Below are 71,885 nucleotides of genomic sequence, written 5' to 3' on the forward strand. Positions count from 1 at the left end.
GCCCCAAGAGTTCCAGGCAGCCCCTGGCTGTCCCAGGGGTGCCCTCTCCCCTTTTTCCTTGGGCTGCAGCTGAAGAAAAGCAATTATCACCTTCCAGGCGTGCCTGTGGAGTGGCTGGGCCCAAACTGCCTGTGAAGGCTGGGGCAGAAGCAGCCACTTCCCTCCTGGAAGCCTCCTCCCACAGGCCAGGCCAGCTCTTGGATTCCCCAGGAATTCCTGATTGATGCCCTTGGAACACTTTGAAGCCTTTGCCTCAGGGCTGAGTGTCACCGACATATTTTATGAAAAATCCTTTCCTTAGGGTTTTTTCCTCCTAAGAAGCTGAGAGGTCTCAGAAATGAAATGTAAACATTGATTATCTGCTGCTGTGGAATGCAACAGGTACATCTGTGATTGGTCTCATGTGGTTGTTTCTGATTAATGGCCAGTCACAGTCAGCTGGCTCAGACTCTGGTCAGTCACAAGATTTTATTATCATTACATTCCTTTCCTTTCTTTGCAAGCCTTCTGATGAATCCTTTCTCTATTCTTTTAGTACAGTTTTAATAGATAATTTTCTTTTCATATAATGTATATCATAAAATAATAAATCAGCCTTCTGAAACATGGAGTCAAGATTCTCATCTCTTCTCTCATCCTGAGACCCCTGTGAACACGGTCACAGCTGAGGAGCAGTGGGGCTCTCCTGATCCTTCCCAGCCCTCAGGGAATCTGGTTTTGGTGCCAGCCCTCAGGGAATTCTGCTTGGAGCCCAGTGCTGCTCTGCAGGCCTAGGAGGTTGTCACTGTAGGACATGAAATAACACAATGTAGACACGCAGCTCTTCACAACGGTAAAAGAGGAAATTTAATTTTTGACTCTAACATTTATAGATTTCTAAAAGTGACAGTGGATTGGAGGGTCACAGTGCCACCTCTCCAATGACACTGGACAAACCAACAGTCCATCAAAGTTTTCTTCTTCCATATAAGAATGCAAAACAATAAGTCATTTACATAAAGTGTGTGAGAAAGTTTGTTATAAGAATGTAAACATCAGAAGGCTCAGAAAAACTTCAAAAACCAGGGTGACAGGAGGTGCTGGATGTACTCTGCTCCTGATTTTCCTGAGAGCAGCTCCTGTGAAACCAGAACTCAATCAATGAGCAGCAGAGGAGGGAGCTGGATCAGGCCCCGGAGGGTTCCCAATCCCTCTCGGCTCCCAGGGCTCCCCTCGGCGCCGCTGTTGTGTCAGGAGCAGGAGGGGAGGATTTGCTGGGCCTTATCTCTGCTCAGACGCTCCTGATAACTCCCTAATCCCCCCAGATAAGAGCCCTGCGAGCAGATTGGCAGCCCTTAGCATGAAATGTGTGCAGGGATTTGTGTGGTTCTTGCAAACAGTGAAATAATTGTGCTGTGGGAGCCCCAAACTTGGTGTCACTACAGCAATTAGCTGCCAGGACTGGGCTGGTTTGAAACAGCACCAACCACATGAGCAGGAAAGGTAAATAAATTCAAAATAAGGTAAATAAATTCAAAACAAGATCAATAAATTCAAAATAAGATCAGATGAACCAGACCTAATGAAATGTTGATTACATCACTTCAAATGAGAGACATGAAGTTATAAAATATGGGGGTTTGGGTTTTTTTCTATCCCAGTTGTTTTTTTGGCTGCAGTTTGGTGGTGGTGGTGGTGAGGGTGAGGAGGAGAACAAAGAGGCTCTGGAAGAATCTCCAGGTTTTGGGGAATTGATGTCTGACACAGGTGTTGGACATGAATAATCCCTGAGAAGTGATAGCTCTGGATCTAGGGGATTCATCCCCAAAAGGCTCTCAGGGCTGAACAACATCCCAGAATGGGTTGGGTTGGAAGGGACCTTAAAGCTCCTCCTGTGCCACCCCCTGCCATGGACAGGGGACACCTCCCACTGTCCCAGGTGGCTCCAGGCCCCAGTGTCCCACCTGGCTTGGACACAACTCCCCTCTGCTCCTGCACCCAGAAATCTCTGGCTCACTGAAGCTCCCTGAGGGAGGGTTTATCTGCTAGGACCATGGCTACTCTTTGGGTTACTTCTATGCAGTTTTTAATTTCTTTTGGGGTTTTGGTTTAGTTTGATTTGATTTGATTGGCTCTTTTCAATCCCAGCTCCTTGGGTATCATGGTCTGAGCTGTCTCTGACTCCATTCTGCCTTTTAGTTCCCACTCACTAAAACTTCATTTCCTTGCCTGCCAAACACCCCAGAGATGCTTCTTTCCCACCTGGAATGGCACTGGGAGGTTTTTGATGCAATAAAAGCCATTCAGCACCTGTAGAGAGCATCAGGGGCTGGGATGAAAACAGCTTTGTTTAATTCTACTTTCCCCTACAGGCAATTAGGTGATTTTTTTATGGAATGGGCATGGCCCCGAGGCTGCCAGAGCTCCAGGAGCCTTTGGGCAGCACTGCCAGGGATGGACAGGGTGGGGTTGTTGGGGGGGTCTGGGCAGGGACAGGGGCTGGATCAATGATCCTGGTGGGATTCTTCCAGCTCAGGATATTCCATGATTCTATAAAAATATTCTACGAATCCCTCTGGGTTTTTCCTCACTGAAGAATCCCTGGCTTTATCCCATTTTGCATTCCAGAAGCTCTGCCCAGGGGGTCTTGCAGAGGTGGCTCCAGCAGAGATCTCCTGGAATCAGCAGCTGTGATCCACTGGCTGGCATGGAAAGGGACAGACAAATGGCATTAAAGGCAGGAGTGCAGTAAGAGGATAGAGAGCTTTGAGAATTAGTTACTTGAATCTTTTTAACCCAAATCTCCAGTTTAATAAAGCAAAGTCCTTCCACATGATGCTCGGTAAAGTCCTGGAACAGAAGGTTTGGGCAGCCTGAGCTCAGCAGAGGACACGACTTCCTAAATCCAGCAGCTGGACACAAGGGGGGTGGTGGAACCAGTGCCTCCTCCTGGGGTGCACATCCACAGGACCCCTGTTCACACATTGTTCAGCCCCTGTCACCTTCACAGGCACAGGAAAAGGGGACACCTGGCTGAGACCAGGAATTCATTCCCAGAGGGGATGAAGGAGCACAGCACTTCTGGATCATTGTAGACAATAAGAAGGAAGAGGCTGCTGACGTGGGGGGATTGGCCTGAATCACATCCATCCTTGAAGGTTGGACTTGATGGTCCTGAAGGTCTTTTCTGTGGGAATCCACAAAATCTCAGGGTTTTGGGAAAGCTGCAAAAGGCAGGCCTCAGAGACAGCAGAACTGTGATTAGAGCTGAGCAGCAGCCATGAGATTGGTCAGCAGAGAAATTATTTAAATTGTAGAAAAGCAAAGACAAATAGAACAATGGTCTGTGTATTAATGCTTGGCTAGAATAACTCCCTAAGCTACAGAAAAGTTTATCTAGTGAAGCTTAATAATGGAGATCTGTGCATTGTGTTTTAAGGCTTACAAGCAGTATTGTATTTGAAATAAGCAAGCATTGTTTAACCAAAGGTACCTGTGCTTATGATGGTTGGATAGAACTACTGTCAATATAGAATATATACTATGCAGACATAAATACTGTCAATGTGCTTTTGCTTTGTGTGATTGGTCAGAAAACTTATAAAGTGAGTGGTAACATTGAGTTCTTTGTCTGGGATGTGAGCTGGTGGCATCTTTCCAGTGTCATAACCATGTAATGAGACTGATGCTGGAGAATAAAACAGCTCAAGGCAGTTCCCAGCAGTCCTGTCCTGTTTGTGATCTGCAAATAGCCCCCGTCCGGTGACATTTTCCAACTTTAATGATTCTATGATTCCATGATAACACCCAGCCCTCCAGCTGGATTCACCCTCTGCTTGAGCGAGTCCTTGTTTGGAATTGTCTAAGTGATGGCAAGGAAAGCCCTTCACCCACTCCCCTGCATGTGGGCACCCCTGGAATGTGTGTCACAGAGTCACAGAGTGACAGAATGATGGAATATCCTGAGCTGGAAGGGATCCCCAGGGATCACTGATCCAGCCCCTGTCCCTGCCCAGACCCCCAACAACCCCACCCTGTCCATCCCTGGCAGTGCTGCCCAAAGGCTCCTGGAGCTCTGGCAGCCTCGGGGCCGTGCCCATTCCCTGGGCAGCCTGGGCAGTGCCAGCACCCTCTGGGGGAAGAGCCTTGCCCTGAGCTCAGCCTGAGCTGCCCTGGCCCAGCTCCAGCCGTGCCCTGGGTGCTGTCCCTGTCCCAGAGCAGAGATTGGAGCTGCCCTCGGGAGGAGCTGCAGCCCCTGGTGAGCTCTGAGCTCAGTGTCCTCTGCTCCAGCTCAACATTCCAAGTGCCCTCAGCTGCTCCTCATTCATCCATTCCCCATCCTCGTGGCCTCCTTTGGACTCTCTCCAATGCTTTTGTGTCTTTTTTTATATTGTAGCACCCAAAACTGCCCCCAGCATTGGAATTTCATTGAATGGAACCATGGAAATGCAGTGCCACAACAGCACTGGAGTCTTCCATGACATATTCCTTATCTCTCTTAAAAACAACAGTGTGAAAAATCTCCAGGAAAAGTGTAGACTGGACTATCCAGTGGTTTTTATCAGCTTGAAGCAAACACGTGAGCACAGAACAGCACACACACAATTCCTGGTGAGCACGGAACAGCTTGGAAGGGTTCAGGGACTACAGGCACTCAGAAATCCCTTCCAAAGGCCTCCCTGATTCCCAGCTCTCCCACTTTCTCCAGCATGCTGTGTCGCACCAGTGGCAATGCTTGTGCCATTTCTGACCCCGTTCCCAATCTCTCTGACTTCCCAACCCGCTGATGAAACTCCAGTGTTTTCCTGGTTTTTCCATCCTGCCAACGGCTGCAGTGTCCCCAGGCACTGACCTCGCTCTCCAGGGCTCACTGTGGCTGCTCTGGGCTTTGTGGGGCTCTGGCAGCTTTAATTTCCTGGGAGTTCAGGGTGAGGGGAGGGCTGGCTTTAGCCTTAGGAATAAAGAGCAGACCCGCAGCCTGTTGAATTAAAGGCTAAGCAGCAGCTTCTCTAATCACTGCGTGGATTCCCTGGGATCTTCCCTCATTTAGGGAGTGATTTTTCCCTTTAACTCCCTCCCTCCTGTCAATTAATCCCCCTCTGCCCAAGTCCTGTCAGCATCTGGCCCAAAGTTCCTGGCATGGTGACTCTGAGACCTCCTAATCCAACATTTGCCAGCTGCTCCATCCCTGTGCTCTTTTGTGCATCCCAGTAATAACTTTAATCACCCCAAACTGTTTGTGGAATGCTTTGCTCCTCCCAGTGTGGATGCCTGCTGCTCCTGTGGTAGGCAGGTATTGGGAAGGATGAAAGTTTGACGAGAAAGTCTCACAGATATGTGTGCTTGGCTGAAAGATTTTTAAATATAGAGTCTCATGAAGGAATAGAGATGGAAGCAAGTTTTGATATAGAAGAAAAGAATTGCTGAGCCAGTCTCACTGGATAACCAAGGAGGCAAAGGTGTGTTAGTTAGAAGGAGTTTTTATGGCTTAGAGCAAAGGATAAACCCACCCCAAACAAGAAGATGTTTTTATCAAGCAGAAAGAGAGCACAGGCAAACAAGGCAGCAAATGTGGCAAGTAGAAAAAAGGTCTCAGAATTTTCCACTGCAAGAAAACTGAAAAACAACTTCTAGCTTAAACTGTAATGTACTGACTTTTAGTGATTGGAGAACAGTAACATGAATATGGTAATTACAGTAGTTATGATAGGCTATAGATAAAAGTTAAGGTATAGATTGGTTCTACTGTATGAAGATGCTCAGCAAAGAAAAGTCTATAATGCAGTGTAACCAAAACCAAAGGGTCTCCAGGCCTGCCTGCAGCTGGAGCTGACAGCTGTGGGCAGAGGCTCTGTCACCCATGACCCTGGACTGCTGTAATCTCTTGGATGTAATGAACTGCATTTTAGAGAGCTACCTGGAGTCCCCCTGGCAGGATTTGGAGAGGTGTCAGTTGTTACTGGATCTTCAAGAGACACGAACAGTTATTAGTTGCTCTAAAGTTGTTTATTGCATGAATACATCAGTCTGGAAGGCAAAGAGTTCAAGGTGTTAAAGTCTGTGCAAAAGCTTTCAGGCATAGAGTCTGTGAAAAACCCCAGTCGTTTTTAAAATTTTAAAAGTTTAATTGTAAAAAATTGGTTATAAAAATAGCAATATAATTAAAGTAATAATAATTAGGACAATTTGTATTAGGACAATATGAGACAACAGAAACAAAGAGTTACAGACATCTGGCTACGTTTTTCTGAGCAGCATAAAGCTGGAAAAGGACCCACGTTAACAGAGGATTAACCCTTAAAAGCAACAGCCCGTTGCATATTTATACCCCTCATACATGATGCATAAATTCCATTCAAACACAGGATTCTGTCTGGGCAGTGCCAGCTTCTTCCTTTGAATCCTGACAGCCCCTTCATGGCTGAGCGAGGTGGGAAGAAGATTGTTTCTCCTGATAATCGAGCAATAAATTCTCCTTCTCTGAAAGATTCAGGTGTCCTGTGGCTGCTATCTCGCTGTGAGTCCTTTCTTTAAAAAGTATCCTAGACAGCACTTAAAATAGTTTCTATTTTAACATTATGTCATAACCTAAAACTATATTTAACACACTACTTAAGAGAATTAATACAGCATCACTTTCTAACACAACACATATAATATTCATCTTAATATTTGCCAAAAGCCAATCATAAAATATGCATTTTTCACAGAAACCCACACAACAGCTGCAGAGCAGCAGCAGTAGCAGGGACCACAGCCTTTTTATTCTTTCTTCTTTTCTTCTTCTTGTTGATGAGGTTGTTGTTGACTTGATGCTGATCGCCACCCATTAAAGGGCATTTTATTAATAAAAAACATCCAGTCAGCTAAAAGCACAATTCTAAAACATTTTTGCTAAACCAATATGAACTTGATTCTAATGTGCAAAAGTAATACAAAAGCAGTATCAATTTTTACCTAAAAACCTATGTATATAATATTATCTATTTACACAAATGTGCTCTCTGTTTTCTTACTTAAAATGTACGTATATAAGTTATCTATCTAGGTGAATAGTTCTATTTATTTACACATGTAGTTTTAGGTGTTTAACATGAACAATTCTATCTGTTCTTGTGGCAAGGTTCTGCTATGTTTTTGTTATGTCTGGAGCTAAGTTACTGAACTTTAAACTAGGCCTTAAGGCCTTTACTACCTAGCACAGTTTCTTAAGGCACTTAAAATGTATTTCTATTTAAAACTTAAACTTCTAAACTGAAACTTCTACTTTTCTACTTAAAACTTACAATTTAAACTTACTTAAAACTATAACTTACACTTCTACTTCCTATCTCTGTGGCTTAATAGATCTTTATTTCCCTAAAGGCTTTAATTCAACTCCTGCATTTCTTCCTCTCTCTGAGGGATTCAGAGAGGTTCTGACTCATACCCTCCAACAGAGAGGGAGGCACTGACACTGCCAGGACCAGCAGATCCCAGTTTGGGTGTCCCCCAGGTGAGGGGGGTGCCTGGTGTGCTGGAGAACACCTCAGGGAGCTCTGGGGAGCCCAGGATGGCATGAGGGGGTGCAGGAGTGTCACACGTCATCCTGAGCTTCAGCTCACCAGGGCAGTGAGGCCACTCAGTGTCAAAACCTGCCTCGTGGGTCCCCCTGATGGGGATACCCCCAAAAAGTTCTGTGCCAGGAATGAGAGACAGACAGGACTCTTGGTTTTTTGGTTTTCATCTTGCTGTTTATTTTTCTCTTATCGGAAGTTCTGCATGCCATCTACATCTCAGACTCAGTGTACAAAGAGAAGGCACAAAAAGTCACAAGACATACAGATTCAAGGTCTTTTAAAGCTGTTTTGTCCAACTAACTCTTAGAATGTACTTTATTCCTTCCAATGCTAATTAGTTTTTTGTCCACTCAACATCTTCATTGTGGTTCTTTCTAACCCATCACTCTGTGCAACCAACACTGCAGAAAATGGAGTAGATGAAGACCAAGGAGATCAGACAATGCCCAAAATCCTCCATCATGTCTCCTATCCACCTCCATACTAAAAACCCAAAACTCCAAGTTTTTCACCCTGTGGTAAGCTATACTGCCATCTATTTCACACACTTATAGATTTCAATTCATCCTAAAGTCTTGGAAACTTTCTCCATGGACAAAAGTTTAAAACAGTGTTCTCCTAGGGATTAGGACATCTCAGAACAGGCAGAGAAATATTCCCTGAACCCTGGGTCCCAACAGTCTGGGATTCCAGATCCATGACAGGTTCAAAAAGAGGCCCAAGTTCAGGATTCCCAATCCATAACAGGTTCAAAAAGAGCCCCCAGTTTGGGGTCTGAGGAATTCTGGGCATTAAAAGACCCTCAGCCAGCCTGGAGGGATGTGTGGGAGTGCAGATCCAGAGCTCTGCATCCCAGAATATGCTGGAGCAGGCTCTCATCCTCAGGATTAGGACAGAGTTCACCTCAGCATGGCAGCACCACAGGTATCCATGGAGAACCTGGCTGTGCACAAAAGTCCAAGCTGGACATTCCTGGGGCAGCGTGGGGATGTTTGTGGCCTGTGATATTCCCTCTTCTGGCTTTGCCAGTGCCAGCACTGCCCTTCTCCCAGGATTCCTGGTCTCCTTTCCCTGTTTAAAAGGGCAGCTGGGATTTCCCTTGGCTGATGAACAGGGAATTGCCTCCCCTCTGTTTGCTCAGTAGCTGAGTCCTCCTGGGAGGCAGTGGAACAGAATTTATCCAGGGTGATGCTCATGGCAGAGAGTCACTCCAGGGCCATTATCCCTTGGATGGGAGGAGAATGAGACATCCATGGGTGTGAAAATCTTGGAGGAGATACTGGAGAACAGGAGGTGCCATCCTCAGAGCCAGGAGTGGGATGCAGCTCTGGGGAGCAAGGATTAAGGTTGGGATGAGCAGAGTTTTTTGCAGCATTCCTGAGGGCAGCAGGGCTGTAGGATCCTGGAGATCCTGACATTCTCCAGCTTCTGCTCCTTGTGAGAATTTCATTTAAATCCTATAGAACCACTTCCACCACCTTGGGTACATCCAGGGGGGTTTGGAAGAGAAAAGTTTCTCTTCCTTGGACACCATTTGAAATACATCCTGCTCCATGGGGAAGCTGAAATTTCCAGGAATATCTAAGCCTAGGCAGTCTCTTTTACAGAGGTGTATCTTTATCTTGCTTGGAATTACAGGGACTCACAGAACACAAGGCCAGGAACCTCCTCCAAGGAATATGAACACTTCCACTCTGATTTCCTGGTCCTCAACTCAACCCTTTTCTCCAGTTTCTGGAAAAACCCAATCCATAGGGATAAACCAGTGCAGATAAACAAACAAATTGCTTTTTTTACTGGTTTCCAGTTCAGCTGTCTCTTGCTAGTGGGATTCCCAGGGGTCTAGAGAATGAAGGAATGGTTCTGGTTGTTTTGGAAAAAGAAAAGCAGCTTTTACAGCCCGACAAGTTTCTAGGACTTGCTGCATTGGAAACCTCTTTGTCTCCCTTCTTGGATGGGCAGATTAATAATTCAGCTTCTCCTTGGTCAGGTTCAGGGCTGCTGCCTCAGCAGAGCCCTCCATGTGCTGGGAATTCACATCCTGGAGGGGAAGTGCTGGAGTGGACACAGCAGGTCCTGTCTCCACCAGCTCCATTAGATGAACCAAGTAAATCAAAAGGCTGCAGGAGATCGATGCCCCTGGCAGTGAGACCTTGCAGGAGAAGTGGCACCAGTTTGGAGCATGATCCATCATTGCTGAGGGATGGGATTGAGAGGGACTCCAGGAGCTGTGTGACCTCCCAGAAGAGCTGGGAGCCCCCAAAACTCTTTCCCTCCCCCCAAAACCCTCACAAACCTCCCAGTATCCCCCAATCCAGGGCCTCCTCAAATTCCAGGATCCCCTAAAAGGCCCCCCCAAACCTCCCAGTCCCCCCAGTCACTCTGTAATCTGCTAAAATTTCACTGCTTATGGAAAAATAATCCGCTGGTGCACACAACCTCCATTATTCTGCTGTCTCCTCAGCCTCTCCAGGCTCTCCCTGTGATTCTCCTGCATGCACTGGGAATTTTGGTTATTGCAGGTACTTTGGTGTCTGGAAGGATGCAGAGAAGGGAGGAAGATGCAGGTGCAACCCCTGTGTTGGATAAAAACATTTTGTGCAGGAGCCTCTGGATGGGCACTGGGAACCCTGCCAGGTTTTTCTGAAGGTGATTTTAAAGGCTCCAGAGCTCCTCCTCTGAAATGGGATTGATTTGTTGGTTGGGTCATCCCTGGAGAATGTTCAGTGGAAGAGAGGGAAGCAGTTTGATGTTAAAAAATTTAGTGGGGATGTGTGATGGGAGCTGGGGTCAATCAGAGCTTGCAGATGGATCTGTCTGAATCATCTCCTGCAAACAAATAGCAACAAACACTAACAGAGTGAAGGAAAAAACCCTCAGACAATGAATGTTTTAAACCCAGAGTGAGACAGAACAAGAAAAGGAATACTTGGAACAAATCTGCCTCCTCCCCTCTGTTTTCTTCCTTTGTTTCAGGCTTGCTCTCACACCAGAGGCCTTTGAGGCCTGCATGTAAACAAACTCCATTTTGTGTTGCCTGATCCCAGGGAAAAGTTTTTCTTTTCAGATGTGAACCTGTGCCTGCTGCTGTTCTTGGAACTTCCTTTCCCTGGATGGACAAACCAGCTGATCCCAGAATCATGGAATTGTTAGGGCTGGAAAAGACATTTAAGATAGTCCAGAGTAGCCCCTTAACCTACCCTTGGCATATTTCCTTTTCTTCCATTTGTATTCCAATATTCTAACGGCAGCAGCTCCTACAAGCTTTGGGGAATTCCACACATCATTTCCAGACTCTTTGGAGACAATTTCTTTCTGCTGGTTCTATTTCCACCTAATGGATGGAGGATTCTCCTTGGAGAAATGACCAACCACATTTCTCCTAAGCTGGAGGTTTTCACTCTATTGATCCTTTTTCCTTACACAGATGTCATTTCCACCTCTCATCATGTCTTCTATGTTTCATTGCCATTTTGTAAAAGTCTTTCTGAGACCAAGATATCAGGATTGCAGACGATATTCCAGAAGGGAAAACGCTGTGGATTTACCCAGTAGAACGAGGTGGTTCTCTGTGCTGTTCTCCATTCATTTCTTAGCAGGATCTCATTTTTTTCTGGTTAAAAATTGGGGAAAATCACATTTTTTGATCCATCACTGGATTCTCCTCTTGAAGTATTCTTCAATCTTCATTGCTCAGCACAGTGCAATGATCAGCCAAGGGTGTTGTATCTATTTATTTATTTCATGGAATCAGAATCATGGAATGGTTTGGGTGGGAAGGGACCTTAAAGCTCATCAAGTGCCACCCCTGCCATGGGCAGGGACACCTCCCACTGTCCCAGGCTGCTCCAGCCCCAATGTCCAGCCTGGCCTTGGGCACTGCCAGGGATCCAGGGGCACCCTCACCCTCTCAAGGAACAATTGCTTCCCAATATTTATTTGGACTATGTTGACTTGAGCAAGATCCATGAGATGATTTTGAATAGGCAATCACCCACAAGGCCACTGAATATTGGTGATTTAAACTTCATTATCATCTTCCTTATCACCCTCCGTGTTCAAGGGCTGACAGGAACTCCTTGTCCTGCTGTTTTCCCTGCAGAGATCCACATTATTTAACAATATGAGGAATCTTCACAATTATCCTAGTGTAATTATCTGTGGCAAAGATACATTTGGAGAGGGAGGAAGGATGAGTAGTTAGTGCCACAAATCCATTGTAATTAGAATTCCGTTCTGAGAGTATTGGATTCCCCTCAGTGGTCAGGTCATTGATCCCCTCCCTGTGGCATTTGGAATATTTTTTACTGCTAACTTTCCTTTTTGAGTTTTGTTGGGGTTTCTTTTTACATTTCATTGAGAAAATTCAGCCCCTCGCTACCCAAAAGTTCATGTGCAGCTAAAACTTCAAAATGTGCATTTTATCTTCAATGTTTTACTGGTTATTTATGAGCAATTTAAACAATTTAATGGGTTGGAGCTGAAGGAAGGAAATCCTTCCCTGGCAGGGTGGGCAGGCCCTGGCACAGGGTGCCCAGAGCAGTTGGGGCTGCCCCTGGATCCCTGGCAGTGCCCAAGGCCAGGCTGGACATTGGGGCTGGAGCAGCCTGGGACAGTGGGAGGTGTCCCTGCCATGGCAGGGGTGAGATGCTCCTTAAGGTCCCTTCCCACCCAAACCATTCCATGACTCTCTGAACTCATGACCACCAGGATTTTTCCTGAATTTGGAGAAATAACTGGATTTTGTGCTGGTTTTCTGCCCTGTGGGAGTGCTCTGGATGCTCCCATGGTGCCAAGGCCTCCACTAAGCCTTACCTTTAAAATTCTCTGTGGACTTTTCCAGCTTTTGTTGTTCCTTGGAATATCTAAACATGGAAGAGCTGATGTTTTGCTCACAGGGAGCTGAATCCACCTCATCCACAGCCACACTTCTGAATTTGGGGGAATCTGGAATGCAGGCATCGCTTTTCACATAGAGAATTGTGTTTGCTCAGAATGTAGAACTTGGATAATGCAGCACCCAGGAGCAGCCTGTCGTGAACCTTTCAAGAAAGGACCTTCAAAATCCTTCAAAGATTTTATTTTTTTCTGGTAGAATAAATCTCTATAATGCCCTTCCAGCTGCAGTATTTTAAACTGAAGTGATGAATCCCCTGGAATATTCAGATTATTTGGGGTAGATTATCTTAATAAATTTATTTTTGTGTCCATACATCTCAAAAGCACCCCCAGAAGGCCTCAGACACGGTGAAATGACATTAAATTAGCAGTTAAATGTTTGGAGACTGAGTTCCCTAATATTGTTTAGCCAAGCATATCCTAGAGATTGTGGCCAGGGCTTTAATCTGCAGCACACAGCAGCTCCTGAGGGATTAGCAGCAGCCCTGATATGGTAATATTGGGAAAAATGGATGATCCAATTAAGTTCTGCTAAACCATGGCAGGATCTAAGGTCCATATGTTGGTTTATCCTTATGGGTTGTGTATTAGGCTGGAATTGCTCAGCAGGCTGTGCTCAGAATCGCTGCATTCTGAGGTTTCATGGAGAGAGCAAAAATGAGAGAGAAAAAAATGAGGCTTTTGTCATTCCCTTGTCATTCCCTCACCCCCAGGGCAATTTTCCAAGAAGAGAAGCATCTTTCATTGAAACTGTGACCAACTCATTTTTCTGCTGCCCAGTGAAGCAGAAGTTTCTCTCTGTTCTTCGTGATCCAAAGGGCAGCTGAGGATGGGGAATTCTTTCCAGCAGCAGGTGGGAAAGGTTCTTGGTAACTTTGACAGCTCCAGTGAAGGGAGCACAGACCTTCCTGGGGCTCTGGAATCACCTGGGCTCCAGGTGAGAGCACAGGACTGAACTGCTCATGGAAGCCTCTGGGTAGATAAAGAGATTGGGAAGAAAAGTGAAGGATTATAGATCCCTGAGAAATTCTTTAATGTTCAGGTGCTTAAATTAAAATTCTAAAATACACATTTTCTTTACATTTTAACTGGGAGCTCTTGTCTAATGTGCAGCTTATCCCAGTGGCTGGAATGATGGAATAGCTGGAATGATGTCCTGAGGGCATTTAAAAACGGGAATGAGGGAAGAATGGGGCCATTTCCAGAATCCACAGACTCCCATCATTTGCACCCAGCACTGCAGGGCAGGGAACATTCCCGGTTTTCAAAGGAATTGTGGCTCCCACTGCAGGGCAGGGCAGGGCAAATTCCTGGTTTTCATGGAATCATGGCTCCATCCATGAGATTTTCATAGGAATATCAAGATCTCCAGGCAGGAAGAGCTGCAGTCCTGAGGCTCCATATGAAGTTTGTGCATCTCTCCTTTTCCTTCCTGAATAAATCAACCATTCCATTTGGGATTGGATGGATTAGTTCACACCCAATGGAACAATGTATTTGGTTTAGCAACAAAAATAATATTCCAGTGTGATCCAAGCAAAATGGGTTTTTTTCCACTTGATTTTTCAATTTCGCTGTCAAACTGAAAAATCAGCTCTTCCCCCAGACCAATAACAGGGAGCTCTGTTTTCCTGCATGGAACAGCAGATCCCTGATGCTCCACACACGAATATTTCCTGGCAGCATCATTTGTTTTAAGGCTGAAAGGATGCTCTGATCCCCCCAAAAATAAAAGTGGAGCAGACTCCAGCCTTCCCTCCCCAGGAGCAATTCCAAGAGGCAGCAGCAGCAGGAGCTCCTTTTCCCTGCCTTGGGATCTTCAAAACATCCTAAGGAAAAGTTGTTTTATCCCTGTTTTTAACTCACAGGTTTTTAAAACAAAGGAATTTTCCCATCAGGAGCTCTGGAAAAGGTGTCTGAAATACAAAAATGAGAAAGGAGCATCCTCTAAGCACTGTGGAGTTGTGGGGAGCATCTGAGAGGTCTGATCCCATGGAGCAGAGACTCCAATGGAAATAAAGGACCAGTGCTGAAAGAAACATTACATGAGCTCTGGATCATCCAGGATCTGCTTCCCAGGCCCTTGGGTGGAAGGGAAATCTCCAGACTGTGGTTATCTGTGGTGACTTTGGAAAATTAATTTGGAGCAGCCAAGATCCTGCTGGCTATTCCCATGCTCCCTTTGGCCCTATACTTGGAGCTGTGGTGGGATGGGAATGCCATGGAAAACCTCTCACACACCTGGTGGCAGAAGGATTCCAGCAGGAATACAGCCAGTCCAGAAAAATACCTGGAAGTGCTTTTTTTGTTTTGGGGACACTTCAGTGGACAACAAATCCTTTTTCTGCTGCTGCTCCCGTTTGTGGGTGAGTTCTGATTCTGAGCATAAAATTAGGGATCTAGCAGAAATTAAAACTTGACCTGAGACATAATGGAAAGAACCATTCCACAGTGGGATGGGCAGGAGCTGACAGGGATAGAAAGATCTCCAGGTTCCTCCTTGAGGTATCTCCAGGTTTCTTCTGGAGGCACTTCCAGGTTCCTCCTTCAAGGATCTCCACATTCCTCCTTGAAGCATCTCCAGGTTCCTTCTCAAGGCATCTCCAGGTTCCTCCTTCAAGGATCTCCACGTTCCTCCTTGAGGCATCTCCAGGTTCCTCCTCAAGGTATTTCCAGGTTCCTCCTCCAAGGATCTCCATGTTCTTCCTTGAGGCATCTCCAGGTTTCTCCTGGAGGCATTGAAACAGTGGGAAATGTTGGAATAAATAAACCAGTGCATCTTGGAGGTGACAAAGCACCGCTCACACTGAAGGAAGACTGGGGTGGCCTGGGAATCAGGAGTCTTTCTGGGAGTCAGGACCTTTGTAACCTGACTGGAGCTCAGCTGATTATGGAAGATCCTGGTTTATACAAATCCTGTGCAGGGAAAATCTGGACAGAAGGGATTTGGGTGGTCCAGCCCATTTTTGTGATAAAGGCAGAAACCAAGTGTGGGACTCCCATCCTGCTCTTCAGATTCCATGAGGATAAAGGATTTTTCTGGGAAAATCTCCTCCACTTCTGCCATGGTTTAACCCCAGCTGGAAATTCAGTACAATGGAGCCAATCCATCACAGACAACCCATGGCAGGAGGAGGAAAAGCTGAAAAGATTCTGATATAAGAACAGCTTAATAATTGAAACAAAATACATAATAATAATAATAATAATAATAATAATAATAATAATATCAAAGAGAAAAAAATATTCATGCTGCAATTGCTGATCACAACCCCACCAGTCACTGTGAGTGACCAGTGACTCCCAGTCACTTCCCCCAGTTTATATCCTAAATTACAAACTATACTTTAGAATCTCCTCTGGCCAGTCCTTCCCATCACTTTTTGTGCCCCTTCTTGCTGGCAGAGCCTCGGATCCTGAAAAGTCCTGGATATGGAGTGAGGACAGTTTGGCACCAACCATGACATTGGTGTTTTATCAATGTTATCCTCACACAGAATCCCCAACCCAGCCCTGCTCCAGCTTCCAGGATAAAATGAGCTTGATCCCAGCTGAATCCAGGACAATTCCTTTCCTCACCTTCCTGCTGGAGAAGAAAACCATCCCATTTTGGAAAGGCTGAGAACTCTTCAAACAGGGGGCAGGTTTGCAGACCTCCCACTTTCTTCTGTTTCTGAGCTGTTCCCAGAAACTTCCAGTTCCGGGCTGTTCCCAGTAACTCCACACAGTTCTGGGTTGTTCCCAGTAATCCCAAAGGTTCAGGACTGGTGGCATCCACATTCTCTGAAAAATCGCTTTCCAGGATTTTCTCCTGGGAAGCTGAAAGGCCTCAGAGAAAAGGAAAACAATTCTTATCTAATTTGCTTCTCCTGTGTTTTGCTCCTTTGGAATGTGCTTGGAGATTGTTTGCTCACAGGTGATTGTTCCATTGGACTCTGCTGTGAGTTGTTTTGTCTCATTGGCTGATTGGGACCAAGCTGTGTCGGGGCTCTGGAAAGAGTCACGTGTTTTCATTATTATCTTTTTAGCATTCTGTAAGTATCCTTTCTGTATTCTTTAGTGTAGTTGAGTATAGTATTCTTTAATATAATATAGTACAATCAAGTAATAAATTAGCCTTCTGAGAACATGGAATCAGATTCATCATTCCTTCCTGCCATGGGGATCCCTGCAAATACAATACAGGCATCCCCAGCAGTGCTCAGAGCACAGGCTGCTGCGCCCGAGGTCTTGCAGAGCAAGGGAAACCCAGCAGGAATTGCAGGAGTCTGATAAGGGAGATTGATAAGCCTGGAAAGGAAGAGGCTCCAAGGAAAGCTCAGAGCCTCTCCCAGTGCCTAAAGGGGCTCCAGGAGAGCTGGAGAGGGACTGAGGACAAGGGATGGAGGGACAGGACACAGGGAATGGCTCCCAGTGCCAGAGGGCAGGGATGGATGGGATATTGGGAATTAGGAATTGTTCCCTGGCAGGGTGGGCAGGCCCTGGCACAGGGTACCCACCCTGGATCCCTGGCAGTGCCCAAGGCCAGGCTGGACATTGGGGCTGGGAGCAGCCTGGGACAGTGGGAGGTGTCCCTGCCATGGCAGGGGTGGCACTGAATGGGCTTTAAGTCCCTTGCAACCCAAACAATCCTGGAATTTTTGTGATGTTTGTCCTTCTCAGAGCTCAGACCTGCATGGGGTGCCAGTCTTAGCTGTAAGAGTCCAGCATCACCCCTTGCCTTCCAGTTCTTTTCCTTCTGTAGGAGCCTCTGGCCACTCATTCCTAGTTTTTAGCAAATAATCTTTTTCCTTAGCTTTATAAGTATGCACATCTCCTTCCAGAAACTCACCCTGCTCTTCCCTGTTTCTCCAATATGTGAAGACCATTTTAAATTTCAAACCTTTTCTACCCAAGATGCTCTCAGCCCTGTTCATCTCCTGTGCAAACAATAACCCCATGTTTCATCCCATTATTTCAGCTTGTCAATAAAAATATTGACAATTCCCAGATCCAGGGCAGGTCTTCCCAGGATCCCACCTGAACCTGAGCTCCAGACTAATGGGGAGCTGTTGATGAGTGGCCCCTGGGAGCAGCTTTCACCTCGCCTGTGTTTTCTCAGCTTCCTGACAAGAGTGACAGAAATCTTCCCCAAAATTCCATCTTTGCACTTTGCCCTTCTCCTCGGAGCCTGTGGCTCTGCCAGGGATGGAAATGGCTCTGCTTTGACAGAATTTGTTCTTTACAAATCTGTTGGTTGTTCTTTTCTCTTGTCATGTTCTGGCTGCACAGAACTGGGGTGTTCTGTATTTGGATCTGGGGAGAAGTTCATCATTCTCTGATTTATCTTTCTTCCTGTGCCTGTAATTTTTCATCCTTGTGGAAAACCTCTCAACCCACTCACAAAAACAGGCCCATAACTGTGCTGAGTTTGGAGAGCTGGCTGGAGCAGAGGGAATTCCTTTAGGACAGGATAATTTGAGAGCATTTATGAACAATCCACCAAAAATGAACTTTCCTGTGGGTGATCCCAATTAATCCTGTTCCTAACAGGAGCTTTCTCTCCCTTTGACTGCTGCTTCCCAAGGCCTGACACCTGTTCCTGAAGCATCTGAAATTTGTCTTCTCCCAGCTCCTGATCTCCCTTCTGCATAGTATTTAATTTGTTGTGTCTTGGTTTGAAACCTTGAAACCTTTCAAACCTTGTCTTGGTCTGAAGGACAGGTGTCTGCTAAGGAAGGCAGGAGCCTCCCTTGGAATGGAAGATGTAAATCCCCTCCCTCCAAATTGTTATCATATCAAAATTAAGGGGCTCTCAGGCAAAGATATGGGAGTAGGAATAACAGTTCTTTACTAGGAAAAAAAAAATTAAATAAAAATGCAATAAGATAAAACCCCTGCCAGAGTGAGAGCAGTCCCTGCCCCCTGTGTGTCAGGGCGGTGTCCCAGCCCCATGCCATGGGGGCTCAGCCCTCCTGCAGTGCCAGCTGTGGCTCTGCTGCAGCAGGGATCCTGCACAAGGGGGGAGTTTTCCTCTGCAGCTCCAGGGCTGCTGCAGATGGGCCTGGGCTCCCTCTGGCCATGCAGGGCAGCAGAAAGCTGCTCCTCTGGCAATGCAGGGGGCAAAGGCTGCTGTGCTGTGCCAGGCTCAGATTGGATCCAGGTAGGAATGCTTGGCTCCTCCCCTGGGCGGAGCATCTCCCCATGGGATGCTGGGATTGGATCAGCCCTGCAGGGACACTCAGTGGCCATGGACAGCAGAGATCTCCTGGAGGGAGGGTTGGCTGTGGGAGAGATAAAGAAAAAACTGCCCATGGACAGCAGAGAACTGCCCCAGCTCTGACAGATGGGGACAGAACACACAGCCCCAGCTAAATCTTGCAACATAAGACATCCCTGTTTTTCTCTCTGATAATCTGTTTTATTCCACAATATTCTCCTCAGTAATGACCTGTTTTTCCCTTCTTTAAAAGAAAAAAAAAATCCCCCCTACTAATTTAACCAAGCTGGTCATTCCTGGTTCTCCTCTCCTTTTCTTTCCAGGCAGAAATTTCACTTCCACCCTTGCTATCAGTTGATTTAAGATGTCTTTATTCCTCCAGAGCTCCCTATCCTCTTCCAGGGCTTTGATTAGGAGCACTAATCAGCTCCCTGAAGTTCCCAGACTCTGTTTCCCAAAACCTCAGTGTCTGTACTTTGCTTTCTTTCTTCCTTGCTCATTTAAAGATCATTAATTGCTGCCCTTCCTTGATCACACTTTGAGTGGAGTTCTCTCCCTCTTTCCTTGTTAGCATCAATCAGCATCCCACTGTGCTTCCTGTGGCTTTTCTTATATCCCAGTGGAATTATTTTGCATTAAAACAACCTCTGGAGAATTGAGAGCCTGCTGCAGCCTTTGTCCACATTTTATCACAATGTTTTAAGCCCCCTGAAAACACCAACTTCAGTTTTTTGGGGGTTTCTTTTTGTGGTGTGGAGGAACAGAGAATTTTCTACCCTGATCTCTCTGTGAGAGGAGTGTGGAGGTGCAAACTGAGGGATAACAAGGCCTTACATTTGCTTTTGCACTCAGAAGTTTTTAATATTCCTGCATTTTTCCACCTTCTGGGTTCCTCTCCAGCCTCATGGCAGCACTAATTCTTTTTCCCATCTGTGTGACTTTCATTTTTTCAAAAAAAAAAGTGACTTTCTAAAATTAAATCATATTTTTGGGCACCACTTGAGACTCGGAGTTCCTTCTATTTATTCCCCTCTCCTTTTGAACTGCTATAAAGATGTTTATCAGGCTGGCCTGTCCTCTCCTCTTGCTCCGGTCCTGCTCTGTGTCCAGGTTTCCATGCCCCAGGAAGGTTCCTGGCAGACCCTCAGAGGGATGGACACTTTTGGAATCCTTGGATCCAGCCTGGCTCCATGGTCATGGGCTCTCCTGGATAAATATCAGCCTTTCCCAAGTCATCTGCTCCCTTGGGATGGAACACTGGCCAGAGGGCACATCTGGAGCAGCTGTTTGGAATTCCTGCTGTGGGCACCTCTGCAGGATGCAGCTGTGGTACTCCTTGAAGGAGGGTGAGGCCCTTCCCATGAGGATTGGCTTTCAAAGGCAAAAATCTGGAGCTTGTCCTGCCTCTCCAATTTCCATCGGATGTGTTCAGTCATTTTCAGCTTTTCCAGAGCATTTCCTTGCTGATTGTCCCACTGCTGCTGTGATCCAGGGAAAGCTGAGTCCATTTAGAGAGGAAAATGTCTGCTCCAAAGGGTTTTCCTGGGGATTCCCCCCTGGGAATGCTTGGGCTGCAGCTGCAGCACACAGAGATCTGCAGGATGATCCCAGGGATAATTTGGTATTGGGGTTCTGCATGGGTTTAATCCTGTGGTGATTTCCTGATTCTGGGGAGAGGGCTGAGCTCAGATCCTGCTGTTGGTGGTTTATGGCCCTGGAAGCAGCAGGAATCCTTTCCCAATACGTGGATCCCAAATCCTGCATCATTTCCCAGTACGTGGATCCCAAATCCTGCATCCTTGGGGCTCAGCTGGGCTGAAGGATATCGGACACTGGGATTGCAACCACCTAAAGAAGCAAAAATGATCTCAGGAGGGGCTAAAACAGTGCAGAGTTTGGACCATCAGGTCCACAGGCAGTCAAATATCTTAGATATTTAAGGCTATTATGGGAAATGTTTGAAATGTGGAGTTTTTGGGAATTGTCTTCTGAACAGCCCAGGAGATTCAGTTTTTACAGCTTAGAGAACAGCAGGCTACTTGTCTGGAAATGGATTTTTTCTGTCTCTCAGGTTATTTTTATGCCTTTTCTTTTTATTTTGATGTTATTTTAACTCCTAAGCCATCCTGTCTGTCTGTGTATTTGTATCCATGTCCACAGAACACCTGGAATACTGAGGTTCCAATCCCACACTGGGCTTACAGACATTCCTGATCCAAAACATTTTTATTACTCACTGTACTTCTGGTTTACTCTATCAAATAAAGCACTACCAGGCTAATTCTTTTTATTTTATTAACAGAAAAGAGTGGGTTTTTTAAGATAAAACATTTCTCTCTTGGACCTGAGGTTCTGCCCTTATTTTTTTTTTTTTTTTTGCTGTAGAATATCTCATGGAATTTGGGAAAACTGGGAGCCATCTCTCTTAGGAGCTTAATTACTTCCTAGGCCTAATCCTTAACAGGTTTATTGCTAAAAGCCTTAATTAAACAAGAAATACCTGGAGAAGTTTAGCACAGGGAGCTCTAGGGAAGGAAATTTTCTCCTCTGGAAAACCTGGAGGAGTTAGCTCTGAGATTTTACTTCATACTCAGTGTGTAGTGTTGACTTGAGGTGTAGACCTGTGCAAGGGGACAGGGAACACCTGAAAATCCCTGTTAAAACCAGCAGGAATTTTGGGGTGGCTGTTTTGCAGATGGGTTAGGGGCTTTGTGAAGAACCCCGTCCCTCCTGAGAGCAGAAACTCTCCCAATTTTCTGCGGTGTGATTGTCTTGCACTAAGGAATAAAGACCTTTTATCCTTCTAGCTGGGCCAAGAGGTGGGAAATAAGGAACAGAGGCTCTGTTCTTGACTTTTGGCACTTCTCCTGGAGAGGTCACATCCATCTGATGTGTCTCACATCCCCTGTTTTTAAATGGAGCAGAGGATCTGCATTTTCCACTGAGAAAGCTCTGAAGGACTGGTTGAGAGCTCCCATTATTCCAAAAACCAGGAAATATCCACTTGTGGAGCTGAAAGGCTGAAAACAAAGGATGGAAATGCGATTCACAATTCTGTGTACACCTGGAAAACTGAGGAGTCTTGCAGAGGGCTCTGCTGGATCTGGCTCATGGGCTCAAGGTTTTCTTGATCCAAATTCAGGCCAGGAAAAAATTTTCCCCTGCTATCTTTTGTTTGCCAGCTTGTTTGGCTTCCTCCTTCTGGCATAAGGTGTTGGAATTACCTCTGCTCCCCTTGTCTTTTCATAGAGGTCACAAATCCTTTGTGTCTTTATCTTGGGTGTGCTCCATGGAGTTGGGAATTCTGTGCTCCCTGGATATCTCTTACCTGATGCCCTGAGGCTGGAGCTGTGTCAGTCTTGGTTGGGTTTTCCTGTCCTGTCTTTCCCACTGATTTTTTCCCTGTGAATGATGTGCCTGCATATGGAATCAAGGGATCCTGAAACTACAAAATTATGGAAGCATGGAAGGGTTTGGGATGGAAGAGACCTTAAAGCTCACCCAGTGGCACCCCAGCCATGGCAGGGACACCTCCCACTGTCCCAGGCTGCTCCAGCCCCAATGTCCAGCCTGGCCTTGGGCACTGCCAGGGATCCAGGGGCAGCCACAGCTGCTCTGGGCACCCTGTGCCAGGGCCTGCCCACCCTCAAATATTGGGAACAATTCCTCATTCCCAATATCCCATCCATCCCTGCCCTCTGGCACTGGGAGCCATTCCCTTGTCCTGGCACTCCAGGCCTTTGTAAATTGTCCCTCTTCATCTTTCCTGTCAGGCCCTGCAAGGCCACCGTTTTGTCACCTTGAAGCTTCTTTTCTCCAGGTGAGCAATCCCAGTTTTCCCAACCTTTCCTCACAGCAGAACTGCTCCATCCCTGGGCTCCTCTTGCTGTCCTGCTCTGAGCATGGCCATGCACAGAAGGAAGAGCAAACCTGAGGAGATTTATTCTTATTTCTCCCTGCCTTCTCTTGCTCATTCCCACAGGACAGGATAATCCCAGACCAACAGCTTCACTTCAAATGGATTTTCCCAATCTCCAGGATAAGTGATCACAGCTCATGGATTTGCACAAGTTTGGGCTCCAGTTCCTGCTGTTCCAAAGGATTTCCAAAACTCCTGAAGCTGTTACTCATCCCCTCAAAGCCTGACCGTCCCATTAATGTCAGTAACCCCAACAGGTCACCCAGAGCAGCAGCTGGAGCTGGATTGGATCCATTGGCACCTCGAGCAGAGTGAAGGGACCCAGGGCATTCCTCTGGCTGCCCTGGGTGACTCCAGACCCTGGCAGGGGCTCAGAGACCTTGGCACAGAGTCACAAACACCTGTGCCTTCGATTTTAGCCCATGGAAACAATTACCAACTTTGTGTGAAGATTTACAAGCCACAAGAGTTTGAGCAGAATGATAGTGAATTTGTCACAGGGTGAAAAAGTAGAATTTTGGGGATTTAGAATGGGTGTTCAAGGGGCAAGATGGAGGAATCTGGGCATGTCCTGTCCTCCTTCTTCTTGTCCTCCATCTTCTGTTGTGATGGTGACACTTCTGGATTGGTTTAGAGTACAGACAGACTGTCTAACATAGGTGATAGGTACTGGAAAATTATTGTAAATAAAGTACATGTAGTTTTTAGAATAAAAAGTTAACACCACCCCAAGGGCAGGACTGTGCCACAACCCGACCTGCTGGACAGATCTCAGCAGGTCAGAGAAAGAATGTAACAGATAAGAGAAAATAAACAACCTTGAAAAGCAGAACCAAGGAATCTCGACTTCTTCTTCAGTCACGGGGCTGCGAAAAAAAAGAGATTTTCTGATACCTTGGGGTCATCTCAACCACAGAAACCTGAGAAAGGGCAGAGCTCAGAAGTCAATGAAAGACATCAAGACCCATTTGAAAATGATTTTGTTGCCTCCTCCATCCGGGGAGTCAGGGCTGTGCAAGGTGGACTTTCCATCTCAGTCACAATTATTCAAGGCTGGCAGCTCCATGTCAACTCCTTGATTTTACCCCTGATTTTGTTGGAGAGATCCAGACTTCCCTTCACTTGGAAATGGCTCCCAGAGAGCACAGTGACCCAATTAATGGAGCAGGATTTTGGATAAGAATCTGTTGGAGTGAGTCCAGAGGAGGCAGCAGGATGATCACAGGAGTGGAGCAGCTCTGCTGTGAAGAAAGGCTGGGAGAGCTGGGATTGTCCAGCCTGGAGAAGAGAGGGCTCCAGGGTGACCTCACTGAGGCATTCCAGGACCTGAGGAGAGCCTGCAGGAAAGATGGAGAGGGAAAAGGGATGGAGGGACAGGACACAGGGAATGGCTCCCAGTGCCAGAGGGCAGGGATGGATGGGATATTGGGAATGAGGAATTGTTCCCAATATTTGAGGGTGGGTAGGCCCTGGCACAGGGTGCCCAGAGCAGCTGGGGCTGCCCCTGGATCCCTGGCAGTGCCCAAGGCCAGGCTGGATGGGGCTGGGAGCAGCCTGGGACAGTGGGAGGTGTCCCTGCCCATGGCAGGGGGTGGAACAAATGTCCTTCAAAGGCCTCTTCCACCCAAACTATTCCATGGTTCTGTGATTTTGGATCCAGCTCTTATCTCTACAAACCAGGCACTTTTGTATGTCCCTCTTTGACCAGTGCTGAAATCATCAGCAATTCCTGAAAACCACAGCCAAGAAAGCCAAAGAGCTTTCTCCAAGGTCAGGGCAAGCTGTAACCATTCCAGTGCAGGAATCCAAGTTCCTGAACCTGTTTGAACAATTGATGTGGAAAGCACAAGGGCTTTTCCTTGGAATGTAGGGAAAGAGGTGGTAAATCCTTCACTGGTGAAAATTATTCCCCTAATCCATCAGCTCCTCTGACTCCTGTTTATCAGCCTCCAGCAGCTCCCAAACCACTTCCACTCTGGGCTCCACCAGGGAGCTGTGGCTGGGCAGATAAGCCAGGGGTGGCTTTCTGTGATGGAGTGGCTGCAGAAGCACTTCCAGCATGGAATCCTCTGTGGGATGCAGCTGAATAAAATCCTCCTGAATATTCAGGTAGGGAATTGTCATGGTTTGAGCCTGGCACAAAGCCAGTGCCCCCATGAAAATGCCTCACCCTGGTGTCTGCTGTGAGATGTGACCAGGAATAAGCAAAACAGGCTCTAACTTAAACATAAAGACCACTTTATTACTTAAACTACAGGGAAATAGGGAGAGACTATAAGGAAAAAGAAGAAAAAGAATTGAAAACCTTACAAAAAAAACCCCATTTTCCTCCTCCCCACCACCTAACTTTCCCAATCCGATACATTCTCCCAAATCAACTGCCCAGCCTTGGCCCCACACTTTAGTATACTCAAACTGCAGTTCATGAAGAGGAAAGGAGTCCTTCTTGTTCCATAGGCTTTTCCTGGAAACACACTGAAATCCCGGATGCTTCCTTGTCACTTTGGCACCGCCCGGGGGGAAAAAAAGTCCTTTTGCCGCTTGTGACATGTTCCTTCCATGCTCAGTGCTCTCACCACCGAGACATGGCCAGAGCTGCTTTTAGGGTGGTCTTTCAAGGATGCCTTGTCTCACTCCAAAAAGGCACAGTCTCTGCTTTTGGGACAACTGTCCCCCCCATATTTTTCCAACCCCCTGGGGCCGGGGGGTCCTCACAAATGAACCCTCCTGGTTTTGAGGCACTGCCTCCCCCTAAATGCAGTCTGTGTCACAGGAACAACTGAGTCCATGGCTACAAGAAAAAGTCCAGCCGAAAGGCCACTCCAAATCATCTCTCCCCATCCAATCATCTCCACAATCTCCGGGCCAAGTCATCTCATCTCTCATCTCCCTTCTTATTCAGCTTCGAGGAGGATTAGCATTTTTGTAAGGCCCCAATCATGAAAGGAAAGGGTTAAAAGTTTCAGTCTCTGTCTATCTTAGAACGATGATACTCCCACACCTGCTGCCGCTGCGGCCGGGCAGTCTCCCTCCTTCTCCTCCCGGCTGGCTGCTCTCCTGGGGGGGGGGCTGGCTGCCCGAGGGCTCGATGTCTCTTGGGGCTCCTCCACCCTTCCATCCTTGGAGCCCCCCCCGAAGCCCCCTCCGTCCAGGCCCCCGGCCTTACCGCATGGCTGGCCCCTCCCCCGCCCAGCAGCAGCGGGCCGGGCGGGGGAGAGAGAGAGATCTGAACTCCTCGCCCGACGAGGTCCAAAGAGGAAGTGCCAGGGCAGTGCCCTGCTTTTAACCCCTGTGTATTCTCGGAGGTGTGTCCAAACCCCACTGGCTACACCAGGTGTCAGTATGAAACCCAAAACCTTCATTGGTTTGACCACAGCTTCCCAGAATTCCCACTTCTTCCTGGTCAAACCATGACAGGAATTTACAATTTCACTTTTCTGTGCACTGGGGGTTCTCATTTGAATGTTCTTGGAGAGCAAACAGCAACAGGCACCCAACACCTTTACCAGAGCTGGGGTTTCCTGCAGGAATGGGAGTCTTGGGAATAATTTCCCTTTTAATCAGTGTAAAGATGGCAGGTGATGTATTCCAGGGACTGTCCCATCCCAGTGCTTTGTGCAGCTTCTTTCCTGCCCAGTCCTGCCTTCCTGGCCATCATGGGGACTCATCCTAGTCCCACTTGTAAGGAAGGAAATCCCACCAGGATGTGCAGTTCTTTGAGTGCTGCTGACTTGGCCCAGTGTCACTGGAATGAATTCCCTCAAATTCACTGAAAGCAGGAGAACCCTTGGTGTTTGCAGAGCTCCCAGATTCAGGGGAGATCCCCATGTGTCAGACCTGGGAGCTGCTGTGCCAGTCAGCACATGGCTGCTTTTTTCCCTGTGTTATTCAGGGAATGCAAAATTAAGACATAGACTTAGTTCCAGAGTTAAACCAGAGCAGAAAGCATGTAAATAATCCCTGTCCTAATTAGTCTAATGACTTCAGAGATAGCAGCTTTCCCCAGGAATTTTCCCTCAGTTGCTTGGCAAAGTAAACGTGTGGTGAACTCAGGTCCCATGGCTGAGCAGGGACATCCTCAGGAGCTGCTGGAAGATAGAATGAAGCGGGATAGATTCCCAGGATTTAACTCCCCCTTCTCCAGCAGGGGTGCGAAAGGGGTTTAAATCCAGAGGAGGAGGTGACACTGAAGCATCACCATTCCTGGTGAGTCCACAGTGCATGACTGAGCTCCCACCCTGCTCCCACAGCTGGGAATGCTTTCCCTGCCCTCCCACCCTGCTCTGCTAATTCCATGCAGGACATTGGGGTTCTCCTCCTCCACAGATGTTCCTTTTCCAATAACTTTCCAGGCTGTTATGCCTAAAGGGGCAGCCTGAACCAGCTCCCATCATCAGGTACCACTGGGCTGGAATCATGGGGTTTCATGGAATGGTTTAGGTGGGAAGGGACCTCAAAGCCCATCCAGTGCCACCCCTGCCATGGGCAGGGACACCTCCCACTGTTCCAGGGTGTTCCAGCCCCAATGTCCAGCCTGGCGTTGGGCACTGCCAGAGATCCAGGGGCAGCCCCAGCTGCTCTGGGCACCCTGTGCCAGGGCCTGCCCACCCTGCCAGGGAACAATTCCTCATTCCCAATATCCCATCCATCCCTGCCCTCTGGCAGTGGGAGCCATTCCCTGTGTCCTGTCCCTCCATCCCTTGTCCCCAGTCCCTCTCTAGCTCTCCTGGAGCCCCTTCAGGCCCTGCAAGGGGCTCTGAGCTCTGCCTGGAGCCTTCTCCTCTCCAGGTGAGCACCGCCAGCTCTGCAGGTGGGGTCTCACATGAGTGGGGCAGAGGAGCAGAATCCCCCCTGCCCTGCTGCCCACACTGGGGATCAACCCAGACTTGGGGGCTTTCAGGGTTGGGGCAGGTCCAGCTCTCACCCAGCAGCACCCCAAGTCCTCCTCCCAGGGCTGTTCCCTCTGCCCATCCCAAGCCTGGACTGACCCCGGGGTTGCCCAGAGTGCACCAGCAGCAGCACTTGGTGCTGTTAAACCCCATGAGATTCCCTTGGGTCACTTCTGGAGCTTACCCAGGTCCCCCTTGGTTGGCCCTGTCCTTCATGTTTGGCAGCCTGACAATCCACGAGTTGCTTCTCCCACGAGAAATTTGGGCTACATCCATTTTTCCACTCTGCCCATGTTTGGACCAGATATATTTTCAACACCTGCCAGACTGGGTTTGGGTTTTTAGGTGTTTTTTTTCCTTCTCCTTTTTGTGAAAAATAAAAAGTGTGATTTTTGCCTTTTCCCTCCTTTTCTACTTTGTAACTTTACAAATATTTTCAATACATGAAAGTGACACTGTGACAAATTCACTTTACTTTTTCAGCTCTGTCACTTTTACAAAGTTGAGAAAGTTCTGAGAAGCAGCAAGGGAAAAAGGGAAAAAAAGAAAGGAAAGAGAAAAGAAGAAACCACTGATTCTTCTGGCATTCATCTGTAAAAACAGGAAAGGATAAAACTGTCCCAGCACAGCTTGATGTTGGAATCTGGGGGGACAGAAGACCCTCAGGTAAAGCCAGCTGGGGCTGCTGAGTTGATCATGGAATTGTGGAATACTTTGGGTGGGAAGGGACCTCAAAGCCCATCCAGTGCCACCCCTGCCATGGCAGGAACACCTCCCACTGTCCCAGGCTGCTCCCAGCCCCAATGTCCAGCCTGGCCTTGGGCACTGCCAGGGATCCAGGGGCAGTCCCAGCTGCTCTGGGCACCCTGTGCCAGGGCCTGCCCACCCTGCCAGGGAGCAATTCCCAATTCCCAATATCCCATCCATCCCTAGTGTATTTGCAGGGAAGCCGTGACAAAGGCAAGAATGATGAAATCTGACTCCATGTTCTCAGTTGGCAATTTATTACTTTATAATACTATATTGTATTAAAGAATACTGTACTATACTACAGAATACAGAAAGGATAATTACTGAAGGCTAGAAAGATTATAATGAAAACTCCTGACTCTTCCCAGAGTCCTGACACAACTTGGCCCTGATTGGCCAAAGAGCCAAAACAACTCACAGTACAATCCAATGAAACAATCACCGGTGGGTAAAAAATCTCCAAACACATTCCACACCAGCACAACACAGGAGAAGCAATCAGATAAGAATTGTTTTCCTTTTCTCTGAGGCTTTTCAGCTTCCCATGAGAAAAATCCTGGGTGAAGGAATTTTTTCAGAGAATGTGAATGCCACACATCCCTGCCCTCTGGCAGAGGGAACCCATTCCCTGTGTCCTGTCCCTCCATCCCTTGTCCCTCCCCATCTCTCTTGTCAGGACTTTCAGGCACTTCTCATTTCCTTGCTGAGCAATCCCAGCTCTCTCAGAGTCTGGCCCAGGTCCCACAATCTCCATCCCCATTTCTGCTGCAGTCCCCAGATCTGTGTCCAGCTCCCACTGGGGCTCAGCGTGGAGCCAGGAGCTGGAAGGTGAAGAGCATCCCTCACCTCCCTGCCCTTGGCCCTGCCCCGCTGAGCAGAGTCAGCATGTCTCTGTCATATATTCTGGAAAAATCCCTTCGCCTGGATTTCTTCTCCTGGGAAGCTGATAAGCCTCAGAGAGAAACGAAAACAATAATTATCTGATTGCTTCTACTTTTTTCTGCTTTGGAATGTGGTCTGGAGGTTGTTTACCAACTAGTCATTGTTTGGTTTCATGTGAATTGTTTTTACTTAAAGACCAATCACCATCAGCTGTGTCAGACTCTGAGGAGTCAGACACGAGCTTTCATTATTATTCTTGTTAAGCCTTCTGTCTGTATCCTTTTTCTTTAGTATAGTTCTAGTATAGCATTAATATGATATAACATAACATAACATAACATAACATAACATAACATAACATAACATAACATAACATAACATAACATACGTAACATAACTAACATAACATTTCAGCCTTCTAAGAATGTGGAGTCAGATTCTCATCTCTCACCATGTCCTGGAGACCCTCACAAACTCGACATCAGCAGGGCCCAGCCAGCCACTCTGAATTTATTCCCTGCACCTCAAACATTCCCACTGTTGGGCCCTGTGCAGCCTCAGCCTTGTGCAGTGAAATCATTCCTGACTGGAGCAGATGTGGAACATGCAGCGGGTCAGGAGCTGCTGGGCTGCAGTTTAAAAGCTCCTTCTCACCTCCCAACTCTGATTTTTCAAGCAGCACAGGGCAGGCAGCAGCAGCCTGGCTATAGAAGATGCTGCCTTGCCCTGGTTTGATGTTCCTGGGTGTTTTCCAGCTGGAGCAGAGGGGTGCCAGCAGCAATACCTGCCAGAATTCCCACAAATCGGAGACCACAGCCCAGAGGAGAGCATGGATTTACCTGCCAAGGTATCAGTCCCTTCAGGGCTCTTCCCTGTTCTGGAGGTGTTTGTCTTGTGTTGTGCAGCCTTTTTCCCTCCTGAAACTCTGCCCGTTTGGGTCTGTCACTGCCAATTTTTCCTCATGGAAACAGCCCCTCTTGCCTGCCTGTCTTCCCTGTCACTCCCATTTTCCCCTCATTTGGCTGCCTGCCCTGGATTCATGCAAAGAAACCCTTCACCCTCCCTCCCAATTTAATAATCCCCTGGAATATGGAGAGGATTCTGCCCAGGCAGCCTTGCAGATCAGCTTATGAATAAATTAGCTCTGCTTTGTAGGACTAAACACATCTGCACACTCTGGGAACATTTGTAATTCCATTGGAAATGGATTCACGTGGTAGAGATGGCAGGGTGGTTGTAGCCATTGTGATTTGTTTTCCTCTGTTTTATTAAAAAGATGAAGTTTATGGCACCCTATCAAAGCTGCTGCTGGGCCATGGCAGTCTCCCCAGTGTTGGGGAAGGTGGTTCCTGGAAAACTCTGTTTCTGATGGCTCTGCTGAAATCAGCATTTCCCTGGCCTTGTCCCAGCAGGCAGCTGGAGCAGTGAGAGCTGGAGTTACTACGAGCTGTAGTTACTACGAGTTGTAGTCACAAACAGCTGTGGGTTTATCACCACCCACACTCAGGCTCAGCATGGCCTTTCCCCTTCTCTGTTTCTCTCATTGTTTTCCCGCACATTTTCCCTTTGCACAGTGATCAGTCCTGGGTATTCCCTCAGACCTGAGGGCCACCTTGATGCCAGATCCATCCTGGGCTCTCCTGACTGTTGGTGGCCCCAAAAATGTGGAATTTCAAGATTCCCCAGCAATCCTGGCCAGCAAGGCCTCACCCGCTCCAGCCCTCAGGCCCTGTCAGTGACATCCACTTGTGCCCTGCAAAATGAGCCCTGAGGTGGCAGGAAGGAACAGTTTATGGTGACTTTGCTTCCTAAAATGCTCTTTGCTTTCTGCCAGGCTGGTTTGGATATCAGTGAGCAGTTTCCTCTGCCCAGTCCTTTGGGCTGAGTTTGGTTTCTGCGTCAGAGACCTGTGAATTCTCTGAGTTCCAGACAAGTGGCCAAAACTGCAGCAAGGATTTGGCCTTATCATGGAATCACAGAATGTCCTGAGGGACCCATGCCCTGAAAGGACTCACAGGGGTCATCCAGCCCAGCTCCTGTCCCTGCCCAGACCCCCATCAATCCCACCATGTCCATCTCTGGCAGCGCTGCCCACTCAGATGCGACTCCTTAATTCCTGACACAAATGGGCCCCACAGGGAGCTTTTCCTGCATTAAATGCTGGCTCATTGCCCCTGAGCTCCAGGATCAGGAGTGTGCCCAGGCAGAGAGGGCTGGAGGTGGCACAGGAGGCTGGGATGTGACCCTGGTGTGGGTCAGGCACAGGGAAGAGCAGATGGAGCCACAGCTCCAAATCTGAAATGCCTCTGATTTGGCTCCATTGGATTGTATGGGCATAGAAAATCCTTTCCAGACAATTACAGAAATTACACCTTCTAAGCCTCAGGCTGGGAGAGATCAGAGAACCATGAAATCTCCTGAGCTGGAGGGACCCCAGGGATCACTGATCCAGCCCCTGTCCCTGCCCAGACCCCCAACAACCCCACCCTGTCCATCCCTGGCAGCGCTGCCCAAAGGCTCCTGGAGCTCTGGCAGCCTCAGGGCCGTGCCCATTCCCTGGGCAGCCTGGGCAGTGCCAGCACCCTCTGGGGGAAGAACCTTGCCCTGAGCTCAGCCTGAGCTGCCCTGGCCCAGCTCCAGCCGTGCCCTGGGTGCTGTCCCTGTCCCAGAGCGTAGATTGGAGCTGCCCTCGGGAGAAAGTTGTTGACTGTGATGAGAAATATACAAAATATTAATTTGGAAATTACCTTCCTGTAATTTTATGTTCAATCAAACCTATAAACCCCACTGTTCATGTTCAGAGCACCAACAGCTCCCAAGAAAGGCCAGGAAAAGTTTCCCTGCTCATCAAATCTATGAGAGCTCCACCAGCACTACAAGTGGCACTGCTGGGTGGGGTGAGACATCTCCAAGCATGAGGAGCTGGGATAAAGAACACACTCAAGGACTATGAACTGGAACATTCCAGAACTGAGGAGACAGCTGGGAGACACTCCCAGGAATTTGGGAGTGTCAAATGTCATCAGTCAAATGAACCACAAAAATGTGGGGGTTGTCAGTCAAGTGAGCCCCAAGAGTGAAGAGAAACCATTTTTTATTCAGTAAGATCTAAAGCACAGGGTTTGGTTAGAAGTACACATTTAACTCAAAAAACAAAGTCTGTTGTTAGATGAAAAATGGATGAAAAAGGTCTAAGTTTAGATTGTCTGCACCTTAAAAACAAATGTATTTGTTGAGAGTCACAAAAATCAGATGCTTCTGGTGGCTCTTCTGTCACCCTGCGCATGGCCAGCTCCAGGTGTGCTCCTCAACGTGACACCCAAGGTACAGCCCTGAGCTGGAGGGGAAAACTTGTCCATTAGACACAGGCTCATCACATTCCCTCCATACATCATCCCCAGCACAGGTGTCTGGGAGCCACCTGGAGAAGAAAAGATTGGGAGTTTTATCCCTGGCAAACAATGAAAGCAGTAGATCTTGATTTAGGAGGATGAGAAGGCCTAGAAATAAAGAGAAAACAGAAGTAAATGAAAGTGTAGAAATAATAAATGAAAAAAAACCCTCAAATAACAAAGCAATGCTCATACCTGTCTGAAAGACAAAGAACAAGCACAGCTGGAACTTCTCAATTTTAAAGAAAGAAAAAATCACACCAAAAACACCTTTCCATACCCAGTTCCAATTTGGGAATATAGACACTGTAAAAGAAATAATTTAAATTAAAGGAGGCTGTAAGCTGGCAAAAATCTGCATTATAAGTGTTAACTCCCTTAGAAATGAGTTAAATCACTAATTCTGAGATGTAAAACTAATATTCACTATACATTATAAGCTTGCTGTCTAAAGGACAGGAAGTGGGAGCACAAAGTAAGCAGAGGACAATTAAATTGTTTGACATTATGAATTGTAAATTAAATGGCTTAAGATTATAAGACTTTATTTGGAACAATTCTGAATGCAGGGGTCAAATAGTCTTGAAGAAAAGGCTTCAGAGAAGGATGTTGGATATTGGAAAGTTAAAATACTGCCATGGCAGGGACACCTCCCACTGTCCCAGGCTGCTCCCAGCCCCAATGTCCAGCCTGGCCTTGGGCACTGCCAGGGATCCAGGGGCAGCCACAGCTGCTCTGGGCACCCTGTGCCAGGGCCTGCCCACCCTGCCAGGGAACAATTCCCAATTCCCAATATCCCATCCATCCCTGCCCTCTGGCTCTGGGAAGCCATTCCCTGTGTCCTGTCCCTCCAGGCCTTTGTAAAAAGTTCATTTTGAAAAATATCAGTGCCAAGATCCAACTCCCTTCTTGGATTCCCACAGCCCTTCCAGGATCCTCAGCAGCCAAAGAAATGCAACATCCTTGGGATGAAGCGGCTGAACCTGACACAAATGGGTGCTTGAGGAATGAGAAAATCACTTCTCAGGGGAGGGATTTCAGGAGTGGGTGCTTGTAAATGATCTAGAAAGCCCAGGAATGGTGAGATCCCAGCTGTGGCAATGTTCCTCACTCGGGGCTCACCAATGTGGTGGTGTTTGCAGGGATCTCAGGATGAGGGGAGAGATGAGAATCTTGACTCCATGTTTCAGAAGGCTGGTTTATTATTTTATTATATATATTATATTAAAAGAAAATTATATATTAAAACTAAACTAAAAGAATAGAAGAAAGGATTTCATCAGAAGTTTAGCAAGGAAAGGATTGGAATGAAAATAAAATCTTGTGACTGATCAGAGAGTCTGAGCCAGCTGGACTGTGATTGGCCATTACTTAAAAACAACCACATGAGACCAATCACAGATGCACCTGTTGCATTCCACAGCAGCAGATAATTATTGTTTTTCTTTTGCTCTGAGGCTTCTCAGCTTCTCAGGAGAAAAATCCTGGCAAAGGGATTGTTCAGAAAATATCATGGCGACACCCAGCACTGATGGCATCGAATTACCCAGGACTGGAAAATTCAGCCCAGCTCAGTCTGCCACCAGTGACTGGATGGGGAAATAAACACCAGTTGGGATTTGGCGCAGGTGAGCAGGGAATTCTGCAACAGGAGGAGCAGGGCCCTGCATTTCAATCCATGCTGAGGGTCTGGAGCTCACAGTTACTGCGCAGGAAATATCCCTGGAGCCAGGGCATCCAAAGAGATTCAGAGTTTGGGAACAGATGGTCCTGATATATCAGCTCAGACAGGATGGAAATGGGTGCTGGAATGTGCTAAGGAAGGAAAAGAAGGCCAGACCAAAGGCAGGGGGAAACCCCTGTGTCCTGAACACTGCTCATCCTTGGGAATGGCTGGAGTGAGGCTAGGAAAGGGCCGGTGGTTGGGAAAGTTCAGTGTGTGGGATCAGGAATCTGCAATGAAGTAAACAGGAGAGAATTTCCATACAGAAATGTGAGAGGGAAAAATGAAGATTTAGGAGTAGGAATAAATGGATAAACTGGAAATGAGGCAGCAGGATGGGATGCTGGGGGCGCGCTCAAAATCATTGGAAGATAAACTATGGAATCTCCATTGCTGAATCCTGCAAAGGCTGAAATCCAATGGGAACCCCCCAAAAAATAAACAAATCCACTTAATATTAATTGGATACAAGGACACCACCTTCCACAGGCCCTTCCTGCAATTGCCTACATCCGACAAGGAGACATCAGAGCTGCATCCCTGCTCTTCCTCTGCTGTTCTCCTTTGCATCCGGTGGCCATGGCTCCAGGACACTCATCCAAACACAAAGGAACGTTCTGAGACTGAGTGGCAATAATTCCAAATCACATCACTTCACAGGAGATGAACCTCTCACCAGCAAGAGCTGCAGATATTTCATTTTCCTTTCCAAAGGCCTTGTTAGATTAAATTATTTTGCAGATATTTGCTCTCTTTTACTGCTCTAAGGGGTTACAGGACTGACTTAAGAGTTATTTATTGGAGAGATAAAAGGGAGAAAAGCTGATTTTAAATGTTAAAATCTCATTTATTGTCTGGATGTGCATAACCAAGAGGAATTAATGAATTTGGACATAAAATTGTGGAGTTTTAGCCCAGAGGTGACTAAAAGACTTCTGTGCAGAAGTAGCTCCATGCACAGGGTGGAAAACACCTCCCAGACAGTATTTCTCCAATTACTCCCTGAGATTGAAACATCTTTGGAATAAAAGACAGATCTGGGCTGGATGCTGCCTTTTCCACTGGATTTTCCCATTCAGTTCCCTTCATATCCTTTTTAAAATGAATATTTCCCACATTCCCCACTTTCCTCCCCCTGCTCCTGCCTGTCCATTCATTATGATCCACACTTGTGGATTTTAGATGGATAATCCTGGAGTGGCAGTTCTTTGTTTACTCAGCTCATTACCCACCATCCAAATTCTCATAACAAATATTTTCCGAGGAATAATTCCGTGAAATATTCATGGATTCTGGAGCTGTTCTACCTTTGTTTGATTTATTAAGTGTGGAAGCTGCACCTTCTGCTTCCATACAAACTCCAGACAAAAGCAGGATACTCTTCCCACACAACAACTCTCCCTTTACCCCAGAGCCACAACAAGTTTGCTTTTAATCCTATAAAATCACAAAAATCCCTAGGGGCATGTGTACAATTTAATTTTCCCATTTAACCAGATATCAAACCCACTTTTTCACGACGTGCACCCCTTTTGTGTGGGAGGTTGCCTGGTTTTATTCTGGCAGAAATCCTTTTATGATTTTCCCTTCCTTGCTTCCTTTTCCCCAGAGAGAGGAGATCCCAGGAAATCCAGCTCAGACAGCTCAGAGGTTTCCAGTGTGTTTTATTCCTGCTTTTCTGCCACTTACCCCATCAAAACAAGGGAAAGATTTGATTTTCAAAGGGGGTCTGCTGAGGGAGCCAGGTTGGAACTTGTTACACATCAGAGTTTGCACCTTCCTTTGATCCCTTTGCTGCTTGTCCGGGGGTATTGGGTGTGGGACAGCAGGAAAACCAGCTCTAAGAGAAGCACAGGAGAGATTTGGGCAAAAACTAGGGATGTAGAAGGAGTTTTTGGGATGCTGGGTCTTTGGTTAGGGAAGGAGCAGCTCCCTCTACCTGAGAAGCTGAATCATGTCCCAACATTTGATGCTTTTCCATGGATTTTGCTGCTTTCCCTGTGGTTTCTCCAGCAGCAGGTCCCTCTACATCCTCTCAGATGCCAGGGGTTGTGGCTTTGATGGAATTGGGATGTTATCCCAGGAAAAGTGCTCCTGATCCTGCTGCAAAAGTCACCTCTGTGTGAAGAAGCCCAAAGCCCTCAGAGCTGTTAGATGCTGGAAGGATCCACCAGCACTGGATCAAGCCCCAAAAGCAGAAGGAAAAGTCTCTGGGAAAGCTGGTTTAGGGATAATTTTGTGGGATTTTTTGCCCTCTGAGACAGGATTTTGTTGCCTTTATAGTTAATTAGATAATGAGGAATTTTGATGCTGGGATGATAAAGTGACCACCACAGTTGGGTTGATGGCACAAAATGAAAGGTGTGGGCAGCCCTTGGAGCAGGAGGCAGGAAAAGCCCATGGATGCCTCCAGAATAAATGTGGCAAGCGAAGATTGGGACATTTATTCCAGAGGGATGAAAAGCAGCAGTTCCTGGAGCTAGGAATGTTTTCCCTCTTAGGAGGATAATGGGTTTTCTACAGTCACATTCTGCCCATGTGCACATCCCAAAATGCTTGGAAAGAAACAACAGGGAGGAGGAGCTTCCCAAGATCTCCAAGGTTTCCAGAGTCAGTAGTGGTCATTCCCAATCCCAATGTGCTCTTTGATCTTTGGAGATCATGCTGCATCCCATGGATAAGTGGAAAAAACATTCAAGGTTTTACATGAAAATAACCTGAAGAAAAAATTTGGCCATTGAGGTTTCCCATAATCCTTGGAATCTCCTCAGGAAAATCCTGCAGTTTACATACTCTGTCAGAACAAGCAGTGGAGAGGATCTGAAATTTTAGATTCTTATGGAGGATTCAGGATCTCACCACAGAGAATTATTATAATATTAATAATGTGCTTAATTATTTAAAAGATACCTGGGAATGGGAGCTCCAAGGATGGAAACTCCAGAAATTTAGTGAATTATTTCATGGAAAAAGGGTGCAAGCTAAAAAGGGGGGAAGGGAAGGGAAGGGAAGGGAAGGGAAGGGAAGGGAAGGGAAGGGAAGGGAAGGGAAGGGAAGGGAAGGGAAGGGAAGGGAAGGGAAGGGAAGGGAAGGGAAGGGAAGGGAAGGGAAGGGAAGGGAAGGGAAGGGAAGGGAAGGGAAGGGAAGGGAAGGGAAGGGAAGGGAAGGGAAGGGAAGGGAAGGGACCCAAAAGCTCACAAAGAAGGGCTGTTAAAAGACCAGGAGAAAAATAAATAATTGGTATAGAAAAAACCTGGAGCTGCATTGGGGAATATCCAGGGACTTGGGAACAAGAAAGGAATCAGATCATGAATGGCATCTAAATGTGAAAATAAATTATCAGAAGGCCTGAAATGAAATGGAGCTGGAAAATGAAATAAATCCATGGATTTATTAACCTATATGAATAGGAAAATGAAATAAATCCTTGGATAATCCCACACAGAGTAAATAATGGATGAAATGGAGGAAGCTTAAGGATTCTGTGCATCCCTCATTTAAAAAGGGAATTTTATCTTTTAGCATCTTTATTGATGCAATTAATTTGAGGAGAGGCTGGGAGAAAATAGGAGCTGAATCCTCAACATTTACCTGGTAGAGAACAGGGATGAAGAGGGAAATCCTGGAAGAGTAACTACATAAAACTACAACATTTGCAATTGAAAAGGAATAATTGGGGAGCTGGGGAAATCCAGACAGGTCAGTCCAAGCTCAGCACCTGGAAAACCACTGGAATAAGCAGTGGTTTATAGGCACCTGGGGGATAATGAGGTAATAAGAGCCCATCTGGATTTGGGAACAGCCTCATTTTCAGGATTTTCCCTGGCTCTGACATTGTCCCACACGGCAGAGCTGCAAATCTGGGAAATCTGAGCCACTCTGGGGTATGCACATCCCTGAAAACCCCACCTGGGCAGAGCCCTGGGTGATGCCCAGCCCAGCTGGGGGCGGTGGCACACAGGGCCCTTTCTGGGGTCAGCAGCTCTAGGGAGTTTGCAGTTTATTGCAGCCCTGATTCAGGTGCAAAGTCTCTGTTTCGGCCCTCACGTTCGAAGAATGTGTCAGAGTTCTTCAGTTCTCAGTCTCAGAGTTGTTTATTATATCTTATCTAGAAAAATTTTTCTCCTGTGCAGCCGAGGTCCCCTCAGTAGGACAGACAGAGGCGCTCTGACTGTCCCTGGGATGGTGTTATCTCTTTATACCACAAACTGTGTATAACATGTTTACAATTACTTTCCAATACCTATCACCTATATTAGACAGTGAGCTTCTACTCTGAACCAATCCCAAAGTGCCAACATCACAGCAGAAAATGCAGGTAGAGAAGACGAAGAAGAAAGGCTGGACATGCCAAGTCCCTCCATCTTGTCCCCAAAACCCCTATTCTAAAAACCCCAAAATCTACTTTTTCACCCTGTAATAATTTTATTGTTACACTACTTAAACTTCTGTGGCTTTCAGGTCTTCATACAGAGCTGGTAATTTGCTCCACGGGTCATAATCAAACCCACAGGTGTTCTGGGCTGTGTGCCAGGGTCTCTGAGCCCCCTGGCAGGGTCCTGGCAACTCTGGACACCCAGAGGGATGTGCTGGAGGTAGAAGGCAGCAAAATTCCCACAAATCTGGACAGGTGAGATGGATCCTGATGGGATCCATCTGGCAACACAGAGTGGATTTGTGCTCATTTCCTGCTTAGACCTCACAGTTATCAACGCAAACCCTGCAATTATCAACCCAGAGTTCACAATTTTCCCCCCAGACCTCACCCTGAGCTTCCAGAGATTGGCAAAATGCTCTCCTCCCCCCAAAGGCTCTGCCCTCTCCTCATGGCCATCCCTGGACAGGGATTTTCCAGCATTCCAGCAGCAGCAACATCAATAATGGGAGGGGGTTTGAGCCCAGAAAACACATCCAACACCAGGGAAAGTGCAGGGGAATAGCTCCCAGATTTGGGAACTGAAAAGCTGGTGAATGAAATTAGCACAAACACAATGGGATTTGCATCCAGCTGCAAGGAAATGTTTATTTTGACCCCATGAAGTTCACTCACAATGGACTCTTGTTTGGCCATTGTTCCCAGCTGCTCCATCCCTGGGATAACTCTTAGATAATCCATCAGATTTTCTTTGTTTGCTCTTAAGCAAATGGATTTCCTGGAAGTATGGGCCTGGGAAAGAGCTGCAGGAGTTGTGTGGGAAAAGTCACACCTGACACCTTTCCTCCAGACCTCCAGAGGTGCAGCTGCCTCACCCTTGTGTCCTGCATCTTTGGGGACACCTCTGAGCTGCCACCTCTCGCCCTGTTCCTGGCTGGAGGCCTTTAAATCTCAGCCTAAAGCGTGTCCTGTGTGCTCTGGCAGGTGAGTGACAACCTCAGCATGTCATTAATGTGCCCAAATTGCCCACAAAAATGTGAATTGCAAAACTCTTTTTGCTTCTGTCACCTGTGGTGTCTCCTCAGCTTTCCATGGAGTTCACTCCCAGCCTCTCTCAGTAGTTCAGAAGGGAGAGAGCAGGAATTGTTCAGGGGTTCTGAAGTAAAAACACTTGGAACTTTTCAAAGTGCTCTGGAGGATGAAATCTGAACTGAACATGATCCTGATGACCTGGAATAAATCCAATCAAATTCCACAGAGATGAAGGCAAACAGCTCTGTTTGTTGGGATCCAGGCAGGTGAGGCCCCCTCTTGCCAGCAGAGCTGCTTTGAGAATTTTCTCTCCCTCTCCTCACCTCCAACCTGCCCCTTCCTGCCTTGGGATGAGCGTGCTGCCCTCTGAGTAGCGCTGCTCACTGTTTGTGGGGCTGCATCTGGGCCAACTTCCAGGAAAATTCCTCTCCTTTATTTGTAAAGAGTGAGGAGGGTCCTGTAGGATTCACAGGGGTAGGACGGTGGGGACAGACAGAGACCATAGATATCTGGAGTCAGGTCAGGAAATTGGGGTTTATTGCAAAGGGCCTGGGTGCAGGGCCCTGCTGGGAGCTGCCAAACACAGCTGGGGCAGGGCTGAGAGAAGAGAGGAGCAGAGAGGATGAGAGGGTGAGAGAGTAAAAGGGTAAGAGAGTAAAAGGCAAGAGCTAAGAGACAAGAGGTAAGCGTATAGAAAATAAGTGAGTGAAGTTCTCATTACAATACCATAAATCTTCTTCTGTGTTTAATATTCTAATTCTCACTAACCAATCTAGTACAACATACAAATCCTATAGCATTTCCATACAGCCTATAAGAATCATTACATCACCATACTGTGTTACATTTTAAACCCTAAAAACTCCTCTTTGGGCCCCTCCTGCCAAGCTGTAGGGTCTGCTCTGACCCTTGGGCCTGTCTGCAAGCAGAGGGTGTTGTTCCATCAAAAGGGGATCACCTTCAGCTGGCCATGCCATTGTTTTCTCATCGATCAGCAACTAAGGTATCTCAAAACCTGCTTTCATTTCAATTTCGCTTATAGTTTCTATATTCTCAAACTCTTTTTCCAGACAATCATATTTGTAAAGCTTTCTTGTTTCATCTTCCCCAACAGGTCCTGCTCCAGCTCCTGCTCTGCTGACAGCCCAGCCCCATGAGCAGCCCCTCAGCCTCTGTGCAGGGGAAGCAATCTGCAGAGGGGGGAAACAAAGGGGCTGCCAGGAGCAGGCAGCAGAAACCCCCTGCTGGAGCCAGGATTGCTGCACAGCCTTCTGGGGCAAGGAGGAATCAGGTGGGAAAAATGGGGAAGAGTTTGTGCAGCACAGCCAAACTTAGAGTCAGGCACAAACTCAAAATGTGCCTTTGTAAAGGATAATTCCAGAATCAGGGGCTGGGTTTGGAGAGACCTTAAATCCCATCCAGTGCCACCCCTGCCATGGGCAGGGACACCTCCCACTGTCCCAGGCTGCTCCCAGCCCCAATGTCCAGCCTGGCCTTGGGCACTGCCAGGGATCCAGGGGCAGCCACAGCTGCTCTGGGCACCCTGTGCCAGGGCCTGCCCACCCTGCCAGGGAACAATTCCCCATTCCCAATATCCCATCCATTCCTGCCCTCTGGGAGGGGTTAGATGGGCAGGGTCTCCCTCCCCTACCCAGGCCCTCTCAAACACCAACAAACCACCCAAACTCAACACCAATTTTCCCAAACCCGTAACTCCCCCCAACCATTTCAAGAACCCCCATATCTCCACCTCTCAACCAATCAATCACTCACCACATCACTATTCCACAAAAATTCCTCAAAGACTTATTAACACAGCTCAGAACCACAGGGAAGCCATTCCCTATGTCCTGTCCCTCCATCCCTGGTCCAAATTCCCTCTCCATCTCTCCTGTCAGCCCCTTCAGGTCCTGGAAGGCCACAATTAGGTCACCTCAAAACTTCTCTTTAGCAGGCTGGACAATCCCAGCTCTCTCAGAGCCTTGCCCAGGTCCCACAGTCCCCATCCCCATTTCTGCCACCACTCCTGGATCCGTGTCCAGCTCCCACTGGGCTCAGCATGGAGCCAGGAGCTGGAAGGTGGAAGGAGGTCCCATCTAAAGCTGTTCTCTTCAGCCTGAAGCCATTCCTGTGTCCTGTCACTCCAGTTCCCCAGGAGGAGAAGATGAAGAGCAGCCAGAAGCCTGAACCTGAGCTTGGAGTGCAGCAGCAGCAGGAGGCATTAACAGATGGAAAGTCATCAGCTTGGTGCTGGCGCTTTTCTTGTCAGTGGACTTTGATGTTAGGCTGGGATCTTGGAGGAAAAAAGGAATTGGTAAATTTTCCCTTCAAAAAAAAGGAAGTGAGGGGAAACATTCCAGTGTCCCACAACATAAATATAGTTAGAGAAGAATAACAGCTTGATCTGCACCTTGTGTAGGGTGAAACAGCCAAAAATGAGCAATAGAAGATATTTCAGTAATAAAATAGGGAAAACCCTTTAGTATATCAAGAGAGAGAAGCACAGGGACAGATGAGGAACAATTAAATGGGGACAACTGCAGGAGAGATCCTTATTAATCCATCTATTAAGAGTTGATCCCTGGCTGTGATTCAGTTCCAATGCTGGATTAAATGATCCCCTGAGGCTCCTTTCAGATCCTATCCAACAATCTGGGCCATCTTTTTGGTGGCACAGGAAGCTGACAAAGAAAAACATGGCCAAAAAAATCAAAACCCCAAAGACAAGAGTGCTTTGACAATGACAATCTCCAAACAAGGCAACCTCAACTTGGACCCTGCTGGAAAGGGAACTTCCAAACGGTGGGATAAGAATAGAGAAGGCTGCAGGAACAGCAAAAGGATGAATAGAGACTTGGGAAACAGCAACGAGGTTTTAGTGGAGATGAAATCTGGGAACATCATCCTGAAAAAACTGGAGGACAATTGGGTGTGCTCAGAATCTTGACTCTGCTTGTTCAGAATTAAACTTTATTGACATTTATCAAGACAAGACTAATGAAGAAGATTGGGCAGAAGCAGGGCCTGGATTTTTGTTTGTTTAATTGTAATTGGTTTTTCCAACAGATAATTAACTGTGGAACTCATTGCTCCAAGACACGACAAAGACTGGGAACTTCTCAAGGGGAGTTGGAACAGCAGAGATGTCAACAAGACTGAGAGGCACAATGTTTGTTTAGGGGGAATAAATTATTCCTATTCACAAATTAAATCAGCCATGGAGCCCCGTGGACAGCAAAGGGGGAGTCTGGAAGCTCACGATTGAAAATTTCCTTATTCTGGATGTTTATTCCTTCTGGTGCTGCCCACCATGGCCGGCAGAGGAGGCCACCAGGTAGATCCATGGCATGGAATCATGGAATCATTGAGTGGTGTGGGTGGGAAGGGATCCTACAGCTCATCCCATCCCACCCCTGCCATGGGCAGGGACACCTTCCACCATCCCAGGGTGCTCCAAGCCCTGCCCATGGGAAGGAATCAATCTAAAAGTGTTTCTCCCTATCACCCCATGTATAAGAATCAAACCTTTTGATACTTCTAGCAGCCTTTCTAATGCAGCTGCCATCAGAAATGTTTTAGTTTATAAAGATCAAGGCCGAGCCTTTTATTGGCTGGAGTTTTTAAACTAAAAGATCATTTTTAGGATAGGTATGTATGTGATAATTTTGATAATAATTGTATTAATCATGATACCTTTCAATGTGTGCAGAGATTAATTAATAAGGCCATTAAAGTAGTGGTTTTTGTGGAAAAGAAAAGGGGAAGATATTGAGTTGTTGAGATATTGGGACACAAGGCAGATGATGGACTTTGGACCTGGTAAACATAAGAGATTTGATAACAGGATGCTTTGACAAGAGCAAACATAACTTTGAGAATTGTGAGAAGATTCACAGACTGGTTTACCAGAAAAAGAAAATTGCATTAAACTCTTCAAGCAAGAGATGTTGTTATATGCATAAGTTTGTGTGTGAGATTTTAACCTAATCATTGTAGTAAACATTACTAGTCTTCCTAAAACAGTATATAAGCATTGGTAGTCCACAATAAATTTGGATTCTGATCACCAAATCAATCTTCCTTGTCTCTCTTCATTGCTGACAGTGTCCAGCCTGGCCTTGGGCACTGCCAGGAATCCAGGGGCAGTCCCAGCTCCTCTGGGCACCCTGTGCCAGGGTCTGCCCACCCTGCCAGGGAACAATTCCCTCCCAATATCCCATTTAACCTTCTCTTTTTCAGTTTTAAGCCACTCTGTCCTCTCAGTTGCAGTTGTATCTTCACAACTCTAGCAGGAATAAAAGCCCTGTGGTAGCTGGAATTTGCCCTGGGCATTTTCTTGGGTTTCTGTGCTTGAGAAGACCCCGAGGTGTTAGAAAGTGTTTTTTTCCCAGTCCCATCACCAAAGAAGTCGAGATCTGTTGGTTCTGCTTTTCAAGGTTGTTTATTTTCTCTTATCTGTTACATTCCTTCTCTGACCTGCTGAGATCTGTCCAGCAGGTCGGGTTTTAGCACAGTCCCTGCCCTTGGGGTGGCGTTAACTTTTTATACTTTTATATATAGTACTTTTTGTACTTTATTTACAATAATTTTCCAATACCTATCACCTATGTTAGACAGTCTGTCTCTACTCTAAACCAATCCAAAAGTGTCACCATCACAGCAGAAGATGGAGGACAAGAAGAAGGACAGGACACACCCAGATTCCTCCATCTTGCCTCTTGAACCTCCATTCTAAATCCCCAAAATTCTACTTTTTCACCCTGTGACAAATTCACTATCATTCTACTCAAACTCTTGTGGCTTGTAAATCTTCACACAAAGTTGGTAATTGTTTCCATGGGCTAAAATCGAAGGCACAGGTGTTTGTGACTCTGTGCCAAGATCTCTGAGCCCCTGCCAGGGTCTGGAGTCACCCAGGGCAGCCAGAGGAATGTCCTGGGTCCCGACATCATTTCTGGGCACCAAATGGAAAATACCTTCAGCTCCTAGGAGCAGCCAAGTGCTGTGGTTGGGAATATTTGGGAATTCAGCCCCTGGAGGACTGTCAGGCCAGGCTGGTGTCCCAAACAGCTCAGAGCCTCTGTGAACCACCCAAGGGTGTCCAAGGAAGGTGCTGGGCTCAGAGGCTGTTTCATGGAGCCTTCCTGAGGGGAGTTAATGACAATGCTGGAGGAACTGGAGGGGAACATATGGAATTTCAAAGCTGCATGGAAAAGGACATCAGTGCTTAATGCTTGAATACACCACTTAAAATAAATGCCTCTCCATGCACCCAGCACTGCTTTAGCTCTGCCTTATCTCTGCCTTATCACCATGAAATCCAAGCACAGATGAGCTCCAGCCTGATGGCTCTGGGAGGAATTGCTGGGTAGAACCTGATGATAATGAGTAGCTGTGAGATGGGGATGAAACTTCTCCACATATTGAATATTTATTTCAAATTGTTGCCAGCCAAACCAGTGGGCAAGAAAAACAATAAGACACAAACCCTTGTCTTTTCAATACATGAGTTTTATTTTTATTTTAGGTCTTCTTGCCCTGCTAGCAAAGGTCATAAATTATTTAACTGCTGTGGCTCAGCTTTCTCTTTTTTACTGTCTAATAAAATCAGAGAAATATAAATCTATTTTAGGTCCTTTTTTACAAATAATTGAGAGGGGTGACAAGCACAACAAGAATTGAAGCAACAATTCAAGGCAGGATGGCAGCAAGTTGTGAGCACACCAGGAGGTTTCAGTAAAAAGCCTGTAAGGTGATTTTGCTTCTTCCTGGCCAAAGATGTCTTGTTGCCTTTTTAAATTTAATAATTTATTTATTCAATGCCTGGATTTTTCATCTCCTGGCTGCTTGCTGCCTATTAAACACATAATTCAGGGGGTTACATTATTGTACTTTGGGCTGCCCACGTTTCAGGCAAAAGCTGGGGAAAGAGGCACTGAGAACTTTGTGGGAATGAATCAGGTTGTGAGCTGTGGGATCAGATCCCTGCCTGGTTTCCCTGGGATTGTTTGGCCTGGAGATTTTAAATAAGCAGCAGTTTTTTGAGTGTAGACCTGTTTTGGTTGGCACTTGGAATTGCTGCAGGAGAAAAAGTGGAAATGTCAAAGAAGAAGTGGAAAAGGGGAGAAATTTAGCATAAGGAAAAAGGAGAGGAGCAGTGTATGAAGAGAGGGAGCAGGGTGGGTATTTAAGGGTTGGAACCTTTTCCATGTAGGAGAAATCCCTCCAGTCTAAAACTCCGCTGGCACAACTTTTTTCAACTTTTCCCTTTCCCAAGAGGGAAAAACCTGAACTCTTCCTCTGCCCTAGAAGGTGGGATCTGTTCTTCTCTGTCCCATAGGAAATCAGTGGAGCTATAGGATCATGGGATTTTTAAGGCTGGAAAAGACCTGGAAGATCAACAAACCCAACCCTCGACCCAGCACCACCATGGTCAGCACTGTCCCTTGTCCCCAAGTGCCACATCCACAGGTTTCTGAGCAGTTCCATGGGTGATAACCCAGCACTGCCATGGGCAGCTGTGTCAATGTCTGACACTGCTTCCATTGAAGGAATTACCCCAAAATCCCCCCTGCCCCTGCCCTGGCCCAGCCTGAGGCCGTTCCCTCTGCTCCTGTCCCTGTTCCCTGGAGCACAGCCCGACCCCCCGGCTGTCCCCTCCTGGCAGGAGCTGTGCAGAGCCACAAGGGCCCCCTGAGCCTCCTTTGCTCCAGGCTGAGCCCCTGCCCAGCTCCCTCAGCCTCTCCTGGGGCTCCAGCCCCTGCCCAGCTCCGTTCCCTGCCCTGGACACGCTCCAGCCCCTCCAGGGCTCTCCTGCCATGGTCTTGAACCCTTCCAGATTTTCCATTCAGGTCCCAGAGCAAAAAGGCCACAGGGAGCAGCCTCTCCCAGCCCCACTCATTCCCCACCCCTGCTCTGCACAAACTCTGCAGAAATCTCCACAAAGATTTGCTCTCCCAGAATTTCCTCAGGTCTCTTTCTCCCAGGACTGATCTCCTTCACTTAAAGACCATAAATGATCAGGAGTTGGTTTAGGCACAGAGGAATAGAGATTTTGGGATAAAAATAGACTTCCTCCTTCCACATGAATTCCTGCAGCTCCCTCATCATTTCTGCCTGAGCAACATTAATGACTCCCATCAGAAACCCCTCCAGAGGATCCCTCTGCAGAGCAGGGAGAGGAATTCAGAGGGCACCAAGGGCCCCTTTCCACCTTTCCCACCATCTTTCACAGCTCTGTCTGAGCTGGGAATGAGGTAAAGGGATTTAAAAGGAGGAATTAAAGGTTAAGCAGGTTCCAAGCAGCACAAAGCCTGGTTTAAGGTGGCTGATGAGGGGCTGGGGCAGAAGGGATTCATGATTCTGTCAGGAGCAAAGGGAAAGATTCAACTCCTCCAGTAGCTCAGGGCGGGGTGTGTGTGTGGAATAGCTAAAAAAAAGTTCTTAAAATACAAAAAAGAGATCTGGAACGCCAGGGGCTCCAAAAGTGACAGAAGGGAGCTGAGGGTGGAAGGAAAATGTGCTTTTGTGCTAAGATTAAACTTGGTGTTAATTGCTGGCTTAGGCAGGAAAAAGTCAGCTGCACCCCCAAAAGGGGCCCACTCAGACAAAGGGGTGGGGAGAGCTCAAATAACCTCCTGGGTCAGCTGTGCCTGGCCGCTGAACGAGCCACCAGGCCATCTAAGAGGCCACCAGTCTATCTAAGGAGACATCACCCTGCCAAAGGAGTCACCACCCTAACAAAGGACACACCAGCCCATCCAAGGAGCCACCAGTGAATCAAAGGACCACCACCTCACCAAAGGAGCCACCATCCCTTCCAAGAGCCACTAGCATAGCAAAGGAGACACCAGTGAATCAAAGGAGCCACCATCCCATCCCAGGCGCCACCAGCCCACCCAAGGAGCCAGTGACCCTTCCATGGAGCCATCAAAGGGGTGTCAGCTCCTGGAGCATCCCCATGGTCTCAGGGACATGTCCCAGGCCAGCCCTGGTGACACTGTCCCTGTACACATCTCTGAATGTGTGCACAGAGCTGTGCTGCTGTCCCTCTGGGGTTGAGCCTTCCCTCTGCTCAGAGCTGCAGCTTCGCCCTCTCAACCTCTGGGTATGCTGGGGTGTCCCTAAAATTCCCATTTTTTCATGTGTAACCTGTGGTGTTTATCCTGTCCTGGTGTTTGACCTGCCAAGGTTTTTAAGAAATATTCTGGGTCTCAGGAAAGGCTGGTTAGTGAAAAAGGGAGGGCACTGGTTGTGTAGCAGAGTAAAGGAAGCAAATCCTCAAAGGGTTGGTGTAGGAGCACCGGGGATAGGATGGTGGGGATGGATGGAGAGACCAGAGATCTCTGGAGCCAGGTCAGGAACTTGGGGTTCATTGCAAAGGGCCTGGGGGCAGGGCCCTGCTGGGAGCTGCCAAACACAGCTGGGGCAGGGCTGAGAGAAGAGAGGGGCAGAGAGGATGAGAGAGAGAGGATGAGAGGATGAGGAAGCGAGTTCCCATTACAATACCATAAATCTTCTGTGCTGAATATTCTGAGTCTCACTAACCAATCTAGTACAACATCCAAATCCTATAGCATTTACATACAGCCTATAAAAATCATTACATTACCATACTGTGTTACATTCTAAACCCTAAAAACTCCTCTTTGGGCCCTCCTGCCAAGCTGTAGGGTCTGCTCTGACCCTTGGGCCTGTCTGCAAGCAGAGGGTGTTGTTCCATCAAAAGGGGATCACCTTCAGCTGGCCATGCCATTGTTTTCCAGTAGTTCAGTAACTGAGGGATCTCAAAGCTTGCTTTCATTTCAATCTCGCTTATAGTTTCCATATTCTCAAACTCTTTTGCCAGACAATCATATTTATAAGGCTTTCCTGTTTCATCTTCCCCAACAGACCAGGATAAGGATCAGGCTGATTTTTCAGGTTTTTTTTTTTTGTTTTTTAGGTGAATTCAAAGAAATAAATGGAGAGGTGGAAACCCCATAACCAGGGGAGCAGAGAGTGAGGGAACCATGGCATAAAAGATCGGGAAATGCAGAAACTGGGGAGAGAGCTGAGCGAAGGATGACCCCAGTGCCATGAGGCTCAGGGAAAGGCAGAGCCTGGGGAGCTCAGGGCTCAGGGCTCAGCTCATCCCCACCCAAACCATCCCTGCAGCACCCAGGGGGAACTGACTCACGCTCCATTTCCCCTCCTCAGGTCAGAGATTGATTTTTCCATAGGAACTGAATCCATCCCCTCTGGCAGAACGCTCCATATCTGACTGGAGCTGTCTGCATTCCTGCCTACCATCAGGGGAGGGAAAGGTGTTCCCACAGGAGCCCATCTGCACCATGCTGGAGCAAGGGAGAGAAATCTGCAAAGGATCAGGATAAGGATAATGCTGATTTTTTGTATTTATGGTTTTTGTGTGAATTCCATGAAATGAAGGGAGAGGACATAGCCCTCTAATGCAGAGAGCAGAGGGTGGGGGAACCATGTCATAAATTATTGGGAAATACAATAAATGGATTGATTTTTCCATAGGAGCTGGAGTCATACCCCCTGGCTCCATGTCTCATTGGAGCTGTCTGCACTCCCTGTGTACCATCAGAGGAGGCAGAGGTGTTCCCAGAGCAGCCCTTCCTGCCTGTGCTGATCCCAAAAGTGGGGCTGGATGATTCTGGGGAGTCTCTGCTCTCTGCAGGGATCAGGGGAGCCCTGAGACCCCACTGAGCCTTCTTACACTGTGGGGCTCCAGCTCTGCATCCGAGGACTCCCACTGTGCTCTGGATTTTGTAATCCAGCATTGAATTCCTCCCCAGGATAAATTTGGTTTATTCAGCTTGGCCGGTGCTGGGAGATGATGGAAAAACCCTCTGAGCCAAAACCTGTTCCTCTGGAAAGGGTTCAGATATAAAAAAGTCATCCCATACCTGAGATGTGAGGTGGGTTTGGGACCCTGAGGGGCTGGGAACTCTCAGGCGGATACTTAGAGTGCCAGGAGATGGAAAGGAAATATCCAGAGGCTCTGAGTCCCCCAGCAATGTCACAGTGAGGCACCTGCACTGCTGGGGCTGCCTGGCAGATGGAAAACCCTTCCCAAGAAATCCATCTTGATGGATCTCGATTTTGGGAATGTGTGGTCCATATCTCAGTACCTCCTGAGACACCTCCAACCAATCCTTGGTTGGATTTCCCACCTGACCACCAAAGCAAAGCTGTTCTGTGTCTGTGATCTCCCACCCTGCTCAGACAATTTAACTCCAGACTTCGTGTTAATCCCAAATATTTTAACAACAATTTTATGTCTAAATTAGTGTGAGGGAGACAAAGTGCTGAGGAACAGGATCCCCAGGAGAAAGCATCATTACCTGATTATACCCATATCATTCCCTGCTGAGGATTATTTTGTGTGGAAAACTGGGTAAGTGCTTTAATGGGAAGATGCAATGCTGGATTTAAAGCAGGGGTTTGGCAGGTAAATCCTGAACTTCACAGGAGATAAAATAACATCTGTGCTCTGGTATTTCCTGGAGCCTTGTCCAGGTGCAGTCTTGATCCACATGGAGAAACCCTCAGGTGACAGGAAAACTGAGCTTTCCCATGATTTCTCTGTGCTCAGGAGGAGAGTTTGGGTTTTCCCAGGCTGGACCCAGATCCCCAGGCACAGCAGGTGCTCATTAGAGGCTCAGAGTTGTGGCTGATCACAGAATCCTGGAATGGGTTGGGTGGGAAGGGACATTAAAGCCCATCCAGAGCCACCCCAGCCATGGCAGGGACACCTCCCACTGTCCCAGGCTGCTCCCAGCCCCAATGTCCAGCCTGGCCTTGGACACTGCCAGGGATCCAGGGGCAGCCACAGCTGCTCTGGGCACCCTGTGCCAGGGCCTGCCCACCCTGCCAGGGAACAATTCCCAGTTCCCAATATCCCATCCATCCCTACCCTCTGACACTGGGAGCCATTCCCTGTGTCCTGTCCCTCCATCCCTTGTCCCCAGTCCCTCCCCATCTTGTCAGCACTTTCAGGGGCTCACCACCGTCCCAGGGAAGGATTTCTTCCTAATGAGAATTTTTTACTCATGCCCTCAGTTCCCGTGGTGTTTTCTCTTACTGTTTGGCTGCTTCTCTCTCTCCCCAGTTTCCAGGTGTAACAAGCCCTGCAATCAGAGACTCCCCAGTCCCTCATCCCCCAGTGCTCAGCTCTCTCATGGGGAATTGGGTCTGTTCCTAAAATCCTTTCATGGAATTGTCGTGGTTTGAGAGGAAGTGATAGCCTTGGATTCCACCTGGAAGCTGCCAAATCCCAAAAACCCTCTTGTTCATTCTCATTTAGGTGAGGAGCATCCCATTCCTGCAGAGCTGCTGCCCTGCCCTTCATTCCCTGCTGCTCCAGGTGATAACACACGAGGAACCGAGGAACGGATGATAACACACTGGGAACAGGTGATAACACATCAGGATCAGGTGATAACACACCTGGAATGGGTGATAACACACCTGGAACGGGTGAAAACACACCTGGAACAGGTGATAACACACCAGGAACAGGTGATAACACACAGGGAACAGCTGATAACACATGAGGAACAGGTGATATCACATCAGGAACAGGTGATAAACACACTTAGAATATGTGATAACACACTTAGAACATGTGATAACACATTGGAACTACTGGTAACACACTGGAAACAGGTGATAACACACCTGGAAGTGCAGGGAATGTTTCCCAGTTTCCTGCCCAGTGATCCCAGTGGAGTCCAGCCTGTCTTTAAGGGGAGCTGCTTGGAGTGGAAGCTCTACTCCAACATTCCTGCTCATCCATGTTGTAATTCCATGTGCTCAGCCCCCCCAGTGGCTCTGGAGCTGCTGACAGATTTTGGGAATTAGAAAGAAAAGGTCTGGCAGTGCCTTCTCTTGCACAGGCATCCTGACAGCCTGGAGCAGCTGGATCCCTGCTCTGGGCTCCTCACTGGGTATTTTCAGTCCCTGCCTGCACTGAAGGGTTTCACCCTTTCCAAAGGCAGCTCCACATCCGCGCTGTTCCCAGCTCTGCTTTCCTCCTGTCCTACTTTCAGGAGAACAAACATTTGTTCTTTTACCTTTTGTATTTATTGCTCTCCACACAAACCTGACTGAATCCCCCATTCCCTGATCCAGCTGTGCCTTTGCTCCCTGCACACCAAGCCTCTAGCACAGTTCAGCTCTCCTGGGGGCACAGAGGGACCCAGGCTCTCCTTGCTGCTCATCCTGAGCAAGGGCAGCTTATCTGTCCTGCCTGTTCAAAGCATTTCCTTAGGGAAAGATCTGCTCCTCCTAAAACATCTCCCTCATAATTAGGAGTCACATGGGCTTATTCAGGCCACTCCTGTCTCCTCTTCCCCACGGGAAATGCCAAAAAAAGGCTGCATTGTCTGGATCCAGCATCCAGCGTCCCCAGGCACTTAGAGCTGTCCATGGGCCCTGCTCCTGCTTTTTGTAGGGGCTCCTTTGTTTCCCCCCTGCTGCGGGGTTCATTAGGCTGAGCAGCTGCCTCCACGTGTGTTCCTTAATGTGGTGGAAATAGAAAAAAATCCCAATGTTCCTAAAATTTAACTGGTTCTTCAGCAAGGAAATTATCCGTAAACTCTGAAATTGTGATTTAGGAGCTGTCAGGTGGAGCTGGGCACAAGCAGAGCACCCAGGGTGCAGAACCACCAGATCCCAGAGAAGTTTGGGTTGGAAAGGACTCTTACAGGACACCCAGTGCCACCCCCGCCAATGGCAGGGACACCTCCCACTGTCCCAGGCTGCTCCCAGCCCCAATGTCCAGCCTGGCCTTGGGCACTGCCAGGGATCCAGGATGGGCACCCTGTGCCAGGGCCTGCCCACCCTGCCAGGGAACAATTCCCAATTCCCAATATCCCATCCATCCCTGCCCTCTGGCAGTGGGAGCCATTCCCTGTGTCCTGTCCCTCCATCCCTTGTCCCCAGTCCCTCTCCAGCTCTCCTGGAGCCCCTTCAGGCCCTGCAAGGGGCTCTGAGCTCTCCCTGGAGCCTTCTCCTCTCCAGGCGAACAATCCCAGTTCTCTGAGCCTTTCAAGGGTCCTCCAGCTGCTTCCAACTTCCAGCTGGATCAGTTGGAAGGACATTTCCATGGCTCCCACGTGGGCACAGGGCTGAGGGGACACATCTGGCCAAGGAGCCCCTCCTGGCCTTTGCCAGGAGGGAAGGGAAGGGAAGGGAAGGGAAGGGAAGGGAAGGGAAGGGAAGGGAAGGGAAGGGAAGGGAAGGGAAGGGAAGGAAGGGAAGGGAAGGAAGGAAGGGAAGGGAAGGGAAGGGAAGGGAAGGGAAGGGAAGGGAAGGGAAGGGAAGGGAAGGGAAGGGAAGCCTGGAATGAAATTTCCATTTTCTTACTCATTAAATTGACTTTCTCTTCCATGAGGCATTTGAGTGTAATTATTGAAGACAGCCACACTTCAAATGAATTTGCAGCTCAGCTCAAAGTGAGGAGTCCATCACTGCCTCCTGATAGCCCTCATATTTCCCTCAGCTAAAACTACAGGATTTTTTCCTCTTGTTCCTTTTCCCACCAGCATCCCAGTGGTTGATTTGCTGTAGTTACTCCTGGATGATTACAGATTGTTGTCACTACTGGGAAGTTGGAATTATCTCATTTTAGGAATGATTTGAACCCTCCAGTGCTGACACATCCAAGTAGAGCTCTGCAGGAGCTCAGGAGTTTCCTCAAGACATATCTGGCAACACAGAGAGGGAAATGCCCTTCCAGAACACAAGGAACAATCTCACATCCCTAAAAATATCTCAAAATACTTCAATTCCCTCTATACATCATCAATGTGAGCATTCAGCCAGGAAGAACACTCTGTCGAAAGGAAACAGCAGAAATTATTGAATTTTAGCCACACCAGGACTGATTAGAGCCTCCTGTGCTCCCAAGTTTCTGTGTTCCATGTAGGACATCAACACAACCCTTGGCATTTCCCACCCCACAGATTCCCCATGCTCCCTTCACCTTCTCTCCATCCCACTCTAGCTCTGCGCAATCCTCACCACTTTTGGGAAGGCTCCAGAACATTCCTGTGGTCAGAAAGTTCAATACACCCCTGCCCTTGAGAACTGAGAGAAATAATGGATGAGGGGCAGGGCTGAGATGTCCCAATCCCTGCTCCATTCCTGGCACTAGAAAAGGGCCCTTCCCACCCTTTCTTTCCTCCATCCCTCCCAACCAAGGCTTTGGGAGAATTTCTCTGGGAAGAAATCATTCCCTGGCTGGATGTGCCTTTTTCCTGCCCAAACAAGCTGCCAAACCAGGCCACCCTGACTCCAGAGTAAAATCTGACAAAGAAAGGTGGCAGTTCCCCAAATTCCTTCTTTCTCTCTTCAGAGATGTTCCCTGAGGCTTTTTCCTGCTCCCCCTGCTCCCAGCACTGCGTGGGCCAGAAGAACAAACCCAGTGTCCCAGGCCCTGAATATCTCTAGAAAAAGAGGCAAAGAACACAGCCCTGCAGCAGCTCCAACATTTCCATGCTCACTCAACCCAGGATGACTTCAAATGGGAAAGGAGTAAGTAAAAATAACAGTAAGGGGCAGGAAAAAAGCAACCCTGGATCAGGGCTTTGATCCCACTCCCTGTCCTGCCTCCACTCAAGTGATGTCCCACTAATCCCTGCAGGGCAGAGCTCAGGGCTCAGAGCTCAGCTCAGTTTAGTTCAGAGGAATCTCTGCAAACGTTAGAAAATCAGATTTTTTTTTTTCCAATGGTTTTACAATTCCTGGGAAATCAGGTCAACAACTCCACGTTAAGTATTCCAGCTTGGCCTGGCTGTGTTTGTTTTTGCCATATTTTAGCAGCCAGCTTTTCATGAAATAGAAAAAAAAAAACCCTTTTACTTTCATTTTTCACAGGATGGATTTAAGAAGTCCAAACCATCTTTGCTTTTCAGCTCTTTATTAAATTTCTCACAGGACCTCTTTGTAGACAAAGGGAATTTTAAACTGGAGACTTTGCTTTGTTCCACTGAATTCTGATATTTCCTGATGGTTTTGGCCCAGCTGGGAGATCTTCCAGGCAGAAGCACTGGGTTTATTAATGGCTTAAAACACTCCATAATTTCCACAGTGGATCTGAAGGGAAATGCATATTTTGGACCTTTTGGGGTCTCATATTCAGCTTTAAAAATCTGATTCTATGTTTGTTCAACAGCAATAAACTTCCAGGGTTTTATGGAGCCATAAAAACCCTCGAACAGCTCCCATTTATGGCCTGGGTGTAATTTACTGGGGGAGGTTTCCTCTCTAATGGGGCAGTGCCAGTGATTGGAGTTCTATTAGCTGGAAACAGCGCAGCTCCATTTACAGAATTCCCATCAATAATTCCCGGGCAGGGAAGGGAGGGGCAGGGGAAGGACAGGAGGGAAGGGATGGCAGGAATAGAAAGAAAAGGCCATGAATGCTTCAGAAATGAGGAATTCAGAGAAGCTGTCCTTGCAGGTGGGATCAAAATCCCATTTTCCTGCAAGCACAGCTCATGCTCCCTCCCTGCAAAGGCACAAAGGCATCCATGGAAAACGCTGTCTCCCAGAGAATTCCCAGGCATTCAAACAGGCACTGGGCTCCCTGGAAGCTTTAGGGCAATAAATGAAATGTTGGAATGATTTACAGCTCAGGAGATCTTTGGGAGCAAGGCAGGGAGAGAGGAGATATGCACAGGTCCCTGAACCGGCTGTGAAGAAGCCAGGAAGGGGCTGGGATGGGGCTGAGATGGGCTAGGAAGGACAGGGATAGGGTTGGGAAGGGCTGGGATGAGGCTGGGAAGGTGTCTTAGGTTGGAAATCCAAGATGTGGCTGGGGCTGTGTGTTCTGTCCCCATCTGTCAGAGCTGGGGCAGTTCTCTGCTGTCCATGGGCAGTTTTTTCTTTATCTCTCCCACAGCCAACCCTCCCTCCAGGAGATCTCTGCTGTCCATGGCCACTGAGTGTCCCTGCAGGGCTGATCCAATCCCAGCATCCCATGGGGAGATGCTCCGCCCAGGGGAGGAGCCAAGCATTCCTCCCTGGATCCAATCTGAGCCTGGCACAGCACAGCAGCCTTTGCCCCCTGCATTGCCAGAGGAGCAGCTTTCTGCTGCCCTGCATGGCCAGAGGGAGCCCAGGCCCATCTGCAGCAGCCCTGGAGCTGCAGAGGAAAACTCCCCCCTTGTGCAGGATCCCTGCTGCAGCAGAGCCACAGCTGGCACTGCAGGAGGGCTGAGCCCCCATGGCATGGGGCTGGGACACTGCCCTGACACACAGGGGACAGGGCATGCTCTCACTCTGGCAGTGGTTTTTTTTTTTTTTTACTATTGCATTTGTATTTTTAATTTCCCTATTAAAGAACTTTTATTCCCTGCTCCCATATCTTTGCCTGAGAGCCCCCCTAATTTCAAAATTATAATAATTCAGAGGGAAGGAGTTTGCATTTCCCATTTCAAGGGAGGCTCCTGCTCTCCTTAGCAAACACCTGTCTTTTGAAACCAAGACAGTGGCAAAAGCTGATAGGCCAAGAGACAGTGATAGTGTATTGTAATTAGAAAATCAATGGCTTCTGATTGTGATGGTGTGAATTATAACATCTGTATTGTCTCACTCTTCTCATTAGACTGAAAATGGAATAAAAGTTTTGAAAACTCCTCTCTGTTGCCCCATCTCTGGGTCAGGAAAGGGCATAATCCAACTATTGTAGCTTGAATGAAGTGACTCCAGCACTGAGCCCTGCTATGCTGGACATGCTGGAGCTGCAGTAGGAGCTGGAGTCCAAGGCAGCAAAGTGGGAAGCTGTGGCATTCATATTCACTGAAAAAATTCCTTCCCCCAGGATTTTTCTCCTGGGAAGATGACAGGCAGCGAGAGACGCCTCAGAGAAAAGGAAAACAATTCTCATCTCATTTGCTTCTCCTGTGTTGTGCTGGTGTGGAATGTGTTTGGAGATTGTTTACCCACAGGTGCTTGCTCCATTGGACTCTGCTGGGAGCTGTTTTCACTCTTTGGCCAATCAGGGCCAAGCTGTGCCAGGACTCTGGAGAGAGTCAGGAGTTTTCATTATTATCTTTTTAGCATTGTGTAAGTATCCTTTCTGTATTCTGTAGTATAGTATAGTATAGTATAGTATAGTATAGTATAGTATAGTATAGTATTATTTAATATAATATAGTATAACCAAGTAATAAATTAACCTTCTGAGAACATGGAGTCAGATGCATCATTCCTGCCTTTGTGGGACCATCCCTGTATTTACAATAGTACACCACTGCTGACACTGCTGAGGTGTTTTTCTCCATTCCTCTGGCAGCAGAATGCAGGGCTCAGTTTGCTGGAGCTGGGAAGGGGTTGGGGTGTCCCAGGAGTAAAAGAGGGAATGTCACACCCTGCAAACCCCAAAACAGAGGGAAAAGCACCTCCTCCATCCCTCCTGCATCCAGAGGTGAAATCCCTAGAAGCGGATTTGCCCTGGGGCTCTCTGCCACCAATCACTCTGGATGTTCAGGAGAAAACAAGTCAACCAATTCATTAATTAAATAACATAAAGTCCTTTTTTGACAGAATTATCAAATCATGGCTGGGCCATTAAGGCAGGAGTGGAGGATGCTCCAGGATAATGGAGAACTGGGATAGAATTGTCATTATTTATATTATTGGCTGTGTGGTAGATGTGAGTTCAGACCTCAGGTGCCCCTTCTTGAACTCCCAGAGGAGAAAATCCTCTGGGAGCAGCTGAGGAGCTGCTCTCAGGCTGCAATACTTCAGAAGTTCCCAAGACTATTTAACCCAGGAAAATAAAGTCTTGGAGTCAACACAGTGGCTCTTTAAAACACACTTGTGGGAAATGAATTTGTAGAGAATTTTTCAAGTTTATTAGATGGTTTATATAGTATATATTTATATATAAACTTTGGGATATGAAGTGTTGATTTAGAAATGTTATAGAATAGGATAGATATTGTTAAGAGAGAAATGGAATTAGAAATAAGCTTTAAAAGATGGTTTTATAAATAAGATTAGATTCTTTAGAGAAATAGAATTATAAAATATGTATTGTAGTAAGACTTATGAGGGGTAATTTTAGATTATTAACTTTAAGGCATTTATAGTATGGTGTAGTAAAAGTTAATAAATTAAGAAATGTTTATAATGTATTGTAATTAGAAAATAGTTTTTTATTGTAATAATGTGAATTAAAATATTTGTTGGGGTTTTTTTTCTATAAGATTAAAAATAGAATAAAAATGTTTAAAATGCTTCTCAGTTACTTCATCTCTAGGCCAAAAAAAACCTTAATCCAGCACACACTGGGTGAATAAGTAACAACAACAACAAAAAAGAATATTTAAGTTAGAGGATAATGCTCCAATAATGTCAAAGTGGCCATGAATAAATTTACACTGGAAGGCAGAAAAAAACCAAAACCCCAGACCTCTATGGAATTACATCCTGGAATGACTTTCCAAACAGTACAGTAGGGGCAAGAAACTGAAATTATTTTGAGGTGAAAAAAATGGAGGAAAGCTTGTAAAGCAGGCTATGGGTCAGCCTGGGGGAATAAATGGAATTGGAGTTCTCTGTGACCCACCTTGAGCTGGAACAGGGCAGAGGGGAGGGGAGGGAGCTGCCTTGTTCTCACTGATTGTATTTATTTGTTCCCTGGATATTCTGGATTGTACACACAGCAAACTGAGCTGTCCTGACAAATATTCCTGTAGCCCTGCCTGCTCTGCTTGTAGCAGCACAGCTCCTGTAATGGAAAGAGGATTTATTTCCAAAGGCTTGATGTCCAAACTGGAATTAGACAAGGACTTGTGGATTGTACCCAGTTTGTTCAGCAGTGCTGGTTCAGCTTTCTTGGCTCGGGGAAAAGAGGGATCTGTTTGCTATTCCTACACATTCCAGGCCTTAATTCTTTCCCAGCACAATCCTGTCTTGCTGTGAGAAGCACGAGGTCATTTCCTTGGTGTTCCCAGGCAGTTTTACAGGGAATGGAATTAGAGGAACCAATGAACTGATATCAGTGGGTAACATTTCCTCCCCTGTTTATTTCCTGGGGTGGATGGCAGAAATTCCCATTTTACACACAGAACGGGGAAATCAGTCAGAGCCACAGCAAGAGGAAAACAAATTCTTAACCTGGCTGCACCCAGGGCACACCTGAGTGAAATGTTCCTGGAAAAGCTGTTCCAAGACATCAGGAAGTGCTGACATTCAGGGAAAAAAATGAAAAAAAAAAGGGGTTTAAATTAAAAAATGAGTGCTAAATTATTAAATGGAAATTAGTTTTTATTATGTCTCTTGTTTTGAAATTGATAATAAAATAAAAAGAATGGAAATAAGAGAGTAAAATGAAAGAACAGTCACAAAATCTTTGTGGTGTACAAAGCAGAGGTCACACTGGGATTTTGATCAAATAAATTTCACCACCACGATTTTGGAAAGGCCAAGAGAAGCCAGCAGGACTATTCAGAGGCAAAATGGGTACTGGAAATACCAAAGGATCATCCAAATTTAGGGAAATAAGTGCCCACCAAAAACCAATGCCATGTTTGCAGGGAAGGGATCAGGAAGGCTTCTCCTTTTTCAGAAGGGGACCCATCAAAGCATCATTCCCAAATGAAGGAGATCCTGGAGCAGATCCAAAGGTATTCACAAATCCCCCAGAGGAAGGATATTCCTCCCAGATACCTGAGAATTCCACTGGGGAATTGCTGCTTTAATAACTGGTGGGAAGGCTGGAATGTGAAAATGCCTCAAGGCCAAGGTGAGATCACCAATGCGGTTCCCATTTTTAAAGAGCATCCAGTGTGAAGTTCAGGAAAATCTGAAGTGGCAGCACATCCCGACCAGGTAACTGTGATTTAAAGAGGATCCATGGATAAAACAGGGAAATGGGGAGAGACCAGGGAGCTCTGTTAAGGAAAATGGCACTTTGGAGCAGCCCATGGGTACAGGGATAAGGGAGACCCTGATAAAGCACTTGGATTTCCAAAGGCATTCTACAAAGTCTTCCACCAAAAAAGAAAAATAAAAAATATCTTAAAGAAGTGAAGCTACCATGGAATGAGGGCAAAGGTCCTCACATAGATGAAAAAATGTTGGAAACAGAATAAAACCAGGCTGGGAATTAAATTATCAATGCTCACAGAATGGAAGTGACTGGAATTCATTGAGGGAATGAAATTCGGGAAAAATATTGGAAGTCCTTGTGACAACAAAAGGCAGCAAACTCATCCAGGGTGCAGGTTCCTGCTCCCACTGCGAGGTTCTGCTCCTCTTTTCTCCTTCTTTTTTCTGCCAAAAAGGTGGGACAGGACTTGAACCAAACAGAGAAAAGGGCAGCAGATGGGGTTAAACTGATTCAGAAATATGGGAGTTTTTATTCCAGAAACAGCAACAAACACCAGGATTCTGCATTCTGAAAGTGTCTAGATTATGTGGGATGGATCTCAACAAACCCACAGCATGAAGGGAATGGCCAGCTCAGGAATAATTGGGATAATTGTTCATTTTCCTGTCCAAGGAAGGAAGGAAGGAAGGAAGGAAGGAAATCCTCCAGGTAATGGAGAAATTGCCCAACAGCCAAACCCAGCCTCCAGTGCATCCCAAGGAGGGGGAAGGACCCAGGTTAGGACTCAGGCTGGGAATCAGGACAAAAACTCAACAGGAAACTTGGCCCTGAACATCTTCTAAAACCGCACTTAACGCGCAAATAACAACTTGGAAATAAAAGCTGAGCACTTGTTGCTTCTAGAATCTTTGCTTTGTTGGGATCTTTCCTGAAATTGTAACTCTGGGCACTCTCAGGTCCTGCTCTATGGGGTGCAGCTCTCACCTAAGGACCAGGAGGATGCTTCCAAGTTTTCCAGCTGCAGAGGGGTCCCAGGACATCACCCACTGCTCTCTCTCCCTTGCACTCATTTCCTGCTGGAGCCCAAGCTGGCAGGGGCTGTTTTTCCCTTGTTTTGGAGTATTGGACAACATTCCATGGAGTGTGAAGGGTATGGGATAGGAGCACACCAGGGACCCTTCTCATGGTTACCTGGGACAGGAGGAATTGGCCCTTGAGCCACCTCTGCTTTCAGCCTCCCCCTGTCAGACCCCAGAGCAGATCAATGGAAGCTCCTGTTCTAAATCCTGGGGTCATTAAAGATGGATCAGTGCCTGCTGATCATCTCATCCCTGTAAAGAGGTCCTAATGAGGGAGGATTTCTAAACCAAGACATAAATATCCCATAGAAATTGTCCTTTAAAGCCCTGGAGAAGATACTGGTCATCATGGCTGGGACTCTCCTGGTGAATTTTTTCCCTTATTTTGGAGTGCTGGACAACACTCCATAGTGTGTTAAGGAGGTGGGACAGGAGCACACCAGGGACAGGAGGAACTGGCCCCTTGAACCCCTCTGCTTTCAGCCTCCCCCTGCCAGGACCCCAGAGCAGATCGATGGAAGCTCCTGCTGCTTCCATTAAAGCATTAATGGAAGCATTAAAGATGGATCAGTGTCTGCTTTTATCCCAAGAACTCCTAATGAGCAGAATTTCCAAAGCAAGACATAAATATGCCATAGAATTTGTCCATCAAAGCCCTGGAAAAGATCCTGATGTTCATGGCTGGGATTCCCCGGGGAGACTGGGACACTTCTGCCTCCAGCCCAGCCCTGGAGACTCCCAGAGGCAGATTTGGTTTTATTTCATCATTAAGTATGGCCAGGTACAGGAGGAGACATCAAAACATTTGGCAAACATGACAAGAACCTGTGCCAAGCCCCACACAAGCCGGACAAAGCACCCAGTGTCCCATTAATGTCACAATTTCTGCATCAGCAACGAGGTGTGTGAGGGGGGCCTTTGCCAAAGGAGCCAACCCTCTTGTTCTCTTCATACAAACCCCACCTCCTTCCCCCACAAAATCCAAGATTTTCATGGGATCTCCCAAGCCCAGGGATAAAACGCCTGGGGGGTGATCTGCAAATAGATAAACCCGGGATTAGTTGGTTATTTTACATCCCATGGGGCAATGATGGGATTAATCTTGGAAAAGTGCATTTAGTCAAGTGAAAAATTGAAGCTAGAAGAGTGAGCAGCAATACAATTATTTGGAAGCTTGGGAAATGAGTTTTTATGAAACACAGAAGGAATTCAATACATTCTGGCTATCAAGAAAAAACCAGACAAGGCTGAAAAACGATTTGTTGTGTGATGTGTAAACAGGCTCGGAGGGAAGGACGTGGGAATGTGCTCCGTGGAGCACCAGCAAAGTGACCAGCACTGGGTGGTGAAGCAGAACAAATTCCAATTAAAAATAAAAGTATAAGAAGTGGGAAAGGGTCCTGAAGGGCCACAAGTGCAGACCCCGTCTCATCCAATAAAATCCAGATGTTGCTTGAAGGATGTTCGATTAAACACAAATGATCAGGCTCATTCCACACTTAACAGGGTCAAAAATATCTCCATCCATAAAATCAGTTTAAATATCACAGTGGTCCTTTTGGGCCCAAAGTTCTGTGTTTGGTATCAAAGAGTTGTGTTCCAGGAATGCTGGCACAGCTCATCCCTGCAGGCAGCATTTGGAAAATCCCACAGCTGGGGAATGGCCCTGTATGACATTGGCTCCTCCTGGGAGTGTGGGCTTCAACAAGACCATGGAACCACAGACACATGGAATGCTTTGGGTGGGAAGGGACATTGAAACCCACCCAGTGCCACCCCTGCCATGGCAGGGACACCTCCCACTGTCCCAGGCTGCTCCCAGCCCCAATGTCCAGCCTGGCCTTGGACATTTCCAGGGATCCAGGGGCAGCCCCAGCTGCTCTGGGCACCCTGTGCCAGGGCCTGCCCACCCTGCCAGGGAACAATTCCCAATTCCCAATATCCCATCCATCCCTGCCCTCTGGCAGTGGGAGCCATTCCCTGTGTCCTGTCCCTCCATCCCTTGTCCCCAGTCCCTCTCCAGCTCTCCTGGAGCCCCTTCAGGCCCTGCAAGGGGCTCTGAGCTCTCCCTGGAGCCTTCTCCTCTCCAGGTGAGTGCCCTGAACTCTCACAGAGATGAAGATCCTGGTGTTAAAGACACAAAAACTGAGAAGTTGGTCTTTTTTTGGGGCCTTTGGAGGCCTCATGTGCCCAGAGGTTTCCTACCTTCCTCCTCTCTCTGCTTCTCTGCCTTGAGCCACCTCCTCTCTATTGCTTCCTGTTAGAAGCCATCCATCACCTTTCCTAATCCTACTGTTTCTGAGGTTCCTTAAGCCCCACTGACTATTTTCCTTACTTGGTTTTCCCTCTTTTTCCTTTCCCTCACTGGAGCTTCTTTCCTGATCTGTTCCTCTCCTTCCTCTCCTCTCCTCTCCTCTCCTCTCCTCTCCTCTCCTCTCCTCTCCTCTCCTCTCCTCTCCTCTCCTCTCCTCTCCTCTCCTCTCCTCTCCTCTCCTCTCCTCTCCTCTCCTCTCCTCTCCTCTCCTCTCCTCTCCTCTCCTCTCCTCTCCTCTCCCTCTCCTCTCCTCTCCTCTCCTCCTCCTCTCCTCTCCTCTCCTCTCCTCTCCTCTCCTCTCCTCTCCTCTCCTCTCCTCTCCTCTCCTCTCCTTCTCTCCTCTCCTCTCCTCTCCTCTCCTCTCCTCTCCTCTCCTCTCCTCTCCTCTCCTCTCCTCTCAATGCCAGACTGAACCAGGATCACTCCACCTAAAATCTGCCACTGCCTTTTCTCCTGGCAGCACCTCCAGCTCCTGCTCAGTGGGAAATTTGACTTTTTCACCTTTAGTTTGATCCCAGTTGGGATCTAAGTGTTTAAAGGGAGTTTATTTTGAATTAAATACTGCAGACCCACATGAACCCAGAAACAAACTGAGTGTGGCTGCTGGGAATAAACTTCCCAGCATTCCTGCTACAGAAGATTTCTTTCTGTTTGGTTGAAGAATCCAAAAATATTTCTCAGGATTCAGTTCAGCCTGAATTTTCTTTTTTGCCCCCCCTATTTTGTGAGGGCTGAAGAATTTCATCCCTGGTGCAGCACAGCTTGGAGGTGAGAGTGAGAACCCCCCTCCACCACCACAAGTGGTGAATAAACCACTTCCATCCCATGGAAATACTGCACTGGAAAGAGAAATGTAGCTTTATAGTAAGTGAGTCTTATTACAAGTCAATTCCTTGGGAGGGAAATATTTCTTCCAGCTGAAAATATTTCCTCCTGCCTGAGCCTTTGACTTTGTGGGAAGAACCCTTGAGCTGAGCTTTAGCCTGACTCACTCACTGGATCAACTTAAATAATGCTGAGGGGCTCAGCCTTGGATTCCTCATTCCAAAACAGCCATTTTTTACAAAACAGCCATTTTTTTTTACAAAACAGCCACTCTGGGAAGTCCCAGAAGCTGCCCTATGAAGGGATTTCCCACTGTCTGTGTATTGGACCTTGTTCCACCACCAAAACAAGACAAAATCCCTGGTGGAGCAATGGCAGGTTGTCTCCAGAGGAGAATTCCAGGAGAACTGGGTGAACCCAAGTGAGTGGCAGATGTTTAGAGCAGGAGGTGACTTCCCCAGAAGGTGGGCACTGATAATGTGCCCTTCATAAAAGGCTTTGGGCACTTTTGGTGGGGTTGTTGGGGTGGCCTGGGCAGAGCCAGCACCCACTGATCTTTGTGGAAAGGATCATTCCTGCTTGGAAGATCCCATGATTCCGTGGTCCCTGAGCATCCCCATGGTCCTGCAACAGGGGAGGAGCTGAGTGTGGCCCTTCCCAGCCCCAATCTCCACCATAACCCCAGAATTCCCATCCTCCCTATGCTCCCTCTCCCAGCTCTGCACAAATAAGTCCCTTGGGATTTTTCCCTCATTAATTCCACAGGAAGAATTCACCTGGGACAACCCAAAATGAGCTGTCTGGCTCCTTATTTGCTTTATTCTGCATGGAGAGCAGCAGCCTGCTCAGGGCAGGATAATCAGCTCGGGGTTTGATATCTCTTTTCAGGGAGGTGAATCCTGCCTTAAATCCCCCTGGGGCTCTCACCTTCCTCTGCAAGGCAGAGCCCACCCAGCCCAACGTGCTCTGGAAACTGAGATCCCTAAAAACCTGCCAGTGCTAAAGAAAGCCAGGCCAGAGAGCCAAAATGCAGCCCCAAAAATCAGATTGTTTTAGCTTTAATCCTTTTTGCATGCATCATTTTCCCCTACCCATAAACTGAAAGCTTTTCATTGATTCCCCCTCAGATGCATTGTTCAGATAAATTCATTAAATTCGGGGAAGAAGGAAGGTTGGGTGGGGAAGCACAAAAGAAAAAGCTGGTAAGAAATTAATAATTCTGTATTCAGTGCTGTCTGCAGTAAATAATGCATGGAGCCACACACTGAACGATGAGACCCAATGAAATATTGAAGAGCTGCTGTTCCAGGAGCAAGTCTGTTCCGAGCCTGGAACGAGCAGGATCTGCCTCAGGAGCAGGAATGATCCCATATTTAAGGCTGGATTAGAATGCACACACACAGCAGGGCAAAATGAAGATTTTTCCAGGCAGCTTAAATCTGACACCTCTTAATTTCTAACTGCTTGACTTTGTGACCTTGGGAATGGTTTTAGGTAATGCTATTGGGCTTTTGTACTTTTATTTTTTTCTTTCTGTCTGTTATTTCTGTGGTTTGATTCAATTTTTGGAGGAAGCATCAGACCCCTGTGTTACAGATGGGAGCAGAGACAGGAATTCCCTGGCTGGGAGCTGAAGGGCAGCTCAAAAACTTGGGGAAAATGTAAAAAATTGGACAAGGCATTGATGTGGAAAAGGGATGTTACTCTTGGTTTTTAAAGACAACTTCTCTGTCCACCCTTGACAAATAGAGGCTTAAAAGCCATCAGAACCATGGCACAGAACCTCCTTAAATTCTTAATCACATTTACACTTTTCTGTGTTAAATAAATATATATCCCCATTTCCACCAGCACACAAAGCCTGACAGGAATTCCAGGAGATGGAATTCTTTTCCCTGCAGTTCTTTGGGACTTCAGGATGAGCTCATTTTTAAAACCAGAGAAGGCTCCTGCTTGTTTGGGGTTGTAGAACTCCCACAGTGCTTGGGCTCACTAATAATCTGAATATAATTTGTCTGAATAACCAGCCCCTTCTCCTGCCTGCACCTTCTCAGGTGACAAATGCTTCTACATGGCTCAGAGATTGCTCTTCATTTTTCCAGATAAATAAAGGTTTATGAGGAAACATCAGTTTTACATGAAAAACTGTGTTTTCCCTGGAATTTGTGTCATTATTGTGTTTGCAGCTCAACTCTGCATTCAGGCCTTGCTTTCCCACACCAGGGCCCATCACTCATCCTCCCACACACAAAACAAAATTCCTCTGTCTTCTCCAGGTCTGCTCCACCCTCCCCTCTGCATTTTCCCTCCTTCTCCCCTGTGTCCTTGCTCATCCCAAGTTTTTTCCCCATTCTCCAACACTCCCCTTTTCCCCATTCTCTGTGTGCAGGGACAATGTGAGGCCTTGGAACACATCCACCACCCTTGGAACAAATCCACCACCCCTGGCTGTCACTTCACCCCACGTGGGAGCCTCTAGGATGGGGCAGCCCTGCTGTGAGGGCCTTTGAGCATCCAGGACATGGCAGATCCATGGAATGGGTTGGGTGGGAAGGGAACTGAGAGCCCATTAAGTGCCACCCCTGTCATGGGCAGGGACACCTCCCACTGTCCCAGGCTGCTCCAAGTCCTGTCCAGCCTGGCCTTGGGCACTGCCAGGCATGAGGCCCAGCCTGAGGCCGTTCCCTCTGCTCCTGTCCCTGTTCCCTGGAGCACAGCCCGACCCCCCGGCTGTCCCCTCCTGTCAGGAGCTGTGCAGAGCCACAAGGGCCCCCTGAGCCTCCTTTGCTCCAGGCTGAGCCCCTTCCCAGCTCCCTCAGCCCCTCCTGGGGCTCCAGCCCCTTCCCAGCTCCGTTCCCTGCCCTGGACACGCTCCAGCCCCTCCAGGGCTCTCCTGTCAGGAGGGTCCCAGAGCTGCCCCAGCACTGGAGGTGCCCCAGCAGTGCCAGTTCAGGGCACAGGCACTGCCCTGCTCCTGCTGCCACCCCAGGGTGACACAGCCCAGCTGTGCTTGGCCTCTGGGCCACTTCGGCACACCTGGGCTAGTGTCCAGCCACTGCCACCAGCACCTCCAGGGCCTTTCCTGCTGGGCACTTCCATCCCCTCTGCCCCGGCCTGGAGCCCTCCCTGGGGGTGTTGTGAGCCCAGGGCAGGAGCTGGCACTTGGCCTTGCTGCCCCTCAGTCCCTGGCTCCCAGTCCATGGATCCTGCCCAGACCCTCTGCAGACCTTTCCCCTGCAGCACATCCCTGCTCCCTCCAGCTTGGTGTCAGCTGTGGAGTGGCTGAGGGAGCCCTCAATGCCCTCATCCAGGTCATCAATAAAGGGATTAAACAGACTTGGCCTCCATCCTGAATCTTGGTGCACCCTTAGGCCTCCATCCTGAGCCCTGGTGCACCCTTGGGCCTCCATACTAAGCCTTGGTGCACCCTTGGGCCTTGTCACCAACTCCATCCACCACAGACACACAGCCCTGGGCACCTCCATGTCTCAGGTTCCCATTCTATGGGAATGTTTGGATCTTTAGCCTGTCAGAGTGACCCCGAGAAAAGTTCAAAAGTCTCTTTTCCAAGCCCGGTGCTTGAAGAAGGAGTCAGGGCTCTTCATTTCTCAGTCTCAAGGTTGTTTATTGCATTTTATCTAGAAAATTCTTTCTCCTGCCCAGCTGAGGTCCATCCAGCAGGACAGTTCCAGGCACTCTGCCTGCCCCCAGACTGTGTTATGTCTTTATACTAAAAGCTATGTGTACAATGTTTACAATTACTTTCCAATACCTATCACCTGCGTTAGACAGTGAGCTGCTACTCTAAACAAACCGGTATGTGCCACCATCACAGCAGGAGATGGAGGCCAAGAAGAAGAAGGAGAAAGGCTGGACACACCCAGTTCCCTCCATCTTGCCTCCTGAACCCCCATACCAAAACCCCAAAATCTACTTTTCCACCCTGTGATAACTTCACTATTATTCTACTTAAACTGTTGTGGCTTGCTGATCTTCATATAAGGTTGGTAATTTGCTCCACGGGTCATAATCAAACCCACAGGTGTTTTGGGCTCCATGCCAGGGTCCCTGAGCCCCCTGGCAGGGGTCCTGACCATCCTAGACTGCCAAAAAGATGTTCTAAGTTCCCACATGGGAACACCTTCTGTAGTTCCTCTGGGATGGGGCAGTGGAAGTTCAGCTGGAAGGATCCTGCTCCTGCACAGGCCACACTGAGATGGATGAGGCACAGAGAAGTACACAGCTATTCATTTTAAAAAGAGAATTATCCAGATCCATTCCTTTTCCTATCATGTTTCTCTTCCACTCCACATTCATAAACAGAATTGAAGGAACTAATGTGCCTTTAGTTACTGAGTTTGTCTGTTTGCCCAACGTAATTCATGAGCTGCTTCAGCAAACAGGAGAACAAACAGATTTGTTCTGATAAATCAAAATGCCTCAGTGCATTTCTTTATCACATCTCTTCCTTTCTTCTTTTCCACTCCCCTCATCTCTGTCCTCTTCACTGTTTTCCTTGCAGGGATTTGTCTCTGTGTTCCCATCTCAGGCTGATCCTGGTGTTTGTGACACCACAGCATTGTCAGTGTCACTCCCTGCAGTGCATTCACACTGGGGTCATTTCCTGGGGTTTAACAGCTAAAAATGAGCAAAACTTTATAAGGTTTTTATAAATCAAAACCTCCCAGTGGCAGGAACAATGGGGTTTGGCAAGGAACCAAGGGGAGAAGGGAAGTTCTCCATCTGGGGCGTTCAGGCATGCTGGACAGAGCCCAGCAGTGACTCAAGAGCATCCATGGAATCAGAGAATCCATGGAATTCTTCAGCTTGGGAAGAGCCCCAAGACCTTGGAGTCCAACACTGAAATTGGCTTTGCCACATCAGCAGCTGAGCAACCCAAAAAAGCCTCAGAGCAAAGAACATGGACTTGTCAACAGAACAGGCTGAGACAGGGGGATGTGACAGGGACAGGGACATGGGTGTGACAGGGGGGTGACAGGGACAGGGCAGTGACATCCCCCCAGTTATTCTGACTATCAGGACGTGTCCCAGGTGAGGAGCTGGGTCTCCTGTTCCCAGATGCTTCAGGTGTGGGACAGTGGAACAGATGGAAAACAACACCTGGGCTGATCAATATTCAACACAGAAAGGAAATTTATTGGGAATTTCTCATTGGATAGTGACAGAGGAATTTATTTTCATTTTGGGTGCTCAGGATGGGATTCATTTCTCCTAATTTAACCTAAGGAAGGACACCCACAGCTAAGCCAGGCTGTGAATTCCCTGGAGACCCAGGAGGGAAAGAGGCATTTTAGGATCAGCTGTTTCAGACCCCTCCTTTAGGATGGCTCAAAAACCCCCCAAGCCCCCACTGTGTCTCCCCTGGGCACAGTGACCCCCTTGGGGACACCTGAACCCCACCCTTGGGTCCTGGCAGCTCACAGGAACCAGCAGGGTTTCTAATCAAGTTACAGAGATGAGATCCAGGTTCAGATTAACTGTCCTACATTAATTTGCCCCACAATAATTTGCCCCACATTAATTTCCCCAGGGGTCTGGAGCAGTGTTATAAGGAAACCCCAGAGGTCACTGGACACCTTCTCTTGCCAAGAATTCCTGTGTCAGACTGTTCCACTGGCATCAGGCAGGTATTTTTTATTAAGCAGGTGTAATTCCAGAAGCTTTTTCTCAATAAGATGAATCTCAGGGAGCAAGGAGAAAATAGAGTCTCCTCCTGCAGCTGGAATTTGCATTGGCTGGAGCTGATCAGTGGTGACAGGAATGAAGTGAATCATTCCAGCAGAGTAAAGAAGCACAGGGAGAAGAGTTATTTCAGTGATTATTTTCTGTCTGCTAAGGCCACAGTCCTGAGCCTGGCTTGTCACAATCCAGATCTCAAAAGTGATTCTGAGAAGAGTCACTGTGGAGATAGGAATGAAAGATTCCACCCAGAACTGTGACCCAAGGGGGAGAAGCTCCTGGAGTAGTGTCTGGAGCTGGGCACAGGCTGGGTGCAGGTGTTGGGACACCCAATTCCTCTTAGGAATTAAAAGCTGTTGCCAAATTCCTAAAACAAAGGATCCCACCAAATCTGTGGGGTCAGGATTCTCTGCAGGCTCTCCTGATGTTTGGGTGCAGTTTTGGGATTTGCAGCACTGGGGCAGGCACTGGCAGGCATCCCCCTGGGATCCAGGGCATGGCTGGAGCTGGGCCAGGGCAGCTCAGGCTGAGCTCAGGGCAAGGTTCTTCCCCCAGAGGGTGCTGGCACTGCCCAGGCTGCCCAGGGAATGGGCACGGCCCCGAGGCTGCCAGAGCTCCAGGAGCCTTTGGGCAGCACTGCCAGGGATGGACAGGGTGGGGTTGTTGGGGGGTCTGGAGCTGGATCCATGATCCTGGTGGGTCCCTCCAGCTCAGGATATTCTGTGCACCTCTAAAGGTACTTTAAAAGGTCTCTGGAGGGTTCCTCCCTGCCAGGAACACAGATGTGACATTGTTCTTGAGCATGTGGGAATTAACAGAAAGGAGCCATGGATGGGACATCCCTGAGTGCCAGCTCCTGGTCACCCCAGGGGGCTGAGGATCACCTGTCACTGTGACAAAATCCTACAGGTGCAGTTGGATATGGAACAATGCAATTAAGTGTCCTCATTTTAATGAATTAATATTCACAATGTCTGCCTGGGTCAGTTTTCAAAGGCAGGGCTAAAGTGGGGTGAGGATTTTTCTGCCATGGTTAGGTGGGATTTGGTTAAATGACACATAAAAAGGAACTTTCCTCTTTCAGGCTCCAGTTCTTTACATGGAAGGGGCTGTGGGGGTTTGCTCTGGAGGGAAGATCCTGGTTTCCCTGGGATGGGCTCCCTCTGCTCCCCCTTTCCCTTGGGGTGCTGGGGGAGCCAGGCCAGAGCAGGGTCGTGTCCCCAGCCCCAAAGACACTGCTGCAGTTCATTGATGGTTAAAGGAATTGTTTCCATTTTAGCCCCAGGATTTATTTTTGGTGAGAATCCAGAATAACTGGACAGAGAAGAATCTGCCTGGTATGAACAAGGCCTTGAAGAGAGGGACCAATTCCTTCCATTATTGATAACAAAATCATCTTCCCCAGAATAGCTGATGAGGCAAGATTGGCATTTTGAGATAAGGCCCTGATTATTGTCGTGGATTCCATTACATCCTATTATTCTCCCAGATGAAACTTTAAATCATCTTTCCTAACTGCAGATAGTTGGGAGTTATTCCTTCCACAGAACAACCATAAGTTATTCCATTAACTTCTCTATTCTTGTTTATTTTTCTATTTTGTTTTAATTAATACAGTGCTGAACGTTCAGGAATTCCAAAGTAAATTCCTTGGGTAAGCACTAGTCGACAAAAAGCTGCTGGAAGAATTTAAAATCATGAGTAAATTATTTAATAGCATTAAGCCAATTCATAATTCAGCATTATTGATAGCAGTGGCTGCTGGTGAGGAAGGAGGGGAAGAAGATGGTGGAGGGCAGCCAGGTGGGAAACCAAAGCTTTGGCCAGCAGGATGAGGGAGGAGGAGTGGATCCAGCAGGAGAACTTTGGGATGACAGCAGCTGCTCTGCTCCTGAAAGTTTTAGAGGAAGTTCCACCTTTTTGGGAGAGAAAAATGCAGGGTAGGTAAAGTTACAGCTGCTGGAAACAGAAATTAGCAGGAGCCAAAGTTTATAGGAAGGAACTGGAATGAAGGGGAGATCCAGGGGAACCTGTAAGGCTGAGGAAAGGTGAGATGGGCAAAGGGAAGACACCCTCAGGAGACCTGGCAACTCCAACTTGCAGCTGGAGAGAACATTGGGAATGAGAGATGATGAGAGCTGAGCTGTGCATCGTGAGGAACTGAGGAGCCATGGGGAAGGGTTTGGGATTTGAGGCAGGATTGGGTGGAATGTGCAGCAGGGATGGGCCAAATCCAGCTCCTTATTGTGTTGTGTGAACCATAAATCCTCTGGAACAAAACCTGAGAGGGTGGAGGCAGCAGGGCCCTGGAGGCAGGAGGGACATCCCTGTCCTGGGGCCAGCAGGACCAGGGGGATTGTCCTGCTCTGCTGGGACAGCCCCACCTGGAGAGAAGGATCTAAAGCTGCTGGAGAGAGACCAAAGGAGGAACACAGGGATGGGGGAAGCTCTGGAGGGGCTGAGGGCTCTTGGAATGTTCAGCTGGAGCAGAGGACACTGAGCTCAGAGCTCACCA

This window comes from Zonotrichia leucophrys, chromosome 15, assembly GCF_028769735.1.
Source record: "Zonotrichia leucophrys gambelii isolate GWCS_2022_RI chromosome 15, RI_Zleu_2.0, whole genome shotgun sequence".
In the NCBI taxonomy this organism is placed as follows: Eukaryota; Metazoa; Chordata; class Aves; order Passeriformes; family Passerellidae; genus Zonotrichia; species Zonotrichia leucophrys.